This window comes from Pollicipes pollicipes, unplaced genomic scaffold, assembly GCF_011947565.3.
Source record: "Pollicipes pollicipes isolate AB1234 unplaced genomic scaffold, Ppol_2.1 Scaffold_6686;HRSCAF=7923_pilon_pilon_pilon, whole genome shotgun sequence".
NCBI lineage: Eukaryota > Metazoa > Arthropoda > Thecostraca > Pollicipedomorpha > Pollicipedidae > Pollicipes > Pollicipes pollicipes.
Window position 1 is genome coordinate 2,226,030 of NW_023596921.1, and position 71,789 is coordinate 2,297,818.

General features: G+C 51.0%; 2 protein-coding genes across 2 annotated transcripts in view; both read left to right on the forward strand.

Annotated features, from left to right (window-relative positions):
• The first annotated feature begins 17,390 nt into the window (after positions 1 to 17,390).
• Positions 17,391 to 57,170, forward strand: TrpA1 (Transient receptor potential cation channel A1). Its single transcript, XM_037230703.1, has 24 exons — positions 17,391 to 17,405; positions 17,948 to 18,136; positions 32,447 to 32,606; positions 33,312 to 33,402; positions 37,000 to 37,195; positions 37,621 to 37,830; positions 38,462 to 38,587; positions 39,097 to 39,207; positions 44,624 to 44,821; positions 45,378 to 45,553; positions 46,578 to 46,690; positions 47,163 to 47,329; positions 47,834 to 48,006; positions 48,515 to 48,656; positions 48,963 to 49,070; positions 49,608 to 49,907; positions 50,446 to 50,575; positions 51,230 to 51,380; positions 51,808 to 51,934; positions 53,086 to 53,321; positions 54,344 to 54,509; positions 55,785 to 55,977; positions 56,657 to 56,849; positions 57,056 to 57,170. The coding sequence occupies exons 1-24, from the start codon at positions 17,391 to 17,393 to the stop codon at positions 57,168 to 57,170; spliced, it is 3,786 nt and encodes a 1,261-aa protein (XP_037086598.1).
• A 6,443-nt stretch (positions 57,171 to 63,613) lies between these two features.
• The window catches only part of LOC119107285 (kinesin-like protein KIF21A), a 49,844-nt gene continuing 41,668 nt past the window's right edge, over positions 63,614 to 71,789 (forward strand). Inside the window, 1 exon segment of the mRNA XM_037230705.1 lies at positions 63,614 to 63,731. Within this exon segment, the coding sequence (XP_037086600.1) occupies positions 63,619 to 63,731 (113 nt within the window). The 5' untranslated portion in view covers positions 63,614 to 63,618.

Here is a 71,789-nt window from a genome sequence, read left to right on the forward strand (position 1 = left end):
TTCTATGTGAAGGCGAGCAGAACGGGTGAAACAATGGCTAAAATGAGAACAAAGAACAGCCCACCTCAGGAGAATCAGCATGCATTACATTCAGAAAGACACATTTATGTACACGGTTTGTGATTGCACGTTCGCTTGTCAAATCTAACCAGCTTAGAGGAATCTCTCGCTCCGTTGTCATCTATTTTTGGGTTTATGACAACACAAAACTGCACCCGACTGAATAATGGAGAAAAAACTGGACATTGCAAAGAGATACCCTTGGCTTCGTTACCTAAGATACGACTTTGTTGTCATCGGTAGCTCTGCCGCCAACAACGTAACGTTGACTCGCGTCTTAGCAATACGAAGTGCGTCTCAGTTAACACAAACGAGTAGCACAATTGTCCTTCCAGAAGCAAGGGGCGGAGGTGGGAGTATAAAATTTTCAGTGAATTCTTAATAATTTCGACCGAGTTTCTGCCGAGCCACAAACTATCCAGTGCAAGTGACCCCGCTTACTTCGCTGTGCGAAGCGGCGATACCACTGGCACCGGCAGCGGCCAGCCTTTATGAAATGCCGGCTCGGCCCTCAAGAAAAATAGGTGGGTTTCACTTGTACTGTAAGCTCCACCGCACGCGCGCGGATGGCCGGCTGAATACTCTTCGCTAGGGTGGGTGTTCAAGAAAAGCTGGAACAAGATCAAACTCCAGATTGGTGTCCAAAGTGCCCTCAGACCTTTTCATGCAACTTAAAAAGAATCTAGATACTTGTTCTAAGCAAAATGTCGCTGATGTTTGGCTGAGGTCAAGGACCTCGTTTGACCTTTGGATGGTGATGATGACCAGAATCATACGAGACGGTTTTGATTTATTGAATAAGCCTATTACGCTAGGAGGTATTTTTCTAACACCAAAATGTTGACGTTGGTCATTTTAGGTCAGTGTTCGGATGTTTAGAAAGTCTATGGAAAATATACCATGCGGCTCCTCTTTTCAACAAATTCAAAGTGAGCGTCAGAGTCTACCCCATACAACTGGCTCTATAATAAAAAGCAGGTTAGTTTTGACCTTGTTATGATCTTCATATCTGCCCTTAGCTCATTAAACTTTGTTCAAGCTCATTATTCTGTTATTTAAGAAATTATTTCAGGCATGTATGGCTTTGTTTAACACTTCGTTGTTGCATCAGATTGAACACTTTCCTAAAATTTGCCTTCGCTGAATCCATGGCCTAACTTTGACCTGTCGTGGGTCAGCGACCTTACAAGGCTATCTGATTTTTTTACCAGAATATTTGCTATTTAATTAGCTACTGGCTACGTTGCGCTATTTGGAAATCATTACGCAAAAGCATTTGGAATAGGGGGAGTCATGTCAAACCCTGACCGAGCGCTGTTTCATGGATCACGCGGACACCTCGGTTATGCGACGCTGTCTCACGCACTCAGGACGTTGAGTGGATATGTTTCAATGTTGTCGTGGTCCCAGCTTGTTTTGCTATGCGAAGAGCCGGCGCCGTTGACGCCAGTTCACCCCCAGCTGTTTACCTTTGATTCACATCTCTATGATGCATCCTGCCTCCTGACAAGTTTTTTTCTGAGATTTTATTTCCAGCGTCACTTGACCGTCCGCCTCGTATTGGAACGCTACATTCATCGTAGACCAAGCTTTGCTGAATGCTCTCGACGGCTCGAACTTTGCATGGATCGCTTCCCCTATGCATATGCGAGAAGTGTCACCGGGCTAAGTGCCAAAACACGCCCACTCTCTGGTGCGCTGTGGCCGATACCGGCCAAATGTGTTATGATGTGCAGTCATAATGTAACCACGTCGGAATGGGCAGATATTCAATCAACTTCTCCCCGTGATTTTATCCCCATAAGCACCGAAGGACATCTGGGGTCAGGTGCTTTCTCATCACGTGCTGCTCAGGAATGTCTGCTTTGCGCGGTTGCAGCTTCGCAGATTTGTTCACCACATAGCGAACTGCAAAGATGCAAGACTGCGAGATGCTTCTCCTAGCCAACAGTTGAAGCGCTCAACTAAAGGCGATTGTCAGTTTCGACCCGATAACAGCCATGACAAGGAGTGAGCAGCCTTCCAAAGGAATCTTGGTTTCACGCAAGTTGTGCAGAATTCGATAACCTCGGCTACCAGGGACTAACACAGACTTAGTTTCAGCTTGGTTGCCAACCCCTCTTATCAAAGTCATGACCATAAGGACACAGCTCTGAAAACGAGCTCCAGTACCATAGCAGCACGGTGCAGAGTCCACTGGCCGGTCAGATCGCTAGGGACCCGAAATGTCCCTGGTTCGAATCCAGCCGTTGGAAGATTTTACAGGACCCGCCTCTTCATTAACACGCGTTCGGGTCGGAGGGGGTCAAATGGACTCTCCCCGAAGGTTTTTCCAGAATGATTTCCGAACGGCGCGGCGAAGCCGCGCCAACTTTTGTGTAGCTGTAGACAATTGAATAGCGGATCGCTCAACGTAAAAAATATATGTACCTTGTAAGGTCGCTGACCTATGGCAGGTCAAAGTCAGGCCATGGTTTCAGCGGAGGCAATTTCTAGGGAATCGTTCAATCTGATACAACAACGGAGTGTTTGACGAAGCCATACATCTCTGAGATGGCTTCTTAGGCACCACAAGTATTGAATGAGCAAATTACGTTGACCTAAGGCCAGGTATAAAGGTCAGACTAAGGTCAAAACTAAACTGATTTATTACTCTAGGGCTTGCTGTATGGGGTAGTTTGTGATGCTTATTTCGAATTTATTGACATCAGGAACCGCATTATAGTCTCCCATTGGCTTCTTAGAGGTCAGAACAGGTCATTGACCTAAGATGACCCGGGTTGACATTTTATCTCAGGAACATACTGCCTAGCGTAATCTTTGTCGCTTACTCAAATGCAAACCTGAGAGCAGTCTTGTAGGATTTTGGTCACCATGACCTATAAAGGGTCAAGCAAGGTCACTGACTTCAAAGGGGCTTGTGACCTTTTGCTTAGAAACAGTTGCCTAGGTTCTGGGGGCACTCTAGAGACCAACCTGTAATTTGACTTTATTTAACCTCACTTGACCTGAAGGTCATGACCTAGGAAGCTCAAAGTTTGAACTGAATGAGTTCACGTACAGGTCAAGACACCCTATAAATTTGGTGTTTCGAGCTCTTTTAGTTCCCGAGATCTCAAGGGGGGGCCAAACTGACCCCCCACCCGAGCGAAGAGTATCTAGCCGGCCACCCGGGCGCATGTTATTACATGCAACGATCCAAAGACCATGATGGCTGCTGGTAAGCTGGGTAAAAGCTCGAGAGGTCCCGTGCTCGATTCTCGCCGCAGGAAACTTTCACGGCCCGCTTCCACCAACAGGTAGAAGAGTCACCGGGGAATACCTGCTGCCATGATTTCACTTTTGTTCCTATGCATGTGCCGGTTAACACATTGCACTGTGTTTGTGAAAACACGGTGGACATCAGGTCGTGGCTGATCTACCATATGGTATAAGCTAGACTGGTGCTAAATGGCGCCTGGTTGCAACGAATGATTATATCACGCTGGAGTGATGGCGAACTAAACAACTAAAATTTGCACGCCAAAAAGCACTGCTGCTTATTCTGTCACTAGTCCGTAAAACTGGGCTACCATCGCCGTGCCAAGGTATGCTATCAAAGTAACCGTGTTACAACCCTGTTAACTGTGTGCAGTGGGACCTGGTTGCATCAAATGATCAGGCCATATTATATTGCTGGTGAACAAAGTGCACGCCAAACAACATAGTTGCTTATGCATGTCATTAAGCCGTAAAACTAGACCTATCATTCTCTTGCCAGGATGCACTATAAAATTAATCGTGTTAGCACCCAAACGAGCCACATGAATAGCAAAACATGCTCGGCGTTGGACATCTTTGTCATGTCACGTGATCAAAAACATCTGCCGCGTCGCTCATCATGTTGTACCATATTCTTGCATGGCAAAACTGCATTCAACTTTTGAATTCGGTGAAGAGATTGTGAGCGGCGGGAATGGCCGTTCGCAGTGCAGCCGCTACGGCCGATTTTTGTGTGCAAAATGCGTTGCAAAATGTCCCACGCTATGCTTCGCGCAAGGAGCAGCCACGATGCGAGAAACCCAACAACCGTGCAAAGTACAAAACGCACGTTTTACGGGCATATATTTCACTTAATGACCATGTCAACAGATTCTAATATTCTTAGACGCAAGGACCTTGTCTTTACCCGAGCATGAACACGCGCTCGGGTGGAAATAAATTTGCCCCACCCTTGAAGGTTTTCCAGCATGATTTCCGAACCACGCAGCGTGACCGCGTCAAGTTTGCTTATCTGTAGGCAAATGAACAGCGGATCTTTTGGTATGAAAATAGATGTACCTAGCAAGGTTACTGAACTGTGGCAGGCCAAAGTCAGGCTGTGACTATTAGCGAAGGCCATTTCTCGGAATCGTTCAATCTGATACGACAACGGAGAGCTAGACAAAGCCATACATTTCTGAGAAAGTTTTTTGGGCATTCAACCAATTGAATTTAAAACTGAAACAAATTCCCCTGAACTAGGGTCAGGTATGAAGGTCAGACCGAGGTCAGAACTAACCTGCTCCTCTACTCGGGAGCTTGTTTCCATGAGCTTTTTAAGGTCAGAGTAGGCCACTTACCTAAAATGACGTAGGTCAACATTTCGGTTTTAGGAGATACCGTATCGCGTAATCCCTGGCACATATTTTCATGACAAAATAGGAGCAAGCTTGTATGTTTTTGGTCACGTTGACTTTTTAAAGGTCAAGCATGATGGCTGACCTTAAATGAATGTCATTGCCCTCACGCTTCGTACTGATACCTAAGTTCACGGCGGTTGCACGAAGAGGGATGGGATCACTTTGAACACCAGAATCTGAAGCTTGACCATGTTTGACCTTTTTTACTCCGATGTCGTGACTTAGAAACCTCAAACTCTGACAAGCGAGTTCACGTACAGTACAACCCTCTTTGGGGATCAAAGTGACTCCCCTACATGGGCGAAGGTTATTCAGCCGGCCACCCGGGTGCGCGTTAACTCCAATCGGCCGTAGAGATGAAGGTTTCATACTCAAAACTAGCCGACTGAGTTCAAACTCGAAACGATTTCACATTCAGGTAGGTCTTCATGGGACAAAACCGTAAGCTTTTTTGGTCGTTGTGTGGTTCGGTGTTTTATCGTGTGCTAAAAAGTACGTTGCCTTTTAAAGCTCCGCCAACTCAGAGTCAGAAAGACACTTAAGCTGGAAAAACCGCCTCCGGTGTCACTAGACTGGCCATGTATGCAACTTAACGGGAGTTCTCGAGGGAGACGGGGCTGTGACCGTTCCCTGCTCCTGTCGCGGCACCCGTATCTCCACGCGATCACGTTCAATTCACGCATATCTGGCGCGATCCCAGGACATGGGAGATAGTGTCACTCCACCATGTACCTCCCCATCCCTCCCCACTCTCCAGCCTGCGCCTCCCCTAACCCTTCCCATCCTCCACGCTCTATCTCCCACCCCCTGAAACACATACTTGCAACAGAACAACGTGCACCATACGCGGTGGATATTCCGTTCCACCATGATTGGAAACAGATGCTTGTACTGAGCTGTGAAGGTGTCTTAATTAAGACCAGACTTACGTGTGGTTTTCTAACCACCAGAGTATCGTCAGCTCTTCGTGTGACGCAGAACGTAGCCTTGTTTGAAGCTTTCTGCCATGCTGCACCATGCGGGGGATTTTTGACTCAGGTTGAGGTTAAGACGAAAAGGTTAGACGAAAGGTTAAGGTTCCAGGTCCGAAAGGCCCCAGATTAAGACGAAAATAAAAGTCATCGCCTTAGATTTCATATGATGAGGCTAACGCACGTAGCAATGAACGTAGACGCACATGGTCAGTTTTACATTTAAAAAAAAAATGCTGTTTTCTGTACATGATTTGTGTTAACAGTGTTTCCGGGCGTGTTCGACCGTAACATTATTTGTAGGAGTTCCAGGCTGAAACGAATTCGGGCTGCCGAGAAAGCGACAGGAAGCAGTTGGAGGCGGGTAGAGAGCGTTGTGGCGATGGTCTGAAGGGCAGGGGGTATGCGGTTCATGGGGAACAACCTCCTTCTGTCAGCCAGTGTTCCGTCCGGCAGTTTTGGGCCCGCGGCTTACAACTTTGACGACAGTAGAGTGGTGCAGAGGTTGCTGGCGTCCGCCATTATGGCATCGCCTGGAAAGTGTCTACGAATGGAGGATAAGACTTGTAATCTGTACTTTACCTCCATGTTTCTTCAAATACGGGCGTCCAGTGACTGCCTGTGAAGGTGAGCGCTGTCAAACGCGAAGCTGGGTCAAGGGAGCGTTGAGTTCCCAGCACGTGCGAGCTACGTTGGTGCACTCTGACACAAGTGTTCGGCTTCCCACTCTATACGGTTATATAGTGGGAACTGGAAACAGTGCAGCAACAATGATGGCAGGCTTACCATGGCAGGTGAAACAGCGGACACGCTAGTCCTTCTAGCTTGCATTGTCTTCAGCATAATTAGCAGCTGTTCCACAGGGCCACAGTGCGGAGGAATTTACTATGCAAAAGTTGATCATTGGTTGAACAGAATGAAGCCGGACCTTTCGAAATGGTGCCGAGTAACATTTAATCGTCGTTTCGCTAACCGTCAAATGTCGTCATCAATTATCGGTCTCTAATACAAACCCGGAAGAAACACCAAGCATGCATGCGTAGTATGCATGCTCGTGTGGTGATCTAGACCACGTTCTACACCCGTGTGATGATATAGACCATGGTCTAGATCATCACACGGATCGTTCATCAATGTTTTATTGTTCTCGGCTGCCTGGCTCTGCCGTAATAAAATATGGAGGCCCACATGGCGTGCATATGATGCACTTGGCCACTTGCAAATATAGCGTGAGGTAATCATGCATATAGATGCATGCGGAAAAGCGCCGGGCAAACTTCCGTTTCGTAAACCTACGCCAGATGGAGACATTGAGAATTGTCACGGCGATGATCATCCACTTAAAGTCTGCCATTATACCCGACATTTCCTCGTAATAGCCAGCAGGTATTTGTGGTCAATAAAGTGACAGTTTCCTGCGCGCGACATCACAGTTGACCGCGAGTCATGGCCACAGCTCGGCTCGCTCCATAGAGCGTGTGCTTTTGCGTTAGATATCTAAGCTAATGAACGTTGCGCTGAGTTCTGCCGTATTAATTCAGAGTTTTTATTTTGTGGCAATTGTTGGCAACCGCGTGCCCATCGTACAGTCCTTAGCGAAGTCTATACAGGAATGTTCTGATTTGCACTAAGAAGTCGTACGGGATGTGGCGGCGGAAATTGGGCTAAAACAAATAGATTTTGAAGGAGCACAATTGCAATGTCCCTTTATAGATGTGCAGTTATCTATGTGACAAGTGATTACGGGATGCGAAGTCGCTAACCTGTAATGTGCTTCACACTGACTTTCGTTCTATCCAGAATTTCAAACATGGATATGTCATGGCAATGCGCAAAACGAGGTTGACTTGCTCTTGAAAAGCTATAGCATATGAACACTACTTTAAAAAGAAACAAATGAACGAAGGTATGTTACGTAAGTCAAAGTCATGAAGGCCACAGGTGCACTGGCCGTGCGGTCATGTCACAAACAAAACAAATTATGTCAAAGAGGAGCACAGCGCTATGAAAACTTGCCAAAGCTGAAAGGTCAATGCAATCAAGGTTCGCACGATATGGCGTCCAGCGGGTTGAATCTAGTCACAAAGATCAAACTTGACCTAGCTTGACCTAATTTTACAGAGGCAACCAGAACGATAATAACGCAATTCAAGTGACACAGATGAGGCAATCGGCCTAAATCTCTTTTTTGAGGGCATTGCCTGCGAGAAATAAACTTATTTGTCGTTTCGGGCAAACGGTCACCGACATGACCTGCGGGAAGAGTTCACAGATCATTGCCGCCAATGTAAGGAACGTCAAGCCCTCAAAACATATGCAAAAATGATGTTAACTCAGCTACTTAATATGCAGCAGCGTACTTCGAGCCGTTCTGAAGCTGTTCTGGAAATGCTTAGACGGCCCCCTGAGGCTCCCTCTCGTGGGGCGAGGGTTAATGGCTGATGATGATGATATGGCCACAGGGCACTCTATGTAATGTGACACGTTGCTTTATGGCAGGTCCTTTCAAAATCCTCCGGAGTGGAAACCCGGCTTTCAAAAACACACATCTTGTTGTTGCTTTTAGTGCTCTGGTAGTTTGTTGAATGAGCTGGACTTCAAAATAAGGCCAGGGATGGGAAGTGAGGCATTGGCAGGCGGTGGAGTGCCGCCCGTGTGCCGATGACCTCAGCGCGTGAGAAGCTCCCATAACGGCGTCGCTGTCACGTCAGCGTCACGTCGCCGCCACGTCAGCGTCTCGTGTGCACGACACAGAGCCACCCGTCCTCTGCTGAGCGGTCGGTGCCCAAGCCACGAGCTTTGACAGCCGCCAGCACCAAGAAAGTTCGAATTCAATCTCGGCATCAGGTGTGCGTATTATTGGGTCACATTTCTTCGTGTATGCGTTTATTTTATAGCGCTTCGACGAACAAGCAATGCTTTGCATGATGCTTTGCTCCGCATTCATTTCTTCCCGCCACATTTTAAGTACAACATTCCTTCGCGCCGCACTGCTTGGTGCCCTACTTAATCGTACTTCAGATTTTTGTCACGCATTTTTAGGAGCACTCACTTTTTCTCATCAGATCAATTTAATTTGAAAGTGTTCGGTAACAGGAGCCCAAATACACATACGTTACCATGTAAATTATGGAAGACTCGCGTATCCAGGGCTCGGTGGATCTTGCGCAGGGCAGGGTGCACACGTTTCTGTAAATATGGGAGCCGCGCGCGGCTATCACGCAGCTTAAAGGGAATGTTCCACACCTGTGACGATATTACAGCAAACGTCAGATATCATGAAACAACTTAGGGACCATTTGTATACTCACTAAATTCACTTATGACTATTGGTATACTTTTAAGTGGAAAAGCGTGCTCTTGACAGCACGAGTGCTGTATTTTGTACTCATACTCCTCTATGCGTCATTGTCTGATTACGCCATCGTGCCTCTATTATTACCATTACGGCGCCATGGATGTCTGGGTGACTTTGAAATAATTTCCCCGAAATATTCTGAACATCTGTTCTGGCGTGTAGCTCAGAAACTAGAAAGACATAGGTTTAAGAAGGACAGGGCTGTGAACTGCACCAAATGATCTTCAATGCGACTTTTCCAGCTAAAAACCACATGCAAGTGTGGAACATTCCCTTTAACCACCACTTAAGCTGCCGCTAAAAACATGATTATATCACAGTTGTTGGTGAACATGTGAGCTCGGTTTCGTCGTTATTATGTCAAAAAGAAACATCTACGGGTAATTAAACGCTGTATTTTCAGCACTCGTCTTCATTGCGCATATAGAAGTGTGGCAGCAGACAGGTAAGCGAGCTGTATGCCGCAGGGCTTTCATAGAAGATGGCCGGTAATCATAACATATCAGTTCATTTATGGTGGATATTTCCGTAATGACACAAATGCAATATAACCGCGATGAAATGTTCACTAAAGACTGGATTGTTTTCAGCAAAATGCCTGTCTATTGACGTTGTAGGCAATATAAATGGGGAAGCTGCATTTGTACTGCTTCCAGCCCCCCCCCTCCCCCCCGAACTTGTCTGACTGTCGTTGACATTTTACGTGTCTTGAGGCCGAGGGTAGATTTGGTGGAGCGGCACCTGGGACCCATGGCCCTGCTCGGGGAAGGCCGTAACTCGAGAGAGACCCCTCCGCGCGGAGTGCGGAGAAGAAAAACACTTTGAGCAAATCGATGCATATCTTTCCTAGAATCTCGACAGGACACCAACATCGTTGGATACACTAACAATTTTTTGAAGGCACTCGGTTCATAAACATACATAAATACTCGACAACGGTGACAAACGGAATGTTCGTGACGCGTTCAACTTGGTGTCATTTAACACCTAACACGCGCCTGGGCGGCCGGCTGGGTGCGACGCGTTCGGGTAGCGGTGGGGATGGTCAGTTTGACTCCTGATATGATATCTCGAAAACTAAGAGAGCTAGACACCAAATTATCGGATACATAGCGCTGCATGAGATCTGATCCGTGTTAACACGCGGCCGAGTGAGGGTCTATTTGAACTCCCAAACGCTTCTCCAAAATAACATCCGAAGGGCGCGGCTCAACCGAGCCAGACTTTGCATAGCTGCATGAAATTAGACACTTTTGATAACACACAATGACACGTTTGGTGTACAAGATCAGATGAACTTTGCAAGGTTGCTGACCGATGGCAGGTCAAAGTTAGGCCGTGGTTGTCAGCGAAAGCAATTCCTATGAAATCGTTCAAACTAGTGTGACAACGGAGACGAAGTCATGTATCACTTAGATAGTTTCTTAGACAATAAGACGCACAATGGATTTTAGAATGATGACAACTTCCACTGACCTGCGGTCAGGTTTTTTTTTACTGGATAACTTGGTTTATGGGGTTGTTTCCGCTGCTCCTTTCTGATTTATGATGAACGAAAATAATGAAAAACTAAAAGAAAAATATCTTCTATGTAAAACTCAAGAGTCGAAAACGGGTTTTGTTGCCATTTGTGTCTTAACATGGCCACAGAATGCCACTCTTGCAACCCTCCGGCTACACCACTGATCCGATTGATTTGCTTGGCGGACATTTCAATTTGTTCTGGGAGGGCCTGACTGTCAGTGCGGGCCGTTGATAGGATCTGGTGTCAGCCGGTGAGGTCGGATTGTCACCGGCGGCGTCGTGCTGTCCACAGCCGGCGGGCTGCCACCATGGCTTGGAGCCGTCTGGTGGGACAGGTGCTGCAGCGGGCCCGGACCGGCCACCGGCCGCCGCAGCCCGACGAGGAGGACGGCGACTCACCGGTGGAATGGAGCGGATCTGCGGTGAGTCCACTGTCCCGGTGTGGAGCGGCTCCGTGGTGAGTCCAATGTCCCGGTGTGGAGCGGCTCCATGGTGAGTCCACTGTCCCTGTGCGGAGCGGCTCCATGGTGGATCCACTGTCCCGGTGTGAGGCGGCTCCATGTTGAGTCCACTGTCGCCGTGTGGAGCGGCTCCACGGTGAGTTCACTGTCCCTGTGTGGAGCGGCTCCATGGTGAGTTCACTGTCCCCGTGTGGAGCGGCTCCCTGATGAGTCGAATATACCGGCGTAGAGCTTTACCATAGTGAGTCCACTATCCCGGTGTGGAGCGGATCCATGGTGAGTTCACTGTCCCGTTGCAGAGTGGTATCAATCTATTGCTTCGGTGCGAAGTGGCTGCGTGGCCAGACGTTTGTCTCAAGCGCGAGGCTTCTTCACGATGAGTCTTTTGTCTCAGTGAATAACTCAACCCTTACCGTTTGCACCCACCCGGTGGTGAATCTGGAAAAGTGTGCTAATTAACTTATGCGTTCATGCTATCGTAACTCTCGGTTATCTGTATTTCTCCCATTGCAAATCGCGTTTGGGATAGTGCAGTATACTCACTTTTTGCCTTTGTCATAAACAGATACGTTGTGCCTTATTGAAGCAGGTGTTGACACGTCCATGAAACACTTTTATGTCGAAGTCGCCTGGATAATTAGTTGCTTGGCGAGAAAATCACAAAGCTGAATGGAAAAACCAGTTTGATGTAAGCAGCATCAATGACATACACCAGCAGGAGAGCTATTTAATTAACGAAAAAGTCACTATTTTCATGTTTTGGTAGTTCGTACAGGTGCTTTGCACCCCGTGGGCTCTAAATGTAAATGGACACATACGCCGCTAGATGACCAGGTACATGTTGATAGACCTGAACTGAAAGATTAAGACGGCTTTCCATAATTGCCCAGTAGCGCTCAGAATGGTGGAAGGGGAGTTCTTCTCACATTTTTCCCAAGTTAACTGGCCGGAGCCATGGCCATAATTACTTTAGCCGCACATACTCCAGGGTCACATTTCAGGAAGAAGAGTTAGTCCCTATAGCGTTCTTCGGATCAGCAATGTGGGTTAGTTGCAATGGATTATGGCAATCGAATTAAGTAGCCCTCAATCATGTATATGACACTCAGTCTATCACAACCACTCTGGCTGTGGTTTCATGCACCGAAGCTCATTAAAGGGAATGCCCCACAATTGAGGGTATTGAAACAGGCATCAGATATGATGACAAAACCTCACTTTTGAGTAGGGTTAAGTTGAAAAGACCGCTTCAGACAACACAGTTTCTCTGTTTAATGAAATGCCCCTCGATACAGCATTGCTTAATTACGTCATCGTACACAACATCGACTGAGAACCAGCTGACGGCCGTCATATCTGGAAATCGTGCTCACAAACGCTAGATATGTGCGACTCGACAGCTATATTCTTTAGATCCTGATCACCGAATGGCTTATGGAATGACAGGATTTAAATGACGCGATTATGACACCATGGATGCCTGTGTTGCCATGAAATAGTCTCTCCGAAATAGTCTACACGCCTTTGCGGGCGCATAGCTCGGAAACTAGAGCCGCTTAGGGCCTTAAGAGGAGCAGAGCTCCGAACTTCGTCGAAAGATTTTTTATTGTGACGATTTAGCCTATCGTATAGTTAAGAGCATGGTAAACGTGAATGATTTGTGAATCAGTTCAAGATGGCTATTTCAGCTCAAAACCTCATACAAATGTGAAATGCTGCTTTTTGTGGGCTTATAAAGTCGTCCGATAACAATAGCAATGCTTTATTGCTCGAATTCACTGCTTGTGGGGAAAGTGGCCAGTCCGTCCACATTTGTTGTAACAACTTTTATTAGGTCACGCAGTCGTGTGCAGCAGATATTAAATACCTTCAGATCTTTTCTTCTGTTCTCTTATGGTGCGTCTGTCTCTCCCATTTTGCGTCACGCCGTGTCCGGGTCAAGCGGTGGTCTGTTGAATGGTGATATTTGGACACGACATGCGGGCGCATGAGGCAGCTTGCACGAGTAGCTCGTGATTCGCTGCGGCCCAGGGGTTCGGGTGTGGCACATCTGGGAGGGCCAATTTAGGTCCCTTGGTTTTGCATATCCTGCCCGAAAATATGACCAACGGCAAAGACGACCAGCAGCTGTTTGAAACCATGACCACTTTCGGTAACTGGAAGTCTGAGCGACAAGAAATTGGTTCTCTTCGGCGGAGAATTAAACGCAAAATCGTGTGGTGTCAGATATTTGGTCGTACATGACACGTGGCACGTACATAGAAGCGGACAAGATGGACTTGCCAATTTGTAATAGCTTCCCATGTTTTGTGCCACAGCTCGTCAGCCAGAGTGGATGGAGACGTGAACCCACAAAGCGAGCGTGTGATGCGTACGTGTGCCATGATGCCAAACTACTACTGACGCGGTTGCGTCAGTAGTAGTTTGGCAAGCCGGGAATGTGTGTCTTTCGAAAAATGGCGATGACTCTAACACGCTGTCGTCGAAAATGTATCCAGGGTCATGCTGACATTTGCATCATCGCGTTCGCCGATTTATTGCCTGCATGCACGACTCATCTATTTGCCGTCCTGTGCGCTGTACTGTCTAAGCATCAACTATACCAAAAGGGCTGCAATTCCACATCTTCGCGTTGCCAAAATGCCGCCGGTTGGTTGCTTAGTCGCCACTGGAGAGTATTTTAAGTAATTTGGCGAAATAATGATGAAACGCGCACGCGCCGTGTGTTGCCGACGTTCGGCAGTCATCATTCATTTGTTCGTTTCGTTGCTGAAAAAAGGTAAGCCACAGTGACGATCAAATCCATTAATCGAGCCCGTTGAGTCGAAAAATATCAGAAAAACCACACATATGGAGTGGAGAATCATTTGCAACGGTACGATGAAAGGACCAAAAACTGAGGTATTTTTTCAGCGAAGCCAACTGCTACGGCAAAGCAGCACGCCCGCTGTCTTCGCGGGGCGTGTTGTGAAGTACAGTGTATGGAAACACAGCAACATTGCAGCAGCAATGACGAGTGTCAGGAGGAGAAATGCTGATGGTTGTGAACATTAGCGAGGCAAGCATCTGAAGTGATAGCAAGGACGTTTCATTGAAACTTTTGGAATGCACGACACCATGCCAGCCGCAGTGGAAATTTGGAGAACATGATTCGAAAGCTGGACAATCTCTGACGTTGTCTCAGGACACCGTGGGCTTATTGCATCAGAACGCCTCAAACGATGTTTTTAGAGCCTATATCCCAATATCTTGATGCGCTCCATCAGCTTCAACGTATGATTATGTGACGCGAATCGGCGAGCGCTATGGCAGCGTTCATCGTAGGTTCTAACACTTCCCTCCAAGGTGTTGACGAATGCTTCTTAAAAAAGATGAAATGGAGTTCTTCAGATATTTACGACAACTACCTGCCGGCACGCACACGCGTATAACGAGGGAGGGAAGGAACGAGATGACACCGAGCAAACGAACAGGCGCTTTTTAGTGCAACCAGAAATAACGCAAAAACAACCGTCCATAGAGCACTGCAGGTCTTCTCATGCTTTTCGACGAGTCAGCTCAATCCCTTAGCGACGTAAGTCCACAGTCACGAGTATTACGTAACATAACATTCAAAAGAGGTAATATGCTACGTGAGTTTTCTACGCAATCTTTTTTTGTCATGCGAAGAATAATCCCACCCATCCCGTAAATGCCATCCCATTCCACCAAATGCCATGATATCAAAAAATCGTGAAGCTTTTGGGGATATTTTTGTTTCCCCCCAGTGCGTAAGCTCTTGCTCTAAGCAGTGAAAGAGAAAGCGACTAATTACCATGCGAAGCAGGAGTAAAAATTTTGCCAAGTAAAATGTGGAGCAGTCAGGCCAGGCCTTCTTCCATATGCGTGATATCTTGTCTGGTAATGCATAATTGCATGTTCAGATGCATTACGTCAACCCTTTTAATATCGTCCTTGCCGAAGACGTCGAGGTGCGATGGAATTTCTTAATCACATCAATCTTAGGCTATTCTCGAGTCTGGAAGTGGCCTTCTTCATCAGCTAATGCGTTACGGACATAACGTCAGGACTTATGACCCCACAACCCTGGCTGAGCCACCCCTTAATGCCAAATAAATTATCTCAAAGTAGGGTTAACGTGGTGCGCACGTCTGACGCTCTTCACTGCGTTTCATTGCCATATAATATCGCACACTACCTTGTCCAAATAATGTCAAAGGACAGGAGGTATCGCAAAATGTTTCGAACGTGTAAGAGAGCGTGCTACTTTTTTGTACTTTTCACTTATAGCTACATCAGACGCGTCCGATTTCATCGATGATGCCAACTTTATCAAAATCCTTCTGAATAGTTCAAAATTTCTAACTGAAAGTCGCCGCTTTGGCGGGAAAAATTAGATTGAATTCACTGCACATCACTATAAAAGTAGTGCTTTTCATTTGCTTTACTTTTACCGCGTGAGTCCTGCAACGTTTTCAATAACATAATTGGTCAGAATACTGAACTATACACGCTGCTAAAGCTTGGAACACTCTACTCGGGGGAAGATATGCAAGAAGGAGGCCATTATCACGCAAATTTAACGGAACGTTATGCTATAGCTCTGATGTATTCCTAAGACTCGTTTAGTACAGAAGCTTTTTCGCTGCGTATTCTGGCTTTGACAGATACATCACACGCACTGGTTCAAAAACCATCCGAAGCGCCTCCCGGCAAATGACATTCGCAACCCGCTGTGCCAGTCACAAACGCTTATTAGTACCGACGTCTTTAATCATTCATACAAATAGAGGTGCCAGCTCTAAGTGCGTGGACAGTGCAATTGCGCAGACCCGCAAACCTGTCGTCAGTTGTGGTCCTAGCCTTTTTCTCTGGGGCTACAAAGAAAAAAAGAAGTGTAGTGCTGTGACAAAGCATTGGCAGCGTAATTTGAACTTGGGCAGAATTTAAATTCATTTCTTTGTTAGATTTTGATGGTTCCGTGGTGGAACTACCCGCTGCTATTCATAGATGTATCTAGTGTTCAGGTTTCAATAGATGATGTTATTAGAGTATGCCCCACAGGTGGGGCACTCGCTTTAAGGGTGTGATTCTTTACACTAGTGATGTTGTCCAATTACGACAATTATGTCAAGCCAATGTGCGGATCAATTTCGGTTGATTTTTTTCTGACAGCTTCCTTGCAGGGGCAACTCACAATTGCCTGGAAGAGCGGGTAACAAATGATGCCCGGATCCCAGCGTGCCTGAGTTTTCTACTGTTCAACTGGAACATATAAGTGAGGACTGTGGTGCAAGTAAAACTTTAAATTGATCTTCCACCTTAAGTCATCTGGGTGTAGCTTCCCCGCACTCGTTAGACGGTGGGTACCCGACGATGCCTACCACGCTGTTGTATAATGTAAGAAATGGTTTCACGCCGCACTTATTTGTAGCTATCTAACAAATAACACATGTATCTGTACTAACTGAAATGAATCACACTTTGTCCAGGAAATATTTATGAAAGTATGCTATACTACAATGTACGCTATGTCTACGTCCGGCGCGGCTTAAAACTATTGAGTCCCGTCAGAAACATTTCTGTGATGCATTGTGCAGAATCTTGTGACATCCACTCCCGATTCATAAATCATGTCCCTGTTTTATGTGATTCGCTCTCTAGTCTGCAGTGTTTCTGCAACATTTTTCCTTCTTCGCAAGTAACGAACTGAAGTATAAAAGCTGGTCGAACAGCAACGCTACCTGCGGGCGTATGGGGCACATCTCGCGCTGGAATATGGGCATCAGCGTATGTGCTTTGCCAAGGAGTTTCAGCTTTCATAACTCTCTCCGAGCAAACATGCCTTATTTAGGCAGATGTGAATGAAGAGAGCATAAAACAGTGCCCAAATATCCGCCTGAGGAAAGAAGCACCGATAAGCTACCGCGCACTAGCCGTAGTTGTGCGCCCGTTTGAAGCGGAGTTTCAACCCAGGCGCATTTCACTACGGGCCTTTTCAACCGTGCACAGATGCATATTACAGATCTGGCGGCTCAAACACACCCACTTTTGTCAGAGCTTTATCGGCTTTTCCATGGTCACCGCTCGTCGCCGCGCCGACTTACCACCGGTAGTCTCCGGCCCCTGCTAAAAGAAAACAGCCATTTTGGCGGGCCGTGTCCGTAGGATGGTAATCGGGGTTTGTAAATACTGCGCCTCTGCCGAAGTGTGCTGGCTACAGCACATTGGGCAAACTAGTAACCAGACCGATTTTACTCTAAGTACGGCGGAGGCCGCACATCTGCAGACGGCTGGCCAAACAGAGCGCGCGCATCAAATTCGCTGGATGCGTGGCGGCGAGGTTGTAGCGGCGATGACGGCCGTCGGAGTTTGTCATACGATGAAGACTAAATGCCCAGGTTTCCCGCCGGAATGCAATGTTTCAAATAACGTGGTTTTGCCGAAGCAGGGCGTCATGCGAACTGATGCCAAGTGTGCTAAAAGATTACCTGTTCTATAATGGACATAACCTAAGCCAATTCCGTTGAACATGTTTTACGCTGTAGATATCGAATTCGTGGTAGCACGGGATCGGGTGAATTATCTTTCCGAACTGACATCTCAAACGGAAAATCTAGCCCATTTGGGGTTAAAATCCGCCAAAAGCGTGTTTGCTGTGCGAATGGGACGTGTTTTATCTGGCTCTGCGTAAACTTTACATCTGCAGTGCGACACCTTCGCTTTCAACAAATCCTCGCCCACGCTCTACGCTGCAGCAAACAGTCATCCAGACGCCAGACACCCCCTGACATTTCTCATCACGCCACTCCGCTACCCCTCGCCTACCCCTGACCTGTCAGCTCCGGCGTGCCAGCTGTGCCGAAAGTGCTTCGTTTGCGCCGAAAGTGACCTGTCGCGGCGCCGCCTCAGGGTCTGCCGCCCCGTCCGGCCAGCCCCGACCGTCTGTTGCCGCCGCTCGCGGACTTTATTCAAAAATGGCGCGGCGCAGTCAACAACCGCAGGGAGCCCGACAAGCCGGTGCCGCTCAAGAGCAGCGGCGAGCGTGGCACCGACGGCGAGGTCTGCCTCGTCAGCAAGAGCCCGTACCGCATACTGAGGGTGAGTAGCGCCACCGTTTGCCGCAGGTGAGTCACGTCATAGTCACTCTAGACTTCGGGTAAGTAATGCCGTGGCAGGGTGAGTAGCGCCGCCGTTTGCCGCAGGTGGGTCACGTCATAGTCACTCTAGACTTCGGGTAAGTAATGCCGTGGCAGGGTGAGTAGCGCCACCGTTTGCCGCAGGTGAGTCACGTCATAGTCAGTCTAGACTTCGGGTAAGTAATGCCGTGGCAGGGTGAGTAGCGCCACCGTTTGCCGCAGGTGGGTCACGTCATAGTCACTCTAGACTTCGGGTAAGTAATGCCGTGGCAGGGTGAGTAGCGCCACCGTTTGCCGCAGGTGAGTCACGTCATAGTCACTCTAGACTTCGGGTAAGAAATGCCGTGGCGCCCTTTGTGGGTTAGTTTACCGCAGGAGTATGTATGTGGGCATTGTTGTAGCGTGCTTCGGCTAAGCTGTATGTCACAGCATACGGCGGGTAAGTGTCGCCACACAAATGCCGGGCGAGGGACGTCACAACAGGAATACGTGAACGCATCCATGTCTGTTTTAAGGCAAGGGTCGAATGAGATTTTAAGCTATTGAGCAAGGTTTTTGTTTTTTTCGAATTTCGAATGGTTTCACGGGTGTGTTTAGCCTACACGATTTCCTTAGAACTGCGCGATGAAAATCCCTAGTCGCCGAAGCAGCGAGGGATGCACCGAAGTAACGGACGTGAGAAAAAAGGTCATAGCTTACTTCCGCCCTTTTTGCTATGCATAGAGATTTTCTATCAAAAGGAGTGTCCGACCTTTGAGCACCATCAAGACATGAAAAGGATATCAATTTTAATTAATTTTTTAGGTCCAATTACGCTATCAACGCCTTGTAACAGCACTACCCTTCCTCCCTGCAGACACGACCATCGTCGTCATGGCAACGACCTTGCGAACCTCTACTGGTGCAAAAAAGACATTTTTGGTTGGCCAAGCGAGTAAGGAGCCTCTTACCGAGAAGCACATTGGTTTAAGTTTGAACCAGTGCGTCACAAGGATCGTGTGGTACTTTCATCCTCAAAGATAAAAGTGCGTCTCGAAAAGAGCCGCTGTGTTGAACGCCATAGGGGTGAAATCAGTCATGGTAAAACGTTTCTTTGAATTCGCGGGATAATAGCTTCATGTTTGCATATTGTCTGAGTAGTGTTACCATCGTTCGTAGCATTTATTGCACAAACATTTTGGCACATAAGTGTGTTGCAAACATAGCAGAACACACACCTTGGCAAAAAGCAAGCAAATGCAGTGAATCACTGTCGTAGTAGCGAGCTGAAAGTTAAATGAAACTTCTCCCGCACGGTCGGCCACTTCAAACACAAATTCTGACCTACTCAGAAGGGTTTCGAGAAACCTATTATGACTAATCAGATCGCACGCGTTTGATTTAACAATAAGTGGAAAGCACAAAAGTGGGATGTTTTATTTAAGCTGGCAGCCTCTAGCTAACAATGCTTAAAAATCTTAACCCTGGTCTTGATTCCACCGTTTTCCATAACGCTTACTGATAGGGGGAGGGTGATGCGATCCCCGTGCCGTTTCCAAGGCAATGAATTAAATCCCGATTTTTCTGAGATCTCAAAAATCCCGATTTTAAACTAACAAACACCAAAATATTCACCATAGAAAGAACTAGCGTCCGTGAAGAAGCCTGACCTCTCAAGGTCACCTTAAAGGTCAAACGCGGGCTCAAAAGACGGGAACTCCATATCACCCAACAATTATAGATCGATTTTTAACTTACAAGCACCGGAGTATTCACCACGGAAAAAAACTAGCCTAGCGTACGTCAAAGAGTCCTGATCTCTCAAGGTCACCCTTGAAGGTCAAACGCTGGCTCAAAGGACGTGAAACTCCATATTATCCCAAAAACACCAGCCGACTTAAAACTTGCAAACATAAGAATATTCCCCAAATAAAGGACTAGCGCCAGTCAAAAAGTTCAGAACTCTCAAGCTTTCCCTTTCAAGGTCAAATGCGGCCTCAAAGAACGGGGATCTCCACATCATCCAAAGATTATCAGCAGATTTTTAACTTTTAAACATCAAAATATTCACCACAGAAAGAACAAGGGTCCCTTAAAAAAACTAGACCTCTCAAGATCATCCTTGAAGGTCAAACACGGGCTCAAAGGACGTTGAGCTCGTGTCCGTGAAGTTAGCGATTTCTTCAGCGCTTTTTCAGCGACGAGCTCCGATTTTCTGAAAAGCGTCTCAAGGTCAATTGTGGCATGAAAACACCAAAAATGACCCTTATTTTGCGATATCATGTGACCTTCAAGGTCAAAAGCTGGGTTATGGGACGGAGAACTGAATATTACCCAAAAATTATCGGTCAATTTTTAACTTGAAAACATCAGAATGTTACCCACAGAAAGATGTAGCGTTCGTCAAAAAGTCCTGGCCACTCAAGGTCATCCTTCAAGGTCAAACGCGTGCTTAAAGGACGGGGAACTCCATATCATCCAAAAATTACCGGCCGCTTTTCCCGTCCGTTCTTCCCGTCCCGTTCCCGTTCCCTTCCGAGTTTCCCGCCTTTTGAGCCCGTGTTTGACCTTGAAGGGTGACCTTGAGAGGTCTGGACTTTTTACGCACGCTAGTTCTTTCCGTGGTGAATATTTTTATGCTGTGAGTTAAAAATCGGCCGGAAATTTTTGAGTGATATGGAGTTCCTCGTCCTTTGAGCCCACGTTTGACCTTGAAGGGTGGCCTGGAGAGGTCAGGACTTTTTGACGGACGCTAGCTCTCGCACTTTTGAATATTTTGATGCTCGCAGCTCTCAAATCGGCCGGTATTTTTTGGATGGCATGGTGTTCCCCGTCCTTTTACCCAGCTTTTGACCTTGAAGGTGACATGCTATTGCAATATAAGCATAACTTTTGGTGTTCTCATGCCACAATCGACCTAGACACCCTCCTTCAGAGAGTCCGGAACTCGTCGCTGAAAAAATCGCGGAATAAATCGCTAACTCCACGGGCATTGGGGGTACAGCAATACGGCGGCTGTCGGGGGACCTCTGCTAACGAGCTTCACTCTGCATGAAGACCGCGCTTCGAGGTTTGGGCGGGCGCTCGAACTGGGCTCCAGCCAGGGCAGTAGGCACAGAGAGACGTAGCGTTGCGAGCATTCAGGCTGAAGTGTTTGGTGGGGATAGACAGGCGGGGGATGAGTGTAGTCTTTATAAAAACGTTTAATGTCCGTTTAAACGTTTATAAACGTCCATGTTTAAATAGCATACAGAGAGGCTGAAAAGGGATATTTCCATACGCTTTGATTATTTGTTTTTTTTAGATCGAGGGTGTGTTGAAAAGATGCGTGTGTTCACAATAAGCGGCCAACATCCATTTTCAAACTTAAAGTTTTCGGCAGGGTCCCGAAAATTCATAGGATTTTGCAATAAGATGACGGTTACTATGTTAGCAATTTATTCGGGAAAGCCCACAACAAATCTATCATAGCCCCAAACCTATGGCATGACCATAGCGTACGCATCATCAGCCGACCAATCAATGGAAGTACCGATAGCAGGAAACCACATTGATATGCCACTGACCGCGTCCCCCCCCCCCCCCCCCCCCCCCCAGTGGTCATGTGATACGCATTACTCATTTTCTCAGAAGAATAAATTACGTCCAGTGCAAAATCTTCAGTGACACTTTTCCCATGACTGCCTGCCTGTTGGCCACTAACCCAATCGGGACATAGCTGTTGAAGTCACCGAGGAGGAGGAGTCGATTTTATACAGATCAAGGGTGTGGTCATGCAAGAGTACCTAGCATGCAACAGCCTGCATAGGTGTGTTGAAAGAAATCCCCACATGAACAAAATCGTTTGAGGTGTGTGGAACTGCCCCGCCTTGGTGGTGCTCCCATTCAGCGTCATTTCGACCATGCAACGAATTACTGGTCGGCGCGAAATGGTAAGGACCAGTCGAAAGAACCGATATTTCTTGTACTGATCGTAACTGACGCTCTAATCCCAGATGCCGAGTGCCGTGACAAACCCAGACTACGAAACACGTGCTGGTGCCTCCTATCATCAAGTCGCCCGGGGATTCTGACTATCCTCCCAACTTCCGTTCAGTCTTCATCTTTCCTGACATCTCCAAGACGATGGAGAAGCTGGTACATCGACAGCGCCGCCTCTGTCTGAGGCTCAACCAATTTCCTTCTCCATTCCAGCACGGTTTCAGGCTTCGGAACCTTACTGCAACATCTGATCTTGACATTCCGGATCATGTGCCTTTGTAAAAGAGGAGGGAAAACCCATTTGCTTTGCGTCATTGACTTCAGCAAATTTTTGGATGTCATCGATTGATATGAATTGCTTGCAAAATTGCAGCTTCATCGTTTCGACACGGCATGGTTTCAAAGCATCCTTATGGTCGTAGGCAAGGTATCTGTCTCTTTGGTTCGCAAATGTCTGCTCCACAACCAGTCCACTTGGGTATCTTTCACGGCCCGTTCCTCGGACCCCTGCTCTTCACCGCCTTTGCCGACAGCCTTTGCCTGCATGACACTGACGCTTTCGTAGTTCAATGGACCGACAACACTCAGTTTTCGTCTCTAACCAAAACTCCGCTTTCCCGGAGCTAAGTGATGACATTGAGTCGAGTCTAGCGCCATTTGATACTTGTTGATCTGACGGCCTAAAGGCGAATGATACTTAATCTCAACTTTTTCCTTTAGGCACTAGACAAAATACATGCAACACACCCTTGTCTACAGCGAAAATCCGCGACACAGCTCTGTTCACTTGCACCAAAGCCGAACATTGTCCCTGCAGGGATTCGCATGTCACTCAGTTGTCTCGGAAGTGTGCTGGACCCCCGTCTGCTGTCTGCTCTTTACCGTCATTGCCTTCCCTTTGGTTCTTTGCTCACCATTATTACCGCCATGGCTTCTGTTTCTATTTTTCGGTGCCAAGTTTTCGTAAATCGAAAATTTATCACTTCTGTAATTTGAAAACCTAGACTGAACCAGCTTTCATGGCATGTTTACTCATGAAACCTCACCCTTTTCACAAAACCCACGCGGCGGCCGAACCTGAACTCTGAGCCATTAGGTTTCTACCAAGCAGGAGTGCCTTAGTCACGTGTGGAGCACTCGGCGTGATCATCTCTGCGGCCTACCGTCTAACCGTGGCACCGCAGTGGGAGAAGAGTAGCTCGCATGTCGGGCGGCGTGTCTCTACAACGCGTTACCGTCTGAACTTACCTCCATGACGGCACAGTTTGGACATGTTCTGAAGCGTTAGTTGTCGTCAACATGAGTCTACCTTTCGCTGCTGCATGTCATTTTTCTATATTGGTGTTATTTTTTTAATCTGCTTTCTTATGGGCTGTGTGAGGTGTATGAGTATTTGTGTGCGTGTTTATTCTATATGCGAGCTATGCATTTTTCTATGCCTGTGTGACTCGGGCCCAATAATAAGACCGCTACATTTGACCATTCACTGTGCTCCCTTCCTCGGCTGCGTCCCTGACAGTGTCCGTATCATACCTACGCTCACTGTTGATCGTTAGCGGCCATCTGAGAACAGACTGGGAATACCAGCCGCTGGACCATCGCCAGGGCCGTCCGAACGGCATCGGTCCATGCGAGACGAGTTTCGGCGTGCAAAAAGTGGTTGGTCGACCAGCGTGTGGAATCCAGCGCGCCCATCGTTATGAGCGGTCAAAAGCCCTGAGGATCTAGACGAGCTCTGTCCTGAAGTTTGTCCTGATCAGCCCGAGATGCCCCTGCTCTGATGCCTGTCCCGACTGAGCCGCCCATCCAAGCACGGTCACCGCTTGGTGCTCCCCATGCCGCCCCAGTTGGAGGCGGCCGCGGTGATGCACCGTCGCCACCCCGCCGTGTTTGCGCGACATGACACATTTGCGCGAGCCATGTCACGTGCGCAGTCAGCTCGCCTCCGGCCGCCATTAGCCCTCGAGCTCGGGCTGCCCTTGTTTGACCTGTGCCAGTGGACGTCCGCTCTGCTGGGACTGCTAATTGCGTTTCCTCCGGTGTTGAATGGAAGCGGAGCAAATGCCCGTCCGTTTGTAAACACTGCAAAGGCGAGGGCACTCAAGCGTTTTATCCAAGTGCGAGACCAACGCGCTGACCCATTGTAATGGGGCCGTTATTTGGAGCTTTATCGCGGTCCTCCTGATCGTAACGTGTCAAAGACAACAAAGGAAGGCCATTTAATCGTCAAAGCGTATGCCGTGTGCTTATAATGCACCTTTAATGTTGATAAATCGCTCCAACTTTTCGTTCTCATTGCTTTAAGTCATTAATATCCCCCTGATAGGCTACCTGGAACAAGCGAGGGCGGTGAACTAATAACCGGTGGCCGACTTGGAGTTCGAGCCGTTATTAAGCCGACGCCGATCATTATGCGTATTGGAGGCGGGCGTTTCGACTGGGTCGGCGGCACGTCCCGGCTCGCCCCTCGCCCCGCCACCGCCCAGCCGCGACCGGCCGCAATCAAATTAGCGAGTGCCGGCAGGACCAACGCTATGCCGGCGCAATGCCATGGCGCAATCAGTCGGCGCGGCCGGCACTAAACCAACAGGCCGACCCCATCGGCCAGCGGCTGATGACGGGAACCGCCGCGTGGACTGGCGTGCGCGGCCGCCTCGCGCGGCCCACCGGCCGCGAGTCGTTCATTGGGGCCGGCCGGCGCGGACGGCCGCCATGAGGTGGTGGCGGCGCCTGACGCTGGTAGTGCACACCGCCGAGCCGGCGCCGTACGCGGTCGGCCGGCTGGCGGCGGCCGCCGATCTGCTCACTGTGAGTCCTGCGGCGGCCAGCGGGGGCCGGCGGCCGTCCAGCGCGGCGGCGGCCGGCCGCCGCCGGGCCGCGCCGGGGAAGTCCGGTACCTTGACCGCGAGGCGATGCGTGTCGTAATGCGTTTTTTCGCACGAACCATCGCTGCCGGTTTGTGTGCTGGGGTGTTGTGCGGGAGACCCTCTCTGGCCGTCGGCTGCCCCCCGCCATTGGCTGTGCGTCCAGAAAGACAATGATGTCTTGCACCGTCTCTCAGACACGCTATGTCTTGGTTCTGCTTCATTTGCTGGGTGCTGCTCTTTACAGATAGCCCTATTCCTACCAACTGAAAGCTACGCCATTTCCTAACAGTTTCCGTCGTCTTATACCGAGGCTTCTGGTAGCCTTGCCCCGGCTCTAAGGCCGGTGCTGTCGGCGGCTCCTCTTGTCTGGTTATTTACGGTCGGCGTGCTCTAAACAGCTCCCCCTTCTCCATTGTCGGCTCGTTGCTTGGGCTTATGAGTCACGCGTCTGAAACAGTGGCGTCCCGCACCGCAACGCATGGCCGCCGGCTCGCTGGGGCGGTGCCAACGTTCACAATAAGCCGTAAACACTGCTGGCATTGAGCCGCTGAGGTCAGAGCTTCTCGGAGCCCCTGCTTTAGCCATCCAATTTGCTACTGTTGAAGGCTGCCACGGTTAGCTGTTTCCAACAAAAGCAGGCATTGGAAAATATGCTCACCGCAAAATTGCGGGGCCCTAAAACGGGTACCAAAGACGATAAAAACCATGTTAGCATCTGCAGCTGCTGCTCTTTACAGCGACCACAACAACGAAACCTCTATTTTCATTCGCGCCTGTATGGGGTCTACTGTAGGAGTTCCTGTGTTACGAAAACCCTATATGTGCTTGACCATATCCAAAGAATGGACAACCTATTCATTTCGTAATCCACAGATGTTCCTAAAATATGGCATTGATATGATATACATAACTGAATTTGATTTCAATGAACTGACCATTTGGATTCGGATGACCTCAGGTCACGACACTCATTGCAATTTTGAGACGCATGTAAGCAATGCACTTGATGACGAATGGCTGACTTATTGTAACATGATATCAGGCCGCAAGCGAAAGAAGCGCTGTTATAATAACTGCAGCTTTTTTGGCACGACTGCGTAGTCTAGCACTCGACGAGTGACCTGGTTATCGACAATAGCACAAGGAGAAGGCTTGGACGAGTGGTTGATCCCGTACCCGTATCACTGCCCAGCGCGCCACAGCTTTGGGTCACGGTGTTGTTCGCTAAGAGCTCTATCCTTGCGATTCAAGGCACCCACGTCTGATGTCATTACGTCCCCAAAGGCCTTTAGAAGGCGATGACACCGGTGGGCGTCGCGGCAGAGGTGGACGAGACGCTACTTGCTTCGTCCACCTCCTCCGTCTCTGCGGGCCGCCTTTTGTCTCCAAAAACCCTCCAGGTCGGTCGGCTAACAACGTTCAAAACACACACACACCCACACACACCCATCACACCCACACCCCCCCACACCCCCCCACACCAAACCCCCCCCCCACCCCTCCACCCACTCCCCACACACACACACACACGTCGTCGCGCGCCGCGCATCTCTCTCTCTCTCTCTCACTCTCTCTTCTCTCTCTCTTCTCTCTCTCTCTCTCTCTCCTTCTCTCTCTCTCTCTCTCTAGCTCTCTCTCGTCTCTCCTCTCTCTCTCCTCTCCTCTCTCCTCTCCTCTCTCTCTCCTCTTCTCTCTCTCTCTTCTCTCTCTTCTCTCTCTCCTTCTCTCTCTCTCTCTCTCTCTCTCTCTCTCCTCTCTTCTCTCTCTTCTTCCTCTCTCTCCTCCTCTCTCTCTCTCTCTCTCTCTCTCTCTCTCTCTCTCTCTCTCTCTCTCTCTCTCTCTCTCCTCTCTCTCTCTCTCTCTCTCTCTCTCTCTCTCTCTCTCTCTCTCTCTCTCTCTCTCTCTCTCTCTCTCTCTCTCCTCTCTCTCTCTCCTCTCTCTCTCTCTCTCTTCTCTCTCTCTATCTCTCTCCTCTCTCTCTCTCTCTCTCTCTCTCTCTCACTCTTCTCTCTCTCTCTCTCTCTCTCTCTCTCTCTCTCTCTCTCTCTCTCTCTCTCTCCTTCTCTCTCTCTCTCCTCTCTCTCTCTCTCTCTCTCTCTCTCTCGCTGTCACCGTGCTGTACCGCTGCGTCTTGGTGTTGGCATGGAGCGAAGCCTAACAGTGGGACGTTACAGCAGTATGTGCCACTGCTCTGAACCTGCAATCGTGTTTGGGGGCCGGTCCAGTTATTTATTGCTGCCTTAGCCATCGTTTGAAGTGGCAGCAGTTTTTATGAGCCTTTTGCGTTTGCGTACAATTGATGCAACGATGGGTAACGTGGGTAGTAAGCTCAAAATTTTATTTATCCTGTTTTTGAACCCAAGGCGTACATAGATAATTACTGAGCTGGTATCCGAACTGATCGTGACGTACCACTTAGTGTCTTCAGTGCTGGGTTCCCTCGATGTTGAGCTGGCCAAGTTTGAATCAGATCACTGTATGTTGAAAAAATAGATTGCTCTGCGGTTCCCGCGAGCTGGGCATGCCTTGTGAGTAAGGGGTGCTCGGTGCTGATACAGGTGGGATCCAGCCAGCAAAATGCAACCAAACGTGAGATCATGTTTCAGACATTAATGTGCGGTGACCAGCCAGAATAGATGCACATCCCACATCCCGTAAGGTAGGTGCAACTTAAAACCCGCAGGTCCAATCACAGATTATCGGTATCGTATCACGTCACTAAGTATTCCTTTATCTAGGTTTGCAGACGAAATTGCCGGAAATTGATTTTTCCTTCGTTGCACGGAACATGCCGGCAATGTGTGCAACATGGTTCGCTATCTCGTCGATAAAATGTTTCACTTAGCGACGCTAACAACGCAACGCTGGCGGCTGCCGGCACTCGAGACCGTTCCACCGACCTCTGACACATGGGTCACATGAGTCGGCACGCCCCAGGCCGCCAGCGTGCCCACGCGTTGCACGTCAGACTAACCTCCAGAGGCAACCAGGCAACATCCGCCGGCAGTGGGGCTAATGGACCAGTCGATGACCATGACGGGGCTGCCGCTGATGCCGCGGCGACACCGCTGCGCAGCGAGCATGACAAACGCCGTGCGTGCCGACGGCCACTCTCGCCGCACAGTCAACCCTCAGGCGACCACCAGCCGCGCTCCTCACTCGGCGGCAGGCGGCACACGTCGCATAGTCCACCCTCAGGCGACCACCAGCCGCGCTCCTCTCTCGGCGGCAGGCGGCACTCGTCGCATAGTCCACCCTCAGGCGACCACCAGCCGCGCTCCTCACTCGGCGGCAGGCGGCACTCGCACGTTTACAGCGCCGCTTTTGGCCTCGGGCAGCGGGATCTTGGCGAGTCTGGTAGCTCTTGGCGATACGATGTGACCTTGCAGGGGCATGTTTTTACAAAATAATTGGGAGAGGGCTGAGCTGTCAAAAAGTGCGTAAATTACCCTCGAATACGCAAACAAGCGGGTTCCCCGGGTTTGTCCCACATTCTTCTCAAAGTTGGCGGGGGGGGGGGGGTCTGGAGCCCTTCCGATTTAACAGGAAACTACACCTCCGTTATTTTGCGTGACTAGCACATGACCTTCAGATATTTACTAGCTTCCAGTTTTGTCACCAGTTGTTATCGACCAGAACAGTTTTCAGCGGCTGTCAGGATCGGCCACTGGCTTGTCCACGCAACCAGCGTCGCGGACTGCCCGGCGTCACTGAGGCACGGGGCCGAATCGCGTTCAGAGGCAGATGACACCGCGCCAGGACACCCTGAGACAATTGCACAACACATTGTAGACTCATCGGAAGCTGCAATGCACTAACATCAGACGGCTTCGCCTTCCGATTTTCATTTACTTATCGACACGTTTTGCAGTTAAAGTTTACGATACATGGAACTAACCATTGACAAAATCACATGATGCTTTGCAGTGCGCTTGGACTGATCGAAGCGGCTGCCGTTCGCTGACGGCCCGTTTTTGGCAACCACTGTGTCCGTTTATTGCAATCATCCCTTCCCCTCTCATTTCCCGCTCCTGGACTTCCCTCTGACATGCAGCTTTCTTTATAGGAAATATCTACTGTACAGAAGTGGAAAATGTGTTAGGCGTTGTTCTAGTGCGTCATGTTTCAAATAATTATGTGACACCTTCCTTTCATTTCTGAAGGTGCCTTTGAGCAATCTTTGCCTTCCTGCTGTTAAACCCGTGCATACATTTTCTTCCATTATGCATCGATAGCTTCGTAGTGTTGGCCCAAGTTGGACACTGCACTCCTGTGCCCTTTTTTGCTCCCTATGAACACGTCACTTTTTGTTCCTTTGCCACTGTCTATATCCATTGGTTGAGTGAATATTGTCAGGAAATGCAAAGTTTTGCATCTGGATCCCGATGAGCTGCCTTTACCTCACTGTATTGATGACCCGCAATGCTGCATTGCGTTATGCCGCAATTCAACTGTGGAAACTCTCCATTTTGAGCCCTGAAAACGCCTCTGCCATGTCGCTTTTGGTAAGCAATAACGACACTGCAGTGCACCTGTTATCAAAAGATGTCACAGGAAACGGCAACAACTCCTGTAAACGCAAGGCTGCTCGCAGAATCCCATGGTAGAGTCCATCGCAGCATTGCTACCAAATGTTACTGGAGGTCCCTCCCAAAACCGAACCCTGGTACTGCTCCTGCGCATGCCGCGTGGCCTTGATGGTGGCACTATATGTATATAGGATGTTTAAGGAAATTCTGACAAATTCAACGATCCAAACCGTTTTGGAGGATCCAGCAAAGACAAAGACGTGGGACTCGCTTGGCGCTTTTTGATGATAAGATTAAGGTCATTACAACTCAAAAGTATTGATTTAAGCAAGAAAGGCCATGAGGTCGGCTTTCCAGCATTGCGGGTTTGACTTTTTACGCCTACAGCAATTTACATTAATTATCACAGGAGGTACAAGCTAAACAACGTTATCAAGGGAATGTTGTTGGTATTGTCAAGATCTGGCGTTGCAGGGCTTGGTTGGGGCTGGTTCGCTGCATCTCGTTCACTCGCGACCATGAGCACGGTTTAAAACGTCGGGGTTTGTCAACATAAGCAAGGTTGCCTCCTAACATTGTTTACTCAACACGTCTTTGTATAGCTAATGACTTTTAATTAGGGTCAGCATAAAAGTTCCAAACTCATTATCAAGTTCATAACGCTGAAAAATATTTCGTGTTCAACACACCATTTCATCACGCGTCATCATCGTCACGGCATCATTGTGAAACGCCTGAAACAAATGATGTAAAAGATTAGCTATTAATCCGCTTAAGTAACTCTTCATCATCAAATGAACTTTTAGAAAATAAGCACGTAAATGTTCTTACATTTTGACAGCACTTATATTTTCGTCAAGTATTGACGAAATAGTGGCCTGCTGCACTGTGCATGTCAGTCCTCAAAATTCGAGCATTGTGCACTTAATTTTTTATTGACGAATTTGGCCAGAGTCATCCCGAGGTGTCTTGAACAAAAGGCCATAATTCCGATCCCGCACAAATCATTTTCACATAACGCGGGCTCTTGGGAATGTTTAAGATACGCCTGCGCACCGGCAGGTCTCTGGGCACTACCATTATAAGTTGCATACAGCATGCACTGCATGCGTGAGCGTATTTATGGCTTTCATTATCAACAGCGAGAATATGAACCGTCGTAAAGAGCTGCCATGTAATACCAGCTTGGTTTACACCTTGAAATCCGTCTCAGACTGGCGGCTGGTGAGCATCGTACATCGACAGCCTATCTCCCACCAGCTTGCACAAAACAGCCCCGCACTTCTCCGCTTGTCGGCGCTGTGGGCCAGGGATCTCGCATCATCAAGCTCGCTTGCTGAAAGACGCTAACCTGGAAGACAACCGTGCATCAGGCTGCTGAATCATGCTAACCTGGAAGACAACCTTGCATCAGGCTGCTGAATCACGCTGACATGGAAGACAACCGTGCATCAGGCTGCTGAATCACGCTAATCTGGAAGACAACCGTGCATCAGGCTGCTGAATCACGCTGACATGGAAGACAACTGTGCATCAGGCTGCTGTATGACGCTGACATGGAAAACAAACGTGCATTAGGCTGCCGAATCATGCCAACCTGGAAGACAACCGTGCATCAGGCTGCTGAGTCACGCTAACCTGGAAGACAACCGTGCACCAGGCTGCTGAATCACGCTAACCTGGAAGACAACCTTGCATCAGGCTGCTGAATCACGCTGACGTGGAAGACAACCGTGCATCAGGCTGCTGAATCACGCTGACATGGAAGACAAGCGCATCAGGCTGCTGTATGACGCTGCCATGGAAGGCAACCGTACTTCGGACTGGTGACGGCTGTCAGCCGCCTGCCGGTCGTTCCCACCTGCCGCGCGCTGTCGGCGCTTCGAGTCTGGCAGCTCGGAACAAAAGACGCCTCGCTGTGTTATCAGTGTGTTATGTCTGGCAACAAGAGGCAAAAGACACCTCACTATATTGCCGATGCTTAGCGCCTGCCAACACGGCACATTATACATCCCACTGTGATGGAGCATCAGGAACGACGCTACAGATTTGGAGTTGGGTGCAGGATTTTCCTTGGGGAAGTCCCGGACAAAATGGGACCTCCTCACCTTCTGGCCTTCCGGGGGGCCTTCTGCGCAGTGTCGGCTTCAAGGGAGAGGGGCCCCGAGGGCATGTGCTCCTTCATCCAACTGTTACATGCATCATATAGAAGGAAATGAGTGTCGTCAGCGAAACAATCCAGAGATGGACCTTCTAATTATCCAGCAAAGGGCCCCGTTTCACGAAACAGGGTCTTCCGTTCCAGAAAGCGGCTTATCGATGCAGAGAGGACCTTCTAAAGGATAACAGGTTGTTCCGGATTCGCGAAGGGTTCAAGGGCTATTTCCTTCGAATGAACGAAAAGGATTCACGATCAAAATTTAGCCGAGGGGTCTCGCTATCCCAAAACAGGGCATCTTGATCCGGAACCGCGGCCATCTGGTACACGTGAGGGTGATGCTGTCCTAGAAATTGAGTGTTCTGAACATAGAGGGGGCCTCCTAACCCAAAATAGGGGCTTCCTAGCTCGTAACGGGGCCTTCCTAGGCAGTAAAGGTCCTCCTTAACACAACATTGGCCTTCATATCTGAAGCACGGGCTACTGTATTCATAAAGATAGCCTCCTGATCCAGGCGACGGTCTCCTTAGTGTAGAAAAGTGTCTTCTGATCTCGATTTATTATTTTCTAGATGAGTCATGTGGCATCCTTGATCTTAATTTTGGTACTCTATGGGTAGCTACAGTGCCTGTAGATTGAAGAGGGGCCTCCCCAATTTGGGGGGGGGGGGGGTGACGAAAACACACTCTTGCCTCCTGCCTCCCAGGAGAGCGTCAAACAAGGGACACTGAACAAAAGACTTCCCACTGTGTTGCCAGTGCGCCGAGTCTGGCAACCTGAAGACGTTCCGCGAGCTGCATCAGGAGGACCCGGAGCGGCTGAAGTTCCGGGACGACCAGCGCGGCCGCGGCGCCGCCCACTACGCGGCGACAGCCAATCGCGCCGAGATCCTCAGATACATCGCTTCGGTGGATGGAGGTGGGAGGCGTTCGCATGTTATGGTGTATGAGGCCTGGTGCTGCCTTGGTGTAAATGTCTGCAGCTTTTTAATTTTCATTGATCGAATTGATGAAGCGAAGGGGCCATCCACTTTGAGTTTACATCAGTTTGTTTCGGCTTTGGTCATGGTCATAAGGTCATGATTGGTGTCCCATAAAACTAATGAAATATCCAGCATGAAGAGCACATTCTAGTTGAAATTAAATCCCAACATGTCTTACTCCAAGTGCGAGATCCATTTCATTTACCATTCCGTTCTTAAGAGGAAGTAATGGAATCATCTGACAGCGGCCCGGGGCGCGCATGAAGGAACATTGGGTAAATGCAAGGCGTTGGTTAAATGCCCCGTTTAATGCATGCATATCATGTATCCGTTACCCTCCACCACACCCTCTGGCCAGAGACCCTACGTAGCCCCACACGCCGCACGCGGGCCGTGTCCAGTCCCGGCTGTCGGCGAGGTCACCATGCATCGCCCGCCTGGTGCGGTGGTTGCTCGTCACTGCCCCTAGTGCGCTGGTCGCTCCTCGCTGCCCGCCCAGCCCGCTGGTCGCTCGTCGCTGCTCCCTGGTGTGCTGGCTGCTGGTCACTGCCCGCCTGGTGCGTTGGTCGTTCGTCGCTACCCACTGGTGCGCTGGTCGCTCGTGGCTATCGGTGGCCCATGCCGTTCTACGCTTGTCGCAGACCTGAACGGCATCGACAATGAGGGCCAGACGCCACTGCACCTGGCTGTGGAGAACTCAGCTCTGGATGCTATCACCTGCCTCATTGAGAGGTGAGCCGCCAGCCCGCACGGCTGCTGCCGTTGTTGTTTTGAAGGTTTGGGCGCTACATCGGTTTGATTATTCGGCGTCCGTAACCAGCGTCCCAATGACGCGCGGCTAAGTGAATAGTGCAGATCTATCAATATGGACAATCTTTGGTCGAGAATGAGCGTGCTTTCACTGTTGAAGCACTGGGTATACAGCTTTAAAACGATGACTGTGAGAAAATCACAAACACGGGCAATATGCTGTGAAATGTCCCCCAGAAACCCAGTGGGAGATAACGAGTAGTAATCGGTATTATGACGTGTTTCGCTTGGCATGTAAGTCTAAAAAGTACAGGTAAGGATATTGAAAATAGGTCAAACACGCGCCACCTGGCAGGCTAGCTTAGATGGGTGTCTTTCGCGCAGTCTTTGTGGTCCGGTAACTAGAGATGCAGGCCTCCATCCCCGCACTCAGTGGGTGAGCGCGCCATTTGCAAGACACCAGCAGGTGTGGGCTCTTCTGGAATTTGTGGAAGTTTGTTCGCATTCAAGGGGCTGTCGTGGAGACGCCTTGTCATGCAGATGAATACGAACTATAAAAACGGAAGTGTTCAAACGTTTAAATATCTGCAATACAAGCAGTGTTATGTTTTTTACACATATAACGCCCGGCAGAACGTGGAGACGTTCTATTCTGCAGCCTTGGCAAACTACCAGCACATGGCTGACCAGCATAGGCTCTCACGGCGCGCACGCAAGTGCCGGTCCTCTCCACTGAGAACATAATGGTGGGGAGCACATGTGTGACCATTGCTCACACGGAAAAATGTAATCTCATCTCGCCTCACTCTGCGCGAGCCTGATATTCATGGTTTAGGTTAGGCGTTGTGGCTCAGGGATTCTTCGCGTTGAGGGAACCCCAGCACCTCAGCTATTTACGAAGCACAAATCCGGAGATCGCCGAGCGGTGGCTGCGGGTAGCAAGCGGCAACGAACGTGTGCATGGCATAGCCATCACACGTTCAGCTGCCGCGTCTGAGGGCTCATTTTTTATGCCTACGGGGCTCGGGATTCAAAAGACAACAAATCGGTAGTAAGAACTTAAATTTTTTTGTCGCTTTTGCCTATAATCAGTCAAGCAAACAGAAATTGCTGCTGCAATTGGGGCCATGTACAAACGCAGTTAGTTGAATGCCTTTTTCCGAGTCCTTCACAAGAAAATCCGTTATGAATATTTTCTGACGTTCAAGATATGGAGATATTTAAGAGTAAGCATCCATAAAGAATGTAGCACCATGCCCCCAATGATCCTAAGGTATTTCGTTTCACCCTTCGCTTGCGTTCGGGTGGGATGGCTAATTAGACTCGAAGATTTTCCAGAATAAGTTCTGAACGGCGTAGCACGTAACTTGGCACAGATGTAGGCGATGACAGGGCTGATGTTTTATTTACAAACTCATGTTTACAAAGCAAACTCGCTGACCAGAAGAAGGCTGAGAAAACTTTGTGAAGGTTTCTTAGACTAGGACAATTACATTAGGAGTACTACTAATTTTACTCACCTTGCGTCGGGTATGAATGTCAGATCGAGCTCAAAGCTAACTCCATGTATTATTGGCAAACTTTCCCAATTAGGCAGTTTTTGGTGCTCATTTGCAATATTTTAATCACAGGGACATCAGCAGACACTCTATTTAGGACTTCGTGAAAGTTGTAGGTCAACGACCTGAAGCTCCCCGATAAATGTCCTGCTTTTAGGAGCATGCGTCCAGCGTAGCCATTCACGGTGGCTTTAAATCGCAATATAAAAGCACCCACAAAGGTTTTCGGCCTTCTTAACCTCCTGAATGTCAAGTAAGATAACTGACTTGACATGAACTGCAGAAACTTTTTGGTTGGTAAAGGTACCTAGGTTAAACCTGATTGCGGAATCGATCTGAGGGGTTTTTGAACACCTATCTGGAGTTTGCCCTTATTTGACCGTATTTGACCCGGAGGTCACGACTCAGTAGCTTTAAACCTGTGCAGATGAGCTCACACAGAGCCCTATTTTTCTATGAATTTGGCGTCCAGCCCTCTTAGTTTTTCATCTCAGAAGGACCAATTGACCCCCTCCCCCACACCGAGCGAGTCGCCCCCACCCTGGCGCGTATCGAGACGCGATAGGGCACCTTTCTCCACTGTAGGCCGAGGTCCACCGACCGTAGGTGTTGGATTGTAGACGTTTATGGCCACGGTCTCTTTGGTTTTCTTTAAGCTGCTGTAACGTTTCTAACGTCCTCTTGCACACAGACAGGGAGTTACACACTGCCATTATCAGCATGGTATCAGGCTGCATAGACGGCTTTTCTTTAACTGGGGATGTGATTTACTCCTGACGCATACTTCAGAACAACTGCCCGTGGTTTCGAAGCTGATCGGGTTTTTTTTTTGCCCAGGCAAAAGATGAGTGATCGTAACTTGTCAATGGGCACGTTTTACGCGGACCACAATGCACGCCCTTATCCCTTATCACGCGTACGGGTGGCCGGTTGGATACCTTTCGCTCGGTTGGGGGGGTTAGTTTTAGTCCTCGATGAAATCTCAGAAAGTAAGAGAGCTAGAGACACCAAATTCACAGAGTTTGTTGGCATGTACATCACCTCACTCAGGTCAAGGTTTGAGCCTCCTAGATCATGACCTTTGGGTCAAACAAAGTCGAATATGGTCAAAACTCAAAGCTGGTCCCCAAAGTGTCCCCAGACCCCTAGATACCTCTTCTAAGCAAAAGGCCGCACGCTCATTCAGGACCAGTGACCTTGTTCAACCTTTCGAAGGTCATGGTGACTAAATTCATACAAGACTGCTTTGAGTTTTGCAGTTGAATACACGACAAAGATTAAGTTATGCAGTATGTTCCTAAAAACAGAACGTATGCCTGGGTCATTTTAGGTCGGTGACCTATTTCGAACCTTAAGAAGTCCATGGGAAATGTATGATGTGGTCTCCGTCATCAATAAACTTGAATAGAGCACTAGAAGCTACCCCGCACAGGAAGCCCAGGAGTAATAAAACCGATTGGTTTTGACCTTGGTCTGACCTCCACATCTGGCCATAGGTCAATGGAATTTGGCCTCACAGTTGTTTTCCTGCTCAAGAAAGTATCTCAGAGATGTATGGCTTTGTCTAACACTCCGTCGTTCCATCAGACCGAGCGATTCCCCTGAAATTGACTTTGCTGAGTCCATGTCTTTGACCTGCCGTAGGTCAGCGACCTTACAAGGTACATCCAATTTTCTGATACCACACGACCCACTTTTCAATTATATATAGCCATGCCAAATTTGGTGCGGCTACGCCACGCCGTTCGGAAACCATTCTGGAAAAAAACCCGGGGGTCAGTTTGACCCCACCCGAGCGCGTGTTGTAGTCGTTTGGAGAAATGTAATTCATTAACCTTTGCACCCTATCATCACTACATACTACATCGAGGAGTTCTCACCACGGCATCTTAATCCAATGATGACCACCAGCGTCCCCTTCCCGTGCTGCCCGCGGCCATCAGGCATCGTGCCTCGTCTTCCGTAGTCTGCCCCCCCCCCCCCCCCCGGCCGTCTGACGCCGCGGGCGCTCGGCTGGCAGGGGCGCCGACACGACCGTGCTGGACGCCAACCAGCGCTCGCCGTTCCACCTGGCCGTGGCGCTGGACCTGCCGAGCGTGCTGCGTCTGCTGGCCAAGCTCCGCGAGCACGTGGACAGCAGCCAGCTGACGGTGCACGGCCGGGATGCGCTGCACGTGGCCGCGCTGCTCAACCGCGCCCAGTGTGCCCGTGTCCTGGTGAGAGCCGACCGGCGGCCACGCGCCGCCCAGCGCTGGCTGACGGCGCAGGGGCCGGCTGCTGGGTGAGCTGAGCGGGGCTGGTGCAGGTTGTTTAGCTGGCCTCCGTTCTTCTTTGGTAGGGCCTGAGTGGGAGAGTGGCAAGCAAGTGCGCCAGAATGTTGGGTTTTGTCTCATGCGTCTTGCCTGATGCGCAGGCGGCGGTGTGAGTTGCGTGACGCCACATTATGTTTTCATGGTGCATTGCTGGCTTGAGCTGACAGGTGACCACTCAGTGCTCCCAAAAAGGTAGCAGATTTCCCCTTTGTGAAGGGACCTTTTGTGGTATATTGTCAGAACAGCGAAACTTGCCCGGATAGAAGGGCGAAAACAGCAATCTAGCGAATGACCCCCTGGATTTGACTCCGACCTTGGCCCTGCCACAGCTGGATGAGTTCGGCATGGTGCCCAACAAGTACTGCAAGAACGGCTTCACGCCAATTCACGAGGCTGCGCGGCGAGCCAGCTTCGAAACGATGCAAGTGTTCACCAACTGGGGAGAGACGCACGGCTGCGCGGCCGGCCGCATCATGCAGTGTACCGACATCGAGGGCAACATGCCGCTCCACCTGGCTGTCCACTCCGGCGACATCAAGGTCGGAACAGTCACTCGAGTTGGTGCAAGGTCAGATGGGTTACTCAGGTGAGATTCAGGTCAGATTAGAACGCAGGTGGCCTTAAGGTCAGAACCGTCACGTGTGCGAAATCAAGGTTAGACGGGTCACCTGGGCGACATCGAGGTAAGACAGGGCGCTAGGGTGACATCAAGAAAGAGCTGCCCTCGAGTGCAGTCAAGGCCGGACAGATCACCCAGGTGACATCAAGGACAGGTGGATCACTCGATTAGAATCATGATCAGATGGGTCGCCCGGGCAGGAATGAGGTCAGGGAGATCGCTCGGACGACATTCATGTTACGCGATTACTTTGGTGACATTGAGATCCCGTTTTTGGTCTCTTCAGCGCCATCAAGGTCAGCAGGCTACTCGGGCGTCATCAAGGTCGGATAGGTTATTCAGGTGAAATCGAGGGCAGACGCTTTAGTCGGGTGACACCAAGATCATGTCACTTACTACTGCCGACCGACGTTTTATTCACGCCGTTTTTTTTTCAAATGCCAGGACTTTTGAAATCCTTGCGAGTCCTTTGGATAGGCGGCACTCCTTGAGCCTGCTGATGGGAACGGTCTCTACCGGCGGCTGCTGACCGGACGCCCGTCTGGCCGCAGGCGGTGGAGCTATGTCTGCGGTTCGGGGCTCGGATCAGCAGCCAGCAGAACGACCTGTCGACCCCGGTCCACCTGGCCTGCGTGCAGGGCTCGCTCGACATCACGCAGCTAATGCTGGACTCGCAGGTCGGTATGCTGTCAGGACTCTGTTCGAGCTGAGTGATCCGTCGTGTTTGCCTGCTCATTAAATGTCCGGCTGAGTGATCGGGTGAAGAAACACTGGGTGTACAAGGCTCCATTTAAACTCGTTGAAAATAGCTACCTTTTGATTACTTTTCAACGCATGCCACGGCTCAACATTGGCGGCGCCGTATCTGACATTGGCGGTGCAATTCTTGGCGTGGTTTTGACAAAATCGAACCCATGTCGGTATATACTTATACTCGAAAAGATTGCCTGTGGTTTGAATTCCTTCGTCCTTCTAATAAACAGTCAACAGTCGCCAGTTCGGTGTCAGCCCATGATGAGGATGATAACCCGATGATAACTAGGCCTTACTGCAGCTTCCACGGTCTGTACTGAGACTAGACTGGTCTTCCGGCCTGTCCGGACCTATCCAGTTCACGCGTTCTTGAGTGTCATATCCAGTTCACGCGTTTGTGACCTACCCGAGTGCGGTCCGTTCACGCCGACAGCCGGAGGAGAAGTGGACAGTACTGAACCTGCGCGACTCCTCGGACATGACGCCTCTGCACTGCGCAGCCAAGTTCGACCACCCCCATCTGGTGGAATACCTCCACAAACAGGTCAGAATTGATCACCCTGTCGAGTGACCTGCGCAGATCCCATGGCTCTTCGGTGTCGCGCTACTGTCGTGTAGAACCCGTCGAAGGTCACGCCAGCACTGCGTTTCGTTCGACGTCTGGAGAAGACTAGCTTTGCTTGATATTGCATGTCATTTGGTCGTGGTCAAGACCGCGGCGTCGTGTGCCCGCGTCGTAATGGAGGCCCACGGACCGGCTGAGTCTGAACCGTTCCGATGTCTGTCGTATGTAGAGATCCCTTCCTTGTGGCGCCCCTGGCTTCTGGCAGGGGTTTGATCTGTGCCTTTTACACGGGGAAGTAAACTGATGCAAACGCGTGTTTTGCGGGCGAAACGATTGGTCTATGCAGCGGGCTGATGGAGTGCAGACCAGATGTTGGAAGAACTTTGCATGATGGGAGTGAGAAACTTTTGATGGTACTTTTTAGCCGACGTATGGATACTGGACAGTGCATACAGCATATGTTGGTGCTGCTTGTTTTGCTTGCTTTTTGTGAAAATTCATTGCTTAGTCGCAAAAAGATGCTTGCATTTTCGATGGAAAAACTAAGCGTATTTTCCTATCATACATTTTAAGCGTGAGATGACCATGCGTTAAGGGAGTCTTCCACCGTTGGGACGTCTGATCTGATCTGATAATCTGATTACTGACCTGGAGTATCACCATAGGCGGATACGATTATCACAAAATGGAGGAGACAGGCACGAACTAGTGATTTAATTGTTACGCTGTACATCATGAGAAGTCCAAGGTGCGCGGGGAAAAAGATAATCGATTTGGACCAAAAGCGGACAACGATATACTAATTCAAGTTGTCAAAGAAGTCGGGCGACAAAAACTTAAAAGGAGTAAGAACCACAAGGAACAGAAGTTGAATCGGGAAAAATTGAAGGGATAAATTTCGGTAATAACAATCAAATTGAAGAAATATGTGAAAGTCCAAGTCGAATTTAAAAAAGTCGTAAGTGTTCAAAGAAGATGAAGATAAAAGCCAGATAAGAAAATTATGCAGCGGAAAATACTGCTATGGATATTCGTCGATTTGGACGACAACAGCAGTCAAGGGGCTTTAAGACGGTGACAGTGCATGGTTCCCAATGTTGATTTCTGGCTCCCATTTCCCATTTTCGAAACGATATCTTGGATCCCTGGTTCCAGCTGGTTTTTGCATAAGCCCCACCCCCTGGTTTATAGATCCTATTGATTGTTTTGCAAACATAGCGCCCTGGTTCGTGGTTCTCTCTGGTTCTCTCGCAAATGCAAATATGACTTCCTGCTCCATATGGTTTCTTTACAAACGCCAGAACATAGTTCCTGGTTCCCATCGACTTTCCACAAGAATTAGACTCTGATCCCTGATCCTGACCGCGGTAAGGATCAGCCAAGAACGGCGGTTCTTTTACGAACACGGGCTTTAGGTCATGGTTTTCAATGGTGCCTTGGCTTCCGCTGGTGAAGCGTGTTCCAATATTTTACACCTGTCACGTTTGACCCCTTGGTATTTTGGACGGTTTTATTTTTATAGCTCCTGGTCGTTTTACTCTCCAATTTTCCAATTCGGCTTTTATCCATTTTCACTCATCGTCCTTCGACTTTTTCTGATTCGACTTCTGTGTCGGCTAAATTTTATCCTTGTCGACTTTCATCCGCATCAAATTTTGTCGTCGACTTTTTCCATCCACCTTTTCCATAAGAAGTTTTTCCATTCGGTTTTTCCATTCGGCGTTTTTGTCCGAACACGTCGCCACGCATATTACCGGCTGACCGACTACTCCTCACTTACGTCACAAGTCACCTGATCAAATCACGTGACTTCCATTAGACCGCCGCAGTTGCATTGGTCCTACGTCCTTTTCTCAGTCCGCAGCGTCCCACCTGGTGCAAAGCCTTGGAGTGCATTTGCAACGGCCCGGACAACAAAATATTTGTGCCGTCCAATCATTCATGACATAAAACCCCATAGATTCACGTCTTTTGGAGTTCGCGGCGAACCGGATTACAGAGATCACCTTGTAAAATATTTGCCAGACGCACAGAATTGATGGAAATGAGACAGAAATGGCACAACATACTCAATTATAGACAAATCACTTTGCATGTCTGGGACCGACCACGGGTGATGAAAGGTGTGTTCTACCTTACAAATAACATAATTTGCAATGTCCATTGTGGGCAGCACACATAGTACCTGCAAACAAAAGCGTTGTGTCTTTGCGTATGCAGTTGTCACCACGGCAGTTACGAAGATGTAAACAGAAACATGTCGCGCTACGACCACGTCCGGCAAAGATTCTGCATGATGTCACGTAGAAAAGAAGATGATGTGTGCACTGCGAACACATCCTTGGTTCCTGACGACCTGTTGCTGCTTGCCGACACCAGCCGTCGGCGGGGTAGGGCGTCGCGACCTGTGCCGACAGAACATTTCCTGTTATCGGTCGTCGTGTTGACCGTGCACTGTAGAGGCCCGTGGCGAGGTATTGGCACGGCCAGGGTAAACAGTTGCCGCTGAAGCTGGCAAACAGGGAACGATATCACCTGACCCTGCAGCCCGGCCAGGATGGCCATGCGCAGTTCGGTAGGGGTACTACAGGGATCTGGCCGAGGTCCGACCGAGGTCTGATAAAGGCCCAACCAAGGTCTTGCAAAGGTCCGACCGAGGTCTTGCAAAGGTCCGACCGAGGTCTTGCAAAGGTCCGACCGAGGTCTTGCAAAGGTCCGACCGAGGTCTTGCAGAGGTAAGACCGAGATCTTGCAGAAGTACGACCGAGGCCTGCAGAGGTCCGACCGAGGTCTCACAGAGATACGACCGAGGTCTGACTGAGATCCAGTCTTTATTCGGAGAAGGTTCAACTGGGACCTAGCTGAGCTTGTGGTCTGGTATGCCAGTGGCATGGTGCATGCTCCAGCGTTCCAAAATCCTCCAGTAGGGTGGGTGGGACATCAACATGCGTTGGAGCCAATCCACCGCCTCTGACCCTGAGCACAGCCATTGGACGTATTCGGCACATGTCAACCATGAGACACTTCGACGCTGGGCTGACCGGCACTCAGATCGATGGCGATGGGCCGATTTGGGATAAGAGGGAGGGGGGGGGGGGGGAGGCAACGGACGGTGAAGCCCAAGCTGGGAGTGTAATGACATAAACAAATTTATATCGGATATGAATGCCAGCCATTGGCCTTGCCGTGCCGCCGCGTGCGCAGATATGGATGGCTTTGCGCATCCGTGGTAATAAGTGAATGCAAACAGATGTCGAAGCGTACGGGGTAAGGATACAGGTAGAGTGTTGGAAAGAATGAGGTAAAGGTAAGGGGAAAGGTGGATGAGATGGTCAAGCGCGGTGGGGGCCTGAAGGACACCTTAGTGCCGCTGTAATAGAGCTGATGCGTGTATGCGTTGAGGGAGTGCAACATCTGCACTGATAGCATTAAACACCATGTTAAATGCGCTCCCATGCGCTTATGATTTTATTCATGTGAGCACTTCCGTCATGTTACGAACCCTGTTCATATTATGGTCTGCTCACACAGACTTTCCAGCGTGTCAGACACGCGTCGAAAGTAGGTGACGTCATGACGAGTGTGATATTCAATACATACCCGAGGGTGCTTAACTTGGGATCCAAGAAGGGTTGCTTGTGGCAGTTTAGGTCACACCGGGGATTAGAGATCCGCTTAATCAGCCAGAATATTCAGGACAGTATTGTATGAACGCAGCAATGTATAAGCCACCGCTAATCGTCTACAAATGTGATGGGAAGTCGTGTGCGAGGTGCTCAAACGTGCAAGTCCAACTCCTTGACCTCGTTTTATCTAAAAGACTTAACAGCGCGACCGGAAGGAAGGAAGGGGTGGAAAGCTAGCCCTGTGCGCAGTGACGATAGCTGTCGGAAAGCATGCCGCGTTTAGCAAAAATTCGACGTAGACAGATATGCGGTTTATAGCCTGGAGCACATGCACGCACGTCCGACGCGCCGAAAAAAACATCTTTATGAACAGATCTGCATGTTACGGTCCTTTCACCAAACTGCTTGGATTGCTGAGCTAGCCTTTTTGACCCTCTGGAAAAGGCAAATAGTTTTATTCTGGCAATATTTATTTATTTGTTATAGGGAGTTACGGGTACGATGGAGTAACCAAACGACTAATTTAAGGCTGCTCATTAATGCCAATTTTGGTCTGTCCGAATGGGACTGGCGTCGGACGGACGAGATCAGACCGAGTCCTACGGGCATCCCAGCTGAAGCGAGCCACCGCCCACCGATATCCAGCGCGCAGGTCACGAGCGGCGGCCCATCCCCAGCCCGCCGCACCCTTGACCCGGAGGGTCGGTGGTCGGGAGTGTCGACAGCTCTGCTTAACAAACCTGGTCACGCAGCACCCCGCGGAGGCGACGCGGGCTATTGGGTGGGGGGGGGGGGGGGGCGGTCGGCTGCCGGGTCTTGATTGCTCTCCGCGCAACAGTGTGCCCGTCGCGAGCATGATTGCTCTCTGGCCGCCTGCAGATCCGCCAGCCGTCAGAAGCGGCTAGCCCCAGAGGCGTGGGCAGGAGGGCGCAGGGAAGGCCTGCAGGGGACCCACCCGCCCAAACAAACACGTCCGACTCAGCTCAGTGGGCTAGGGAGAAAAAAACGCTCAGAATTGCCTCCTGTTCTTCGCCGGACCGCCGCTCTGCTTCAATTTTTGGTCGTCGCGCTGCTGATTGGTCGCGAGAGGCTGCGCGCCGCCGCCTTTTGCTGACGCTGAACAGGCCGGCGGTGGGCTGCGAGCGGACGCCGGCACACCGCGCTCGCCGGCGGCAGAATGCGTCCTGATTGCCGCCGCAGTGGCTGCGGCATTGACGAGCTTACGCTGACTCCAGATGAAGGAATGGTCGTTGGTTTGCGAACTGCCGTCTTGGCAGACGCGTACTCGTGATTTTTGTAATGCGACTATATTTCGCAAGTGTTCTGATTTGTCGGTAACGGAATTCGGTGAGGATCCTTCCTGTCGGATTTATTATGATGTTTATTTAAGATATATTGTTTTATTGTGCGTATATATATATATATATATATATATATATATATATGCATGATATAATCATGCTAAAATGGTCTAAACCATCATAATGTGTGATTTATGTTTCAACTTGAGAATTGTGGTGAGTCCTGTCGAGGCCGTCTCCGAACAAAACGGAAGTGACGGACACAGATAACACCCAGTAAAGGGTGCTTAAACTATATGAAGTACACACTTAACTATCTACGGTGGAGGGTCGTCGGAACTTCATCGCTCATCTTCAGGGTGTCAGCTGCCAACTTGACTCAATCTTTCTGACGGGACACACAGACACGGCCTCACCTTTCGACGATAGCTGGCGGGGTACTGACATAACCTCACTAACCTCTGGCAGGGCGCCGACCTGAACGTGCTGGACAGTGAGGAGCGCACGCCGCTCATGCTGGCCGTGCTACGCTCGTCGTGGAGCGCTGCCCGCGTGCTGATCCAGCTGGGGGCCGAGGCGCACATCCCGGACCTGGGCGGCCGCAACCTGCTGCATTTCCTCGTCATGAACAGCGGCCGCGTGGACGACCTGCTCAGCGCGAGCCCGGTGAGCCTGCTGCGTGCCGCTCGGAGCTTCTGCCCCCCCCCCCCCCCCGCTGCGGTCACCACCCCACTTCCCTGCGCCGTTACCTGCCCTGCAGCTTGAACAAAGTCCGCTGGGGTGTGCCCGCAGTCTGTGAGTTGTGAGGTGATTTCCGTTGTGAACTCGTGCACGCTGTGGGCCAGCCTAACTCTATGGGGTTCACTTGGCTTTCTCCACGCGTGAGCAGGCTATTTAGTTTTCTACTATCCCTTTCCGGCTATCCTGCTTGCTAAAATAGCAAGTGACTGTGGGCATTTATGATCGATAACGCAATGGTTCCACATGTGCATTTCGTTTGCATTTGTTTGGAACGCGTATGTTGGCCGCCTCACCTGTCTGCCTCAGTTCGTCGAAGATGCCGGTAAATCGATGCATCGCCACTCTCAGTGACGCCTTCCGGCCGGCACGCGCGTCTGACCGCAGCGCATCTGCCCCGCTCGAGCCGTCAGCGGCAGCCTCCCTCGCTGTGCATGTGTCACCAGCCGGGCGTCAGCCGACGTGCGTCCGCCTGCGCCGCCAGAAGGGACAAGAGGTGTTCGCGCGGATGATCAATGAGCAGGACGGCGTGGGCTGCACGCCGCTCCACTACGCCTCGAGGGACGGCCACATCCGCTGCCTGCAGCGCCTCATGGACCTCGGCGCCTGCCCCAACGTTAAGGACGTCAACAACGAGAGTCCCCTCCACTTCGCCGCCCGGTACGGTGACGTGGCGCGCGGCGGGCTAGGACAGGGCGGGGGGGGGGGAATGTTTGGTAAAGCGTTAGCCGATAAAAGGTGTTGGAGCGATGCTGGGAATGACAACAGTCAACCCAGGGCAAGCTCAGTATAAACAATACGGTGCTGAAAAAAACAAGACAGAGCTGAACAGGGAATGTGGAGCAGGCAGTAAGGATGCTGCAGCGTCACAAAATACGGCAGAGCACTAGCAAGCACCTCAGAACGCTGGTTGTCGGCCGGTGCAGCGGAAGGGCATGGTACCAACCACTGCCGAATACCCATTAGTTGATGTATCGCCGGGCAAGACAGAGGTCGAACAGACACTAAGCATCCGTGTGTTTTTTTATGGGAGGGGCAAGGGTAGGAAGTGGAACGGAGCGCGCATACATAGGTGGGTCATAAACACTGTGTGCCATAGGTGGCATATGGGTTTCCGGTGTCATATTGATTGGCATCTGAGCATACGACAATGAGGAATACGCTATCTTAGGCGTGCGCGATCACAGCCGTCCAAGGCTGCAGATAAGATATAAACACAGATAAGATACAAACACAAAGGCTGCAGATAAGATACAATACACACGCCCTGCAGATTTTCGTTCCGAAGGCTCAGTTGATTGGAGCGCAGGCTGTCAGATTCACCGGCCCATGGTGGGTGGGTTCGAGTCGCTTCAGACTTCGTTATTTGCTCCTGGCTGAAGTGGTCCGCGGCCATTTTGGTAGCGGCCGCGCGAAAAGTCAGGTGGTGTCAGAAGGCAGGACAGACCGTACCGAACAATGCGGTTCGTTGGGCTTTTGCCGCAGAATTGTGCCGTTGACTCGCGATCTCACGATCGGATTGAGGAGTCGGAGCCCACGCAACATGCACTGCTCAGCGGGCCGCCGATCCCAGAAATTAATCCAATCAAACGGTTTGGGTTAGATCTTTTAAAAAATACCGCATGACGATCAGCACGTATGGCCACCGGTCGTACTGTGTACGCGTCCGATGGCGTTGTTTCAGCTTCGGTCGTTACAACACGGTCCGGTCGCTGCTCAGTTCCCGCAAGGGTCAGTTCATCATCAACGGCATCGACAGCGCCGGCCGCACGCCGCTGCACATCGCCAGCGAGAACGGTGCGGCGCCGCCACACCGGTCCGCTGAGAGGGTCCCGCCCACTCCGCTCTGGCCTCGGTCCCGTCTGAGTGCGGCTAATGGCTCGGAGCGTCACCGTACAGTCATGACTTGTGCATGCTGTGGTGATATTGCGCTAGGGAGCGTGCGTTCTACGCTGAAGGTATAGTTTGTTTGGTGAAATGCGAGATGTACTAATGTAAAATGCACGATGATGATGCACGAGATGTGCGAATGTACGAATGTAAATGCGAGAATCGCGCAGCAAACTGTAGCCAGAACAGATATCGTTGTGTTATTGAGGGGTTAAGAGGCTGTAAATCAAGACCTCTGGGCAGAATGCTCCCAGCGCTGATGTGCGGTCACTGCCATCTGACCGGTGATGAGTGAGCTGCCTCCGGACCCAGCCCGGTGGCGCGTGTCTGTCCCGACTTGTGACGCCGCCAGCTGACCCGCGGCCGCGCGGCGCCGCAGGTTACGCTCGCGTGGTGCAGCTGCTCATCAGCCGCGGCGCGCTGCTCAACCGCGACTTCGAGGGCCTGACGCCGCTGCACTTGGCAGCGCGCGAGGGCTACACGCACACCATGAGCCTGCTGCTGGCCACGCACACCCAGCTGCTGGACCAGCGAGACAAGACTGGGGTGAGGGGCGCTCATCCGGGGACCCCCGGCTAGTCGGCGGGGTGCGGGTCAGAGTGAGGCGTGCTAGTCCGAGGACCTCTGGCCAGCCAACGGGACGCGGCCGGGGTGGGAGCGTTCTACCAAGGACCACAGTTCAGCCGGCAAGGCGCGCCCCAGGTTGAGGAGCTCCGTCCGAGGACCCCGGTTGGTCGGCAGGGCGCGGCCGTAGCCGCCCTGCAGTCTGACACGCGCTTTGATCGGGATGTGAGAGTCCAGTCGCGGTGTTTGTGAATGCGGGTGAGTGCGTGGTCGGGTACCCCCTGGGATGGGCATGTCACGAACTGCCGCTCCGCATCCTGCCATAGTTAGGCTTGGATTTGTCATTGCCGACAACAGTGGCAGGTATTACCGCGACGTCGAACCGAACCAACCATAAAACACTCCACCGGAGAAGAGCAGATCGAACCAGTGCAGAGCCGGGTTTCAAGTCGTGCGCAGTCCGAGTCACAGATAACTTCCGTCCAGTGTACGGCGCTGCATCTGGCCTGCCTGGCCAACAAGCCGTCCGCCATCAACCTACTGCTCTCGCTGAACTGCGAGCTGACGTCCAACAACGAAGGCTACACGGCAATGGATTACTGCATCAAGCTCAAGCTGGTGGAGGCCGCCCGCGCCATGGTCACCAACGACCCCTCCAGGTGGGCAGGTGGCGCCTCCGTCGCCGCTTTCAGCGCGGGCTGGCCGCTCGAAAGATGTTCGAAAGATGATAGCTGTTGGTGAGATGTTGGGTGATGGGATGGGACGGTTTGATTAATGAAAGGAATGGAATGTGTGTTCACGAGTGTATTTCTGTTCCCCTGTAATATGTGAAATCGAAAGATATGAGGTATGGGAGATGCAACGCGTCGAATCTAAAATATGTCGCGTTCATGGCTACCTGACTACAAGCAGCTATATATGGTTCCGCCCTGTGTTGCATCCCACACAGCACACTAGCCTGCGTTTTCTGCCAACATCTGTAGCCGGACTGTGCAGTCTCGGCCCGCCACCCCCGGACAATATCTGTAGCCAGACTGTGCAGTCTCGGCCCGCCACCCCGGGACCCACGAGCCTCCACCAGTTCAATGTTGTCGAAACTTCCGTTGATGCTGGCACGGTCTAAACCAGGTACAGGCGCCACTGGATCAACATGGCATATTTTCGCAGTGACCGTGTTTTGAACGACGTCAAAGGCAGTTACAAGAGCATAGTGTTAGCCCTGATCGAAGGCATGCCGAAGGTCCTGGAGGACGTCATGGATCGCCACATCATATTCGCCAACTGCAAGAAAGACGCCGAGTCGTTCTTCGTGAGTACGACATCGAAGTTTATCGTATGTATTGCTAACTCGCCGGCTGGCCAGAACAGTGCTAAGGGCAGTGCCCTCGTGCATATGTATGAGCTACGATGTCACCCAAAGCATGACAGTACCTCGCGATGTCTCTGGAATGCGCCGTGGCGTAATGTACAGAATGTAAACATGACAGCGACGCATTAGATTTAACCCCACGTCACGTGCACATGTCTGCGACGATGGCACCAAACAGGTCGTGAAGTCCTTCCCGTGTATCGTTATGGCGGACCCATATGCCGGCACTTTTCCTCTTCACTGCAGATCAAGTACGACCTTACCATGTTCGAGCCGGAGGAGAAGCGCATCCAAGCCATCCGCGAGGCCCGCGGCGACAGCAAGTGGCGGCCCGAACCGCTTCGGGCCGTCAACGTAAGTCGGAGGGAGGGCAGAGCTCGAGCGTGTACGTGAGAGTGGGGGTGAGAGTGGGCAGGCGAATGCGAGCTAGAGAGAGCGTGCAGAAGTTTGAGCTTCTCATGGATGTGAATCTCATCCAGCACGGGCCGATTTGTTGGACCGGATTCGCCAAACATCGACCGGTGGTTACCAGGAGCCCTGCGGTGTCTAGCTTCACGCGCTTGGATGGCACGGCGGCGGACCGCGGCAGCTACAGGGCCTGGTCCCAGGCAATTACACCATCGCAGACCGTCAGTTGGCCTTTAATGGCAGCGGTTCGGTCCTCGCGCTGCTGATACGGCGTCTGGTGGCCTAGGGTAAGACCAAGCATCAACCTCTGAGGGTTTCAAATAGCATGACCAGGTCAGTGCAATTTCCCGAACACCAAACTTCGGTAGATGTATCTGCTTTCATCTGTGGGGAGGGGGGGGGACACGACTCCGTTGGCACATTCCGAATCTCCGGCGCCTCGTGCCGTGATGTCACTCTGATCGTGGTGTCCCCGCCTGACAGCACATGGTACGTCACGGTCGGATCGATCTGCTCATGCACCCGCTGACCCAGCGCTACCTGGTGATGAAGTGGCAGGCCTACGGCCGCTTCTGCCACCTGTTCTCACTCCTGCTATACGCCATCTTCGTGTTCCTTGTCACCCTCAACGCCATGAACCTGATGCACCTGGTGCGCAAGTGCCCCGTGCTGCTGGATGAAAACGGCAGCGTCAGGATCCTCAAGGCCGATGTGGGCAACATCACGCGAAGCGAAGATGAGGACAACGGTGGCGGGCAGGACTTCTGCGGTCGATCCCTGCAGGTGAGACGAGTTTGAGGAAGATGATAGTGGCACGTTATTTTTAGCTGGGCGTATGGATATTTTATGACCCAGCATAACAATCTGAACACACTTACCAATCAGTAAAAGCACAAGATCAAACCCTGTTAGAGGTACGGTTCACACAATGCGCCATCGTGGTGTAGTCGTTACTGTATTATACCGGCATTTCAGATGTCAGGGTTCCATTCCCGGTAGGAGGTTATTTTTATTCCCATATTTCCTGCTATATAGCGAAGAATATCGCTAAGGTGCAAAATGGCCAGAGAGTGTCCCACCGAAGCTGGCGTAGCGAAGTAAGCAGCCGTACACAAACAAAATAGTAATAATACAGCAAATATTAAACAATGCTCTCTTCGGACGCATTCAGAAGCGCAGACATCACGCGTGAGGTGCCCGTGTAATTGGGTCATGTCTGGGGGGCACTTCAAAGGCCATAATCGAGCTGGGATGGTACGCATACGTCGATAAGTGCGTGGCATAGTTTCGCTCAGAGTCATATGTTTGCATGCTATGTTAGCAGGCGTTCGTGTCGGAGGAGACGTCGATCTGGAGCTCCATGATCATGGTGGCCGTCATTGTGTTTGGCATTCTGAACCTGCTGAAGAAAATGCTACAGATGTGGAACCAGAGCTGGAGTTTCATCAAAGGTATTTCGCTAATTCTGGCATTGCCAGCAGGAATTCGAATGCTTCTAGTCATGGAGAGTGTTTTATGAGGTACATGCAGTTGAAAACAGACAAAAAACGCAGCACAAGCTATCAACACTTAGCGATCAACGCGCACCACCTAAAAACTTTCACCTTTCATGTTAATCGTGGCGGTTGGGTTCACGAGAGTGACGCCCACCTCACAAAACTTTCACCTTTCATGTTAATCGTGACGGTGGGGTTCACGAGAGTGACGCCCACCTCACAAAACTTTCACCTTTCATGTTAACCGTGGCGGTGGGGTTCACGAGAGTGACGCCCACCTCACAAAAATTTCACCTTTCTTGTTAACCGTCGCGTTACGAGAGTGACGCCCACCTCACAAAACTTTCACCTTTCATGTTAACCGTGGCGGTGTGGTTCACGAGAGTGACGCCCACCTCACAAAACTTTCACCTTTCATGTTAATCGTGGCGGTGGGGTTCACGAGAGTGACGCCCACCTCACAAAACTTTCACGTTTCTTGTTAACCGTCGCGTTGGGGTTCCCGAGAGTGACGCCCACCTCACAAAACTTTCACCTTTCTTGTTAACCGTCGCAGTGGGGTTCACGAGAGTGACGTCCACCTCACATAACTCTGATTCGTGCCACCAGAGTTTGACAACTACCTGGAGCTGGCCATGTACGTGTCGGCCCTTCTGAGCGTGACGCCCGTGTTCTACCCCGAGGTCAGCCACTGCCACATCATTGCGGCCGCCATCGCCGTCTTCCTGGCCTGGTACAACATGCTGCTCTACCTGAGAAGGTGCGCGGCAGTTGGGCTGCTACTGATCAGCGGCTTAGTCACGCATCGCACGCGCATGTTCGATGTGCGCCTGTGTGTTCGGGCACACATGGGCGGCGCGCTCGAGCACTTGGGCGCAGACAGACAGGCGAGGCAAACATCCCGAGCAGAACCTTCGTGAGTGAACTCTGCGTTCGAAATGTCAATGCGCTGAATCGTGCAGCGCACGCTTTGAACTCTTTGTGTCTTGAATCCCGTGGAGAGGGCTGCGAGATACCGGCTCTTTCCTCTGTTGAGTGCGAGACAATGCTCGCCGTGCGACGGCTGTAGGCGTCCCACGGACTGTGAGCGTGCAGTGCCGGGTGTCACTTCGCGTTAGGGTGACACTGTTCGTGCGGTGTCCGCACTTGACACAAGCGAGTCACACGTGAATCCGGTCTCCACTCAGCTTCGAGTCGGTCGGAATATACGTGGTGATGTTCGTGGAGATCCAGAAGACCCTGCTGCGGGTGCTCGTCATCTTCTCGGTGCTCATCATCGCCTTCGGCCTAGCTTTCTTCATTCTGATGTCGAGCGTGAGTACACGCCTCGGCCCTGGACAGATGGTGCCGGTAGCCAGCGCGGAGCGCTGCGTTACTCTCGTCCAAATCGCTTGGATGTCCTATGGGAGCAGAGCTGGACCACTTTAGCACAAGCATTTGAAGCTGAAGCATGCACGAAGAGTGCCCTTAAACCACGCCTCCGAAGTGTTCTACCTACGAGGGGTGTTCTTAAGTGGTGAGTACTTTCGTCACTTTCAGCTATAACTCAAATAACTGAAGACCACAGTATGTAGATACGGTTAGTTTTAGGAGATCAAAGCTCTTGTGCTGAGTTAAATACCCTCAATGTATCAGGAGGTGCTAGCCAAACGACGTGATAGTGCAAAACAGTGATTATTTTGGCAGTGCGTAGTATTTCAAGCTGTGCTTACCTTTGCTCAGAGGGATGAGCACAGCTCGGAATATTGAGCATCGGCAATCTAATCGTTGTTTAGCACTATAACGTCGTTGAACCCTTACCTCTTGATCTATTGAACGTCTTTAAATAGGCTCAAGAACTTTGAACTCATAATGCCTAAAACCCAGGAACTGAAGGCTTTTCGTTCTTATGCCAGATACGGTTGGCTTATCTCATATAAGAAAGAACATTTTTGTATTTGATACTGCGGTTTCTGTTGTACAGTTCTCGTTAGGCTTTTATGTTGATATAGACTATTACTGATACTGATGCATTTCTGTTGAAAAGAAACCTTGATCTGTGTATAAGCACAACGTTTACACATTGAGGATCATGAAATCCATGTTTATGAAATGGCCGAGCTGTTCACTGGCTTTTTCTAATCCACAAGTTGTGCAGTGTATTTGCGGGGAACATGCACGTAGATAGGACAGTAGTAATAACCTCATTCATTGCAGAGAAACCAGAAAAATGGAGATATAGACGCGTTGGTAGTTCAGCAACATGGCTTTATCTTCTGCTATTCTGCCTTTTTATTTCTGGTATCGGCATCGACAAAAGCATGCTGTCGATATATCAACGCATCTATAGCTCCATTCTCTTGATTTTCCCCCAAGGAATATGGCTATCACTACCGTGTTTTCTGTAAATCCCCCTCAATTACTTTGCAATCGCTCCGAAGAGCTCCAATCGCACCCTAACGGCGTGTCGCGTATTTCGTTGCCAGGGCAACCATCCGGAGTTCAGCAGCGTATCCATCTCGCTGGCGCGCACGTTCAACATGATGCTGGGTGAGATCGACTTCCTGACGGTGTACGTGTACCCCTGGCTGGCGCCTCCACAAAACACCAGCGGCGTCGGCCTGGTGGCACCAAGCGGCGGTGGCGGCCGCCGGGCCGGGGGCCACCTCATCCAGCAGCGAGCCGCGGTTGGTAACATCACAGCACCACTGGTCCCCATCAGGTGCGTATGCTCAAGGGCACGGCCGTACCGTTCGCCGCTGCCGGGCGGATACGCTCAGGGAAATATTGCACATTTTTTTCTATTTTCCTTTGTTTTACTCGAGAGTGCGACGCTTGTCGTCATGCCTCTTTTTATTTGTCATACAGCGTCCAGGGCATCATGGTGCAAACGGGATTCGAACCCGGGCTCCCATCTGAGTGTCCGAGGGTAGATAAGTGCGGCAGTTCAGGTGTCTGAATTTTAGTCCATGATTCTCAGAAACTGGCACGGAGCTGATGAGAATTTCCGTGCAAGTGTGTGCGCATGTGAACAGAGGGTGAGCTTATAAAGTACGGGGAAGTTCGGCTATCACCTCCTGATGTTTGGACTACCCCAATGTAACTGAAGAGTTGATAAGTAAACGTCCATGTAAGAGCACGTTCTTCTAGATGACCAACTTGCTGTCTAGTTTTCAGCGTGGCCAGGATTTCAGAAAGACACGCATAGACCGGTGCTAGGGAATCATTTTTCATCATTAATATTTGTAACTTGTCATACAGCCGTTGTTGCCTGACACGTTTACTGGTTAGCAATTTGCCGCCCACACCTGTCCCGAGCCCGGAAGTGCTTTCCTCGGAACAAACGGGAAGCCACACTATTACGGGAAGAATTGTTTTGCATGCGTTATGCAGGTGGTGATAACGGACATGTGTTATGCGGGTGGTGATCACGATCATGTGTTATGCGGGTGGTAATCACGATCATGTGTTATGTGGGTGGTGATCACGATCATGTGTCATGCGGGTGGTGATCACGATCATGTGTTATGCGAGTGGTGATCTCGATCATGTGTTATGCAGGTGGTGATCACAATCATGTGTCACGTAGGGGGTGATCACGATCATGTTTTTCACCATACACACATCACACATAGCTTGGTATGTTTCATGTAACATGTATGTGGATCCAGTGGCGCAGTACCATGGATGAAATGCATAGCTGCTGCTTTTCGGCATGAGCAAACTCCCGACTCCTGCCGGCAGCGGTCTGGGCAAGCGGTTCCTGCCGTTCGCCAACATGTCGTTACTGCTGGTGATCGTGTTCATGGTGATGATGCCGATCCTGCTGATGAACCTGCTGGTCGGCCTTGCGGTTGGTGACATTGAGGCCGTCAGGAAGAACGCCGCGCTGAAGCGGCTGGCCATGCAGGCAAGCACACCTGGCGGACGGCAGTCGAAACACGGTCATCTGCAGCAAGATCGGGCCTGCATTCTCGTCTCGAATTATTGTTTAACACGCGCTCGGGTGGGGGGTTGAATTGACCCCCCCCCCCCTCCCCAAGGTTTTTCCAGAGTGGTTTCCGAATGGCGCGGCGTAGCCGCGCCAAATTTCGCAGAGCTGTAGACCATTGAATAGCAGATCGTTCGGCGTAAAACATTTAGATGTGTCTTGTAAGATCGCTGACCTATGGCAGGTTGATGTCAGGCCATGGTTTCAGCGAAGGCAGTTTTTAGGGAATCGTTCAATCTGATAGAACAACGGAGTGTTTGACAAAGCCATACATCTCTAAGATGCTTTCTTAGGCACCACAAATATTGAATGAGCAAATTACGCTGACCTAAGGTCAGGTATGAAGGTCAGACCAAAGTCAAAACCAACTTGATTTATTGCTCTAGGGCTTGCTCTATGAGATAGTTTCTGGTGCTCATTTCTAATTTATTGACAGCATGAACCGCATTATACATCTTCCAGTGACCTCTTAGAGGTCAGAATAGGTCATTGACATAGGCTAACACGGGTCGACATTTGTTTTAGGAACATACTGCCTAGCGTTATCTTTGTCGCTTATTCAAATGTAAAATTCAGAACAGTTCTTTATGATTTTGGTCACCATGACCCTCAAAAGGTCAAACAAAGTCACTGACCTCAAATGGGCTTTTGAACTTTGTTTAGAAACAGTTGCCCAGGTTCTGGGGGTATTTTGAAGACCAACCTGGAATTTGACCTCGCTTGACCTTATTTGACCTGTAAGTCATGACCTAGGAAGCTCAAACTTTGACTTAAGTGAGTTCACGTACAGGTTAAGACACTGTAAATTTGGTGCCTCTAGCTTACTTAGTTCCCAAGATCTCAGCAGGTCAAATTGACCCCCCCCCCCCCCCCCACCGGAGTGCAGGGTATCTAGCCGGCCACCCGGGAGCGTATAAAGCCAAAATTGGTCTCGAGTTCTCGTTAAAGTCAGGTCGCCCATGGTATAAAGACCAAACAAGTAACAATGTAAAGCAATGAGAACAATTTGGTATCAATTGTTATGTTTTCATTGTGATTTCTCTACTTACGCTGTTTTTTTTAGAAATGCTGCAACATCCGGTCGGCTACGGCACTGGTTTTTCCTGAATCTTTCTTGGGTCTACCCGCTGATAGGGGCTGAGGGCTTCGATCTTCGTCACTGTTTCCCTGCTAATCTTGACTGCGGTCCGCCAGGTTGACCTGCACACGGGTCTGGAGCGTAAGCTGCCGCAGGCGTTCCTGGAGCGCGTGAAGAAGACAGAGGTGATAGAGTACCCGAACACGCGAACTTGCTCCAAGGGCTCGTCGGCCGCCCCGCTGACTAGGCTGCTCCGGTTCTTGCTCTACCTGATCACGCCCAGCCATGGCACCCACATGAAGACCATCGGTAAGTCGTGATACCACCGGTCATGGGATCCGCATGAAGACAATCGTTAAGTCGTGATACCATCAGTCATGGGATCCACATGAAGACCATCGGTAAGTCGTGACACCACCAGTCATGGGACCCACATGGTGGCCATCGGTAAGTCGTGGCACCATCAGTCATGGGATCCACATGAAAAGCATTGGTAAGTCGTGACACCACTAGTCATGGATCCACATGAAGACCATCGGTAAGTCGTGACACCACCAGTCATGGGATCCACATGGTGGCCATCGGTAAGTCGTGGCACCCTCAGCCCGTCCGGCTTACTTTGTGGTGTTACTGTTGGTTGGTACTGTTGTTGGTACTGTTCGTTACTCATGAAGCTTGAGAGCTAGCTTTTACACGGCCAGATGGATCATCGTTGTATGCGACATCGGGCGAGTGGCAGGGACGTTGTCATGGGCGCCGCCAGGCCGATTCCCCCGCTGGGATTGCTGCTCATGCTGCTGAAGTCTCCCATCCCACATGCAGCCCACCGCTCAATACCATCAATATGTTTGTGTGTTTTGTCTGTGCGCGTGCCCATAGCGAATGGCAATGTGCACAGCAGCACTACTTAAGGCGTCCTTTACATTATATTTGTTTCACTCGAACCACCTGTTTGCACACCTGCCTCAGCCTACCTATATCCTTTCAGACTACCTGGAGGAGGCGGCCATCGCCGAGCAGAACCAGCAGTATCAGCAGCTGGACAAGCTGAAGCGTCGACTCAAGGAGACCTCCTGCACCGTCGAAACCATCCACAAGCTGATGCGACTGGTCGTCACCAAGATGGAGATCCACATGGAGGCGGAGGATGAGGACGAGGGTGGCGACTCAGAGCGAGCGCGGTCGGCGCTGCCAGCGTCGGCGGCGGCCGGGCGCGCGCGCCCCTCCACCATGCTCAGCGCGCCGTCGCAGCCCTCCAGCCGGTTGACAAGCCCCTCTGTGCGCCGCCTTGGTTCGCACCGCTGGCCCCTGTCGTCCGACCGGGACGGCTAGACGGCGCCGGCGCGGCAGCGGCTGGCGCTGACGGCGCGGTCAGGCCGGCCAGCAGGCGAGCGTCGACGCAGGCGGGGAGATACGTCTCTCTTCGACAGGAGAATGTGCTGGAGCTGGCCGTGAACATGCTGAAGTCACGGCTGCACGGCAATAATCAGACAGGGGGCTGATAGAGCGAAGCAAGTAAGCAACGAAAACGGCCGTGATGTCCTCGGTTTTGCGCGCTCTGAATATTGTCATTTGCCCAGGCGTCGTTTGGCGAAGCTAGACTTATAAATACGGCCACAGGTGGCACTACTCTTCTGTTTCACTCGCCCGTTTTGGGTCCGTCTAGATGCATCAATGAATATTACACGCAACTCAAAGTATTGCATCTGTTTCGCCGTATCATCGCGGACGGTGCGGAGGTCTGAGTGCGTCCAAAAGGCATGCAAAATTCCTAACGTGATAGGAAATGGCCATTCATGTATGCTGTAGGCCGCTGGCTGGATTTTCACGATAAAGTAGATGGCACCGATGTTGTAACCAAAGCGTTAGGAGGGGTGGTATTCTGGAGCAGAGCATATCCTGGAATGGGTTTGTCGGAGTAGTGAATGGTTAGTGCATGTGCATGCTGTGTGCGCGTTTACATGTGCAAACAGCGGTGTTCTGAGTTCAGGCTACCTCGCTTCCATTGTGTTCCACTGTGTATCTGCCTTGGATGTCCCTGCCTGGTGAACACCATACCACATGTTTACACGCTTGCCGTAGCTCGTGAGTATGATGACGTCATGCTTTGGCCGAACAGCTGGAAAGACAGGAGCCAACGTTTGTAGAAGCACCATCACCACTGACCGCAGATGACCCGTATGACCGTAATTGGCCCGGAGGACGCTGTTGGTGACATGTGTTTGGTGATGTGCACTTAAGGAGAGGGTTTTAGGAGGCGGAATGGAATGTGTGCAGATGCTTATTCCATGCGCGTTGGCCATGCTGGACATTGGACCAGGATCTGTACCCGGAGTGATACGCGTAGAATGGTGCGGGGAACCTAAAGTGATTGTACCAAATGTGCACGATAAGGCAAGATCTGCCCCGGCCGATCTGGGCAGTACGCTTTGTACTCAATCCGGTCTCAACTCTAGAACGATCTCTGTTTTGTGCATGATAGGACCGAACGGTTAAAAAGCGCCGTAACTATATTTTTAACTATATTTTTGTGGGGGATTTTGCTTTCAGTTCTGCGGAATTGTGTTCAGCGTTGGCTGTTAGATATTACCTTAAGCACCGCAATAACTACACCGAATATTGCAACAAGCGTTTTTATTTTGGCAGTGGGACCCATGAAGTTCCAAGACTAACCGGCTGATTTTATACAAAGGCCCAAATGTGCTTTGACTAGACATGTTTTGAACATGTCGTGCCAACTGTCGGAGTCGACTACCCACCCAATCTCGGCTGGCTTAGAATAAGTTAAGCCGGCTCCACGAACTTATGATGAAATCATAACGCCCAATTTAAAAACCCACTTCATTTAAGATGACTCCAGAGGTGGGCAAAGCTATGCCTAAACTTTACTTCCAGTAAAGTCAATCCGTTAACTGAATAGGTTAATTTAGTTAAAAGTTGACGTGCGCCCGGGCGATGGTGAATGCGACGGGCTCGGACGAGTGGAGGTCAGTTTGGACCCCTGGGATTTAAAAACTAGGAAGATTTTAGGGGCACTATTCCTAGGCTACGCAGGCCTTATGCGAATCGCGCCCTCCTCTGGATGACTCGGAGTGTTGACCTTATATTGTTATTTTCCTCTCTGTTTTCTTTTGTATTCCCCCACAACCGTTTGTGATTTGCCCTTGCATGACAAAACAAAAGCAAAAGGATGCGGTGTGGTCGCTTCTGTATGACTTGGGGATCTTCCGTTTTGATCGGAGATGCAAAATCAACTCTAAATTAGCAAACCGTTTTGCTGGCGGGGCCGTTTGCTTGAATCGCTTAATGGATGGCTTAAAGTTTAAAGCTTAACGACCAGGCCGTCTAAATCATGGGGTCTACTCTACGCCATACGTCTAATCTACGCCCTGGTCTGTTCGGGTAGCTTGAGCTGGAATTTTGTTGATGTTCAGGAAAGATTCCCGGGCGCACGTCCACACCGGTCACTTGCAGTAAAGTTTGCATCATATCGGGCACTCCCAACAGCGCTCAAGTCCACGGCTTGGCCATTTCTCTGAATTCTGGACGTCAAAATTAGTTTACATGTTATGGACAGAAATTTTTCATCTATTTCATTTTCCGACGTCATTTTGTGACGTTCATTTGCCACGCATAACATGACGGCACAAACTATAGCTAGTCACTAAGGCTCATTGTCAGCACTCCTAGAATGGACCCCGTGACATGCTATATTGGAATCCGTATCGGGACACCTGACAAGCCGATGCCTCCATCTGGGAGTCCAGCCAGGGAGTCCAGGGAGTCCAGCTGTCTCCACTATAGTCTCACTGTCTCCGAGTCATAGCGCCTATGACTCTGACTTAGCATACATGCGGTGCAGAAGGGACGCATCGAGCCTCTGATTCAGGCCTGGGCTTGAAATGCTGTTCTAATGCGCAAGAAGACATGTTTCAATCCAGCTGCCGATTCAGGAAGTCGTGACCAGTGACTGACAATCAGACCACACTCATGACGCCGTCTCTTGACTCCATGCTCTGACTTATGTTTGTCTTATTTCGTCTGTTTGCGTCATTAGCGCTACCTCGATAGACTTTGTAAATGTGCTTTCCTTGTATGATGGCTCGTGTTAAGCCAGCGTGGTGTTATGTGGATGTTGTCAACGATGGATCGGGCCATCTTGAGAAATAACTGTAATGTTCACACTCCAGCCGCTCTCGTATTGGCACTTTTACCTTCGTTGCCTTTCGTTCACTCTTGTTCGGTCTCGTGTTATCTGCGTTGACGCTGCTGCGGTAGTTTTTTCACAACTTGCGACACGGGTGGAGTTTAGGCTCCGATGGAGTGTAGTCGGCGGCAGTTTTCGCTGAGACATACGTCATAAGCCCATCACGGTCCTCTATGTCACACGCGGACCGCACAACGCCAGACTGTGTGGGTCCCGCAGACGGACCACCCTGCCGTGGGGACAACGTATTAATCTTCTGTAGAAAACTGGAACGGCCAATGCAAGTCCATTCAAACGGCTAAGGTCCGTCAACAGCTTTGTGATGTGGTGGCTGGACAGTCAGCTGTAAAGTGTCTGACGAAGCTGAAGCTTGGCGCGGCTCACAGCTTATCTCGCGATCAGACTTGGAAGAAACGGCTTCAATGGAACGCCATTTGAGTGAGAGCCTGCAATGTAACAGCTTCAGTTTCTGTCGATCCTATCCCTTCAGTCCCTGTCATTGTCTTACACTGTCGATCAGCCAATCGTTGTTCATCGTGCTTCGTGTTTGCTGCTGCACAGTGGATGCAAAAAAATACAATACTGTGTGTCCCACCGACTTTGGATGCCGAATGCCCCGCATCAGGCTGTGACCGGTGGGCACCGATTCGGCGCTCTGAGTTCTAGTCATGCGAGTAGTGGGCAGAAATATCAGCGCTGTTCGCACCTCCTCATTTAGGAGGTGCGAACAAAATGGCAACTCAAAGTTCTGGTCTATGTAAACATACGAGTGGATCTCGCATCGTAACACGGCGCGCGGCTTCGCTTCGTGCTACATTATAAATTGATCAACGTTTCGACCATGAACCGATTTCATAAATATTTGGAACTCCTTTTCATGATGATTAGACTGAAAAATTCATTTATCTGTCCAGGAGACGCAGGCGAATGTTCAGCCACCACGTTTTGCCATTGCAAATGGCTTCAAATACGATTTAGGACAGAAGAAGCCGGCCGACAGCGCGTAGCCAGTGTCGGCATCGGATGGTTTGGAGCGACAGCGGATGGTCCAGAGCGACAACGAATGGTCGGAAATGGGAGCGGAGGGTCGAGAGCGCCAGTGGATGGTCGGGGACGGAAGTGGAGGGTCGGGAGCGCCATCGGATGGTGGGGAGCGTTAGCGAATGGTCGGCAGTGGTAGCGAACGGTCGGTAGTGGTAGCGATGGTTGGGAGCGCCAGCAGATGGTCGGGAGCGTCAGTGGATGGTCGAAACGGCAGTGGATGGTTGGGGACCATAGCGGATGGATGGGAGCGGTAGTGGATGGTTGGGAGCGATAGGGATGTTCGGGGAGGGGGGGGGGGGCGGTGGATGGTCGAAACGGTAGTGGATGGTCGGGAGCGGGAGCGGATGGTCGTGAGCGGGAGCGGATGGTCGGGGTGCCAGCGGGTGGTCGGGAGCGGGAGCGGATGGTCGGGAGCGGGAGCGGATAGTTGGGAGCGCCAGCGGGTGGTCGGGAGCGGGAGCGGATGGCCGGGAGCGGGGGCGGACAGTCGGAGCGGGCGCGGATAGCTGGGAGCGCCAGCAGGTGGTCGGGAGCGGGAGCGGATAGTTGGAAGCGCCAGCGGGTGGTCGGGGGCGGGAGCCTCCGACCAACCGCAGCGTTTTAATCGGTGCCCTCCGGCACCAATAAGACGTGCAGAGCGCTGGCACGTTCCAAGGTCTCATTAGATTAGGTATCTTATCGCTGGCGGGTACCAATCTTAAGAGCTCACCAAAGTTAGAAGGAGGCCAAAGATCACTACGTCATGTAAACGGCCACCAGCCAGTCGGGTGAGACCAATTACAACCGTCCGGCAATACTATTCAAAGCATACCTGAGGCGAAGTTATTCAATGGCCAGATTACATTTAAATCGTACTTCAGCTGTTCCATAGCACTTAATGATAAGTGCCGCGTCACCGGTGCCGCTACGACATGGTGGTTCGGACAAGCAGCGGGTGGTCTGGACCATTAGCGGTTGGTCTGTACCAACAACTGGTGATCTGGACCAGTAACTGGCGGCTTGGACCAGCAGCGGGTGGACTGGACCATTAGCGGTTGGTCTGTACCAGCAACTGGTGGTCTGGACCAGCAGCTGATGGTCTGGAATAGCAACTGGTGGTTTGGACCAGCAGCATGTGGTCTGGACCATTAGCGATTGGTCTGGACCAACAGCGGGTGGGGCCTGGACCAGCAGTGGTTAGCCTTAACCAGGGAGGTGTGATCTGGACCGGGTGCGGGTGGCCGGTATCAGAAGTGGGTGATCTGGACCAGCATCGGGTGGTCTGGATCAGAACCGGGTAGTCCGGATCAAGACCGGGTAGTTTTGACCAGCAGCGGGTGGTCCTGACCGACAGCGAGTGTTATGGACCAACAGCGGGTGAGCGGGTGGCACGGACGAACAGCGGATGAGCGGGTGGTGCGGATCAGACATGCTTTCGTCGGCCTCAACATCACGCTTCGGCTCCCAGCTTGCCTTCTGTCACCCGCGAGCCGCGCACAGCCGGGCCCGAGTACAGCACTGGGGTTCCAACACAACCGACCGACGTTTTCGGGTTTCCCAACATCAGCAATGTTCTTGATGTCTTGCCGTGTATCCTCTATGAGCTTCAGGCACTGATGGGTAACACGACATCGCATCACCACAACATCACATCACCACAGCATTGCATCAACATCTCCACTCCCCCTCTGTTGCTACGCACCGGTTGCGCTGAGCGATGCCCCTTTCCCTGGCTCCACTGTTGCAATGTTTTTTGTTAGATACTGCTGTATGATTTGCTGCTGTATTTGTTTGATTTGACATTTGAGCGCAAATTTACGATACGTTCTCCAAATCCCCTCCCCTCGTTACTCTTTGGTTGCGTTTCACCAAAATCCCCTCCCCCGTTCATTGACGTAGCTTATGAACTTTTGGCGGACGCGCGGGGCACTACGAACAACTCGTCGTTCATTGATGGAGAACGATCCACAGACTGCGCGCTGCACCGCACATAACAGGCAACGTAGGTCAAGAGAAACCCTGTCGTGCTGAAGGAATTTGTGCCGCCCTTCACCACTGGATATGGCAGCCCGTCGCCCGGCCAGCGGCTCACGTCGATCGGCGTCAGTTGCGGTGGCGCCGCCGGGTGGTGCGCGCTGCGGGTGTGCGTTGGCACTGGCATCAAGTCACGGGTCGTCGTTGGCAGCCGTCGCACGTAGCCGGGCGTTTATCAGCGTAAGCGAAACCACCAGCGGACCGGAGACGAGAGGCGACACTTCAAGGATTAGGGCTTCTCGGTGTGGATTGACCGAATTTTAATTTTTGTACCCCGATTAGTGAAGAAACATTTTCACTATGATGTGGTCCTGGCAAACAAGTTTGATGTAGGTAGATGTATATGTTGACCATTTTTAGTCATGTCCATGAATATTTGTGTGCCCCATTTTAAGCTGTGATGAGACATGATATTTTTACATTTACGGTAACATGCCTCCCAGTCGTCGGTTCGGCATTGTTGACGTCACTGCTGTGGATATTTCTGGGTTCTAAAGCGATAAGGGACATGACAAAGCTGCGCTAATTGGCCCCAAACAACGTTCAAGAGATGAGGTCCGCAAAACCTAGAGATTCTTGTAGACGGCATAGGAGAGCCTTCCTCATCAACCTAGTTACCGGGGGTCGCACAGGTATTGGGTTTTCTCCTTCCGTTATGAAATAACTCACCATTACTATCAGTTCCGATGGTCTCTTCCGTGCCTGTGACCGTCCACCTGCTGGCCGTGCTGTTCCAGACGCGACACAGCGGCGCCGCAGCCCAGATGACGGACGAGTCTAGCGTTCGGGTCGCCCTCAGGTAAGCCTCCTGCCTCCACCCTCGTATGTCTCCGCGCCCTCCTGTCCGGCACCTCCGCTTCCGGGCCGGGCTGCCTTGCCAGACCCAGGCCCTCCGGCCCGTGCTGCCGCTGCACGAGCCACACTGCCGCCGCCCCAGCTGTGGAGCTCAGTCGGCACCGTGTGCCAGCAGTGGTGCCAGGTGTGTTTACACTGCGCCCACACCTGTCGCACTGCCCCGCCCCGGAATACGGCACACTCCGTTACCTTTGCCCGGGCCCTCACATTCAAGAACGGCGTGTTGCGACTCGCTGTGAGGCCGGCTCAAAGCCGATGAGCGCTGCCTGGAAACGGTAACGAAACAAAGCGCAGGCTCTAGCGGTGCGACGAGTCACTAGCCCGCTTTTTGTCAACTGAGATGTTCATATTTGCAACGCCAGTTGATTAGAACTTTATCTCGTAGTGCTGAATAAACGCGCCAGTCATTTCGATACGCACAACTGCCGCTATTACTTATTCACAACGCGCGCGACGTATCACAACTTTTAGCCTTGCAGAGTGCTTAACAACGTCTTTCCGCGACCTGCTTACAGTAAAACAACATCCCACATATGGGTGTCAACTATCCCCGTTGCGTCTAGTCTTTCTCGCGTCCTTGACAGTCTGGTTTTACCACGCCCGTGCAGCATGAAATCTGCGGAGTTCGCTGAACTCCATAACGGAGGTGGTATGTGGTCTTGTCTCGCGCCAGACCGTGCGACTCCATAACGGAAGGTGGTATGTGGTCTTGTCTCGCGCCAGACCGTGCGACTCCATAACGGAGGTGGTATGTGGTCTTGTCTCGCGCCAGACCGTACGACTCCATAACGGAGGTGACATGTGGTCTTGTCTCGCGCCAGACCGTACGACTTCATAACGGAGGTGGCATGTGGTCTTGCCTCGCGCCAGACCGTACGACCCTATAACGGAGGTGGCATGTGGTCTAGTCTCGCGCCAGACCAAAGAATCCCGTAGCATAGGCGACATGTAGTCTAGTTTCGCGCTAGACCATACGACTCCATAACGGAGGGGGCATGTGGTCTGGTCTCGCGCCAGGACCGTACGACTTCATAACGGAGGTGACATGTGGCCTAGTCTCGCGCTAGACCATACGACTCCATAACGGAGGTGACATGTGGTCTAGTCTCGCGCTAGACCACACAACTCCATAACAGATGTGACGTGTGGTCTAGTCTCGCGCCAGACCGTACGTTGGCGTCGTAACACAAACGTTTACCTGGGAACGGCAAACACAGGCTGGGGGCGAGTCCAGCGGAACGAGGACAGACGAGCCTTGAACCTGTGTTTGGAAACACACGCGGCACGGGACGGAAAACGACTAACAAACGCTGGCGTTGGTTTGGTCATCATTACTTCCGTGTGGAGTAATCCAGGTGCAGCTTTCGCAAACAAACAGGACTTCTCACCGAGGGTCAAGCAGGTGCGTACAACTCTCTGTACAGTGCGTACAATGCGTACAACTCTCTCCACGCGGTCGTCTCCAGCCGCTGGCAACTCGCTGACCTTGCCTCGAGCAGACCGGGAACCATATGCAGCGTGCGCTGATGTCTGAACTCAACCGCAGTTCAGCGCCGCGATCGCCGCTTTTGGCCAGCGAGCGCGACTGACGCCCTCCCCCGCTCGTGCCGACGGCTGGAGCGGTGCCGGGCCATCCCGCCGGCGCTGTGCCCCCCCCCCCCCTCCCCCCTCCCATGGAAGGCTGGAGCTGTGCTGAGCCATCCCGCCAGCGCGGCGCCCCAGCCTGCACGCTCAATAGCACCGCCATCGATTTCTGGCGTGACGCGGAGATCGGGAGAGAAGGCCGTCCCCGGAGATTCACGGCGACGGTGCCCTTCCCCATGCAGCCACCGGTTGAGTGTTGGCCCCAGGACGTCTTTGAACTGCCTCGGAACGGCCCCGGTGTGGCCGGCAAGGCCAATGCATCTACGGCGTGTAAGGGAAAGCTTATAAGTTGACCACTGCTAGAACCGCCCCTGACATATCGACTGAGCTGTTACTGAGCGATCTCAATAGCTGGTGAGTCGTCGGCCATAGCTCCGAACGCTGGAGTCGCTTGGTTCCGACTTCTGACGATGGCAGGAGGTTGTGGCGACCGTTCAGTGGCTCGGGCGGTGGAGTCGAGTCGCTCCGTGCCGATTTCTGACGATGGCAGGAGGTCGTGGCGACCGTTCGACGACCCGGGCGGTGGCTTGGAAGCAGTGGCGGCGGTTCAGCCTTCGCAGGTCGACTCTGTCCAGGGAAATCGGTCAGAACACTGACGGCTGTAACAGCTGGATCGGGAGGGGGGGGGGGATAGAATAGTGCTCGTAAACGACATAAGGTTGCTGTGGAAGCGCTTGAACTTAAAAAGCGGATAAAAAGCGGATGCTCTGGTAATAATCAGCCTTCAGTATACCAGGAGGTGCTGGTGAAACGACCGACCTTCAATATACCAGGAGGTGCTGGTGAAACGACCGACCTTCAATATACCAGGAGGTGCTGGTGAGGCGACCGAACTTCAATATACCAGGAGGTGCTGGTGAAACGGCCGACCTTCAATATACCAGGAGGTGCTGGTGAAACGACCGACCTTTAATATACCAGGAGGTGCTGGTGAGGCGACCGACCTTCAATATACCAGGAGGTGCTGGTGAAACGACGTTACAAAAGAAAGCGTTGGCTATGTTTGCAAAGCTTGACGTCTCAAGCTGCGTTCATGGCCGCGAGTGCCCTTTTTTGCCTACCTTTGCGCGATCGGTTATTCTGCCACCGGTATGGCGAGCGAGTGTCCATCTCTCACTGGGTATTCGGCTGCCTCCCGGCTTGCTGTTGGGGAACAATGCTGGAGTACGCTACGTCAGCCCCACCCAGCCATCCCGTTTTGGGCGCCTTTCAGAGGCTGCACGTGGCCCGACAACGAACCGGCACGCAAACAGCGCACAGCATGGCGGCATTTTGCCATTTTCGGCTCGTCGAGATGACAGCAGCCACTCTGCGTGAGGCGCCGCTGTCGTTCAGTCAGCCCGGCTGGGTCGCCGACTGTCCAATTGCGGCCAACAGCGCCAGAGCTGCCAGCCGGGCCCACCCTGCCCTCTGCCGTGACGTCATGTACACCCACGTCCGTCTGGTGGCCCGCTGTTGTGGGCGGGATCGCGCTACCGGCGGCGGGCTGAGTGGAGCCGACAAACAAGCATGTTTTCAACGTTTGAAGAGGCAGACATTGAAATAGTGTGGCGCACAGTGTCGAGCCGCTCCCGAATACGCCGCACCGACTCAGGCTCGCGCCGGCCGGCGGGAGCGTGTTTGTGTGCTGACGATAAGCGGTAATAGCCACGAGTCTATCGTGGCAAAATGCGCCCATGTCCATGAATGTAAACTGGGGCGGCCTGGCTACGCGTGATGTCCACACGGAGAAATCTGCCGCGGTGCACGGACTGCACGGGCTGCGTGTGGATTCCGTCTCACGCCGCCCAGCTGGCGGTAACGTGAGCCCGCGCGGCGTTTACGTGAGTCACCGGGAGCAGTCTCGCTCGCACGGGATCCTGCGGCCGACCAGCTGAGCCCCAGCTGGGAACCGACGGCGGTGTCCTGGGCCGGCACAGGGCGTGGGTGACCTGACCCGACCTGGCGCCGTCCCGGGTGCCGCTGTGGCTTCGGCGGCCGGCGCCCGCTGCCGATGTTAGCGACAGCCGGAGTGTGTCGGCGGCAGGCGGACTGGCCCTGGTGATGGAGGACTGGATCTGTCTCGGTGCTAGCTCCGCCGGTGTGAAACGAACGATCTCGACGATCTCACGGTCTCGCTGTGGAGATTCGCGCGAGGTCTGTTTTGGAGGCGCGTCTTCCTCACCTTGATCAGGGGGGATCGATACGACCCCGCCCTGTAGATTTCTGAGCACACCTTTCCGGCATACTGTGCAATCGTGCCTCTAAAATTATCAGCAGCCCGTGGAACATTCATTGCATGTGTTTCAACACCAAAAACATCTCTCCAGCTTTTCGGATTTCGTACCAGCGCTGGTTTTTGTGGAACACAGCACGGCGACCAGCGTCCGGCGCGGGCGGCCGGCGACAGCTGATGATGCCGCGGAACGTGTGCGGCTGGTCTACATTGTTGCTTTGATTGGGTCATTCATCATGAAAATATGTTCAAAACGCAAACAACAATAAACACGAGTGCTCAGAATTGAATCATAAACACACCTGTTAAAGTGTTGTGACGCTGAAAGTTATGGTCTCGTATGTATGAGGTATGTATCCAAAGTAAATCCCGTATATGTATGTACATATATATATATATATATATATATATATATATATATATATAAGGTGTGTATATATTATGCATGTATGTCCATATCTATATTTATATATTAAGCTGAAAAGTGCGATTTTCGGGAAAATTTTACATTGCACCTGGCAAAATGGAATTAATTACTGACCTGCCAACACAGACCTCATGACAGGTCGCGACCTCTCGTTGAAGCTTAACTTTTGGTGTATTCCGCTAAGCTGTACCTTTAGTAGCTGGAAAACGGCAGGGGTCGCATAGAACTCCCTCTCCCCCTCCCCCATTAGTCCGCGATATGAGAGGCGGCGAATGAGGGCGAGGGTTAGGAGGGCGTTCAATCGGCAACCAAGTATTATTCTTGTGTGCAGATGTAACTTAATGCCTGCTATCCTGCTTGGTGGATTAGGGATATGTGGACGAAAGACTCGACGATTAGTACCACACTTGACACACGCCTGATTTCGTTTTCGCCATGTCGTAAAAACGCAACAACGGCACAGCATATTCAAACGCTATCGCATGCAAAAACATGGAGTGGGCATGGAGTTGTGCGGTCAGCTGTTGTATTGTGAAATCGGAGGGTAATACGGTTGGCATTGCACGTAACCGTTTTCCTTTTTGGGCGTACAACGCTCATGTACGAGAAATTTAATCACCCCGCATGCCCAGTCGTTTCAGAATAAATGTTAATCGTAACCGATAATGTAATGGGCACCTGCCTATTGAATTTCAGGCTTGCACCACATCGATGTAGTCGGTTCAGGTGATGCTACATGATCACAGTGCCCTGAACCATGCATAAAGCATATTCGTGTGTTGTCGTAATGCAACGGAGCGCTTAAGCAATGTTGTAAGCCGACATGAAATTTGCATATCGACGGCTCACTCCGCTGGCAGTGGCGGAGTGGTGCTTCGTCCGCTCGCCGCGGACAGGAACTGCTGCACACGATGGCTACCCTGCGGTCGAGCCCTGAGAACTCTTTCTCCAGCATTCTCAGTTGGGCACCATTAGTTCCATATATAGATCGACCGATTTACCATTAGCTCAGTCATCAACGGTGGTCGTCTACCGTGGATGTAGCTTTTCAATGGGATAAAATGGTCCTTCGGGAACGTTGTACCTATTCTCTTAAATCCGTGGTTGGTTGAAGGATTCTGAGGCTATCTCCCAGTGATGGCCCGGATGTACACATCATTTCAGTGCTGTCGAGCGCAGTCAAAATACGACGAGCTGTGTCCTATGCAGGCGCAGATCTGCATATCCATTACGAGCAGGGCCTTTGATGGGCCGCCCCAGTCGGGCTGCCACTGTGACGTCACACCTGACCGCGTGCCGCCACCATAAATGGGCCGTAAATCCGCGGCGCGCGCCGATGTGACGTCATGACCCGCCTGTGCGAGCAGTCCCGCCCTCGGAGTGGGTCGCGCAGCGGCCTCCTCGCCAGGAGACACCGGAATCACAGCCGGAAGTGCTGTAAATGGAGGCTAGCGGGCTTGCGAGCAGCTGTCGACTCAAGCCCTGAACGCCAACTCTCTGCCAAGCTATTGGAGTGCTGCCGCTGTTCTTCGCCCTAATTGAAGACAATGGTGGGACTTCGCCCCCTACCTTGGCAGCGATGCTTTCCTCTATCATGTCGTAATGTGAACGTTTGCCGTGGAGTGCCCTCATTGTCCAGTCGTCAGCCTGTGTTATCCCGTGGATCGCGTGTTCTTGTTGTCCATCCGTACGCAAATGTTACCGTCTCCCCGCTGTATGTCACAAATCGCAAAATGACAACGCAAATTGCAAAATATCTTCCACGTCCGTTTTCATGTTGCAACGGTTTTTTTATCGTTGCGCTTCGGTTGACGAGCGGACGGTTCGCTGGAGCCGGCGGTCCAGCCCGGGGCGGGCCGAATCCAACGTGCCAGTCGGAATTTGTATTCACGTAGCAGAAGTCACAGAGTCCGCAGCCTGAATGGTCACTGAAGTGATAGGATATGTGATTGTCTGCAGTCCTTGGTCACCGTACCCATGAACTTCTGGAAGTCGTTGCGTGCGCGACGTGCTGCTAGAAGACTAGGATAGCATGAACTCTGTAATATACTCATGGCTATCCCATGAAAGAACCAGTTAGCGAAGGGTCCTTTACACCTCTCCGGTCACCTTCGCTGGAGCGTTCGATTGCTTTCTGTAGAGATCTTCAAGGTTTACCACCCAGATTTCGTTACAAGTTTTGCATGTTTATTGGGGTACCGTTGAGCAATCCATGCTATCGTAAGCCAGTCACTGCACAGATTCAGTACTTGTAGGAACAGGTAGCGCAACTAGCAAGAACTTTAATTATTTCCGTTCACTACGGCATTCTTGAAGTATCATCCGGTCTCTCCTGCCAGTCAGCTTCTAGTCAGAGACGGTGGCAGAAATTGGCTCTTCCATGGACTCCTTGTGATAAACTCCGAACGATGGTGCATTACTTAGGTATTATCAAAGATGTTCGCAAAAAAACGAATGAAGAGGGTTGGGATCTTGTGAAACAATCAACGTATATGATCAAATCCGATATATTTGTCAAGCAGATAGAAATGTCATTTGATTGAACAGGGAAATGAAACTGAAAAGATGAATCACACTGCAGGTGTTGGATCTAAGAAAATTGGGTCGTGTCTCATCCGTCTACTATATATATATATATATATATATATATATATATATATATATATATATATATATATATATCCGTCATCGTGTCTCATCATCCGTGTATACCTGATTGCAGGAAATTTATTCAGGAAGAATCTCATGCAGTAGTCTTGCCATTGTTGTGAAAGAGACTGCAGTGTGCAGTTTTACTGTACTGTTCTGGTGTTCAAAACCAGATTCCTTGGCCTGAGATCAGTGACATCGTTAATGATCTGCGCAGTTTTAGATAAATAAATGGTCTACGCGTACAAATTATTGCGTATGGTGTGCGAACTGTGCGTTCTTGTGCTAGCGTATGATCGTCACGCTCTGTTGATCATGCATATGAAATTGCCAATTCCCTGACGGGTATGCTGATTTTAGGCGCTAAAAACGACTTGGGTTTAACCATTGCGCCACAACCAGTTTTGTTTCCTTTTTCTAACTAAATGGGAAGGTGTTCTTTGTAGTTTAGCCTGTTTTGTGATATTAAGAGGTGCAGGGAAACCGTCCTTGCCGTGAGATAACGTTTGCCAGTTACATCGGCAGAAGACGTGTGTATGTGCCCAGTCACGTTCTTAGCTATGCACAATTGCGTTCATCATTCTTCAGTTGATCAGTGTGTACGTATGGTTTCCGATGGCTCTGAACAAATGAAGCTTGTTAAAAAAGAGCCGCAGGCTTTGTAACTGTGTCCTTTGTATCGAGGCCTAACAATATCGGAGATAGGAAATGAGAAGATGGCAACTGGAGCGTATCGGGACCACCAGAGATACCCAGTGTCGGCACTCGTATCAGATAGCGACAGCGATCAAACCCCGATCTTGACACGGCCGTTTGGAAGCGCACTGCGTGGCCCCAGGGGCCCGGAGGTCCGATGATACGGTGAGCGGCGGCTTGAACCGCGACAGACGGCCGCCAGTATTGACCGCGCCCGACGAGTATTTTGGTTGCCTCGCGTGAGAAGGGGTCCGGTTCCGATCAATCGCTGTGTCGGCTTCGGTGGGGACCGGGGGTGGACGGCATGGACCTGTGCTGATTACGACGAACAAGGGACCCCCGTCAGAAGAGCGGGCCAATCTCGAGCTGCT

Coding starts and splice junctions, on each gene's coding strand:
- TrpA1 (XM_037230703.1), top strand. Junction 45,554..46,577: donor CCCCTCCACTTCGCCGCCCG/GTACGGTGACGT, acceptor GCGTTGTTTCAG/CTTCGGTCGTTACAACACGG. Junction 51,935..53,085: donor TCTTCATTCTGATGTCGAGC/GTGAGTACACGC, acceptor TTTCGTTGCCAG/GGCAACCATCCGGAGTTCAG.